The sequence below is a fragment of the Gastrolobium bilobum genome, unplaced genomic scaffold (genome assembly GCF_033153095.1).
Source record: "Gastrolobium bilobum isolate Gb01-03AN ecotype WA unplaced genomic scaffold, APGP_CSIRO_Gbil_v1 utg714, whole genome shotgun sequence".
NCBI classification, from domain to species: Eukaryota; Viridiplantae; Streptophyta; class Magnoliopsida; order Fabales; family Fabaceae; genus Gastrolobium; species Gastrolobium bilobum.
Window position 1 is genome coordinate 626782 of NW_026899261.1, and position 71687 is coordinate 698468.

Genomic DNA, 71687 nt, shown 5'->3' on the forward strand with positions numbered 1-71687 from the left:
TTAGCTATCCCAATCAGCTTGGCCGTAACACGGTCCTGAAGCAAACAAGAAGAAGCACAAAAATTAGCCACAACAGAAGAATCACGAGTTAAAGAAGGAATAGAGAGGAGATTAAACAAAAAAGAGGGTACAAAAAGAACATGCAAAAGAGAAAGAGATGCAGTGAGGGAAATATCCCCAACAGCAGAGACAGCAGCAGAAGAGCCATTAGGAAAAGTGACCAGAGAATTAGATGGAGAAGAAGAGACAAAAAAATCTTTGGAGACACAAACGTGATGGGTAGCTCCAGTGTCGAGGACCCAGCACGAAGAAGGAAAAGGAAAAAGGGGCTTACCGCTGAAGCTCGCGACCGATGGAGCGACGGAAGGAGCGACGGAGGACTCAACGGTGGAAGAGGAAGCAGAACTCTGTTGGATGAGGGAGAGCAACTGGTTATACTGTGTAGGGGTGAAAGCCAGAGGTGTGTCGGTGGATGAGGGATTAGGGGATTTGGGCTGAGATAGGTGGGGTGCAACAGAATGGGCAAAATGGGCCTGAGGAGAATGGGCCATATGAGGAAAATTGGGCTTCGGGTTCCTGGGCTTGTAGCCAGGAGGGAACCCATGAAGCTTAAAGCACTTCTCCCTTGTGTGTCCAGAGAGATGACAGTAGGTGCAAACGGGCCGTGGACGCCGCTGAGTAGTGATGGCCATGGACGCCGGAGCTTGATCGGCGGTGGTGACAGAACCCATAAAGGGAGTTTCCGGAGCAGCAATAACCGGTAAGGAAACAGAGATCTGGCGTTGACGTTCCTCCTGAATCACCATGGAAAAGACCTTGGCAAGAGATGGCAAAGGATCGATCAACAGGATCTGAGCACGGGCAGCGGAGAAGGAATCATTGAGGCCAATTAGAAATTGAATGACATGATCCTGATCCCTGCGATTGTTCATATCACGAAGAGCGCCACAGGAGCAATGAGGCAGGGGAAGATACTCTTGAAGCTCATCCCAGAAGACCTTCAACTTGCCATAGTAACTATTGATATCAAGAGAACCTTGACATAGAGAAGCAATTTGTTGTTTAAGCTGGAAAATCCGAGGACCATTGGCCTGAGAGTAACGAGTCTTCAGGTCAGCCCACACTTCAAAAGCATTAGAGAAATACAATAGGCTGTCGGAAATATCCTTTGAAACAGAATTCAATATCCAGGAAATCACCATTGAATTACAACGGTTCCAACAAGAAAAAAGGAGATCCGAAGAAGGAGGGCGAGAAAGGGAACCATCAACGAAAATAAGCTTGTTCTTGGCAGTAAGAGCCAGAAGCATGGCACGATTCCAAGAATTATAATTGGAACCGGAAAGAGGGGTGGCGACAAGAATCAAACCAGGATGGTCACCCCCGTGTAAAAAGTAAGGGCTGGAAGAATCCTCCATGGCAGGAGAACTTCCAGAGGAAGAATCCACGGGAGGAGGACGTGCAGCGGTGTTCGAGCCACGAGCCATAGAAAAGGCAAGGGCTAAACAAATTCATCTGATACCATATTAGTTGAGAGAAAAGGTACTGAAAAAATATAACTGAATATTCATCTTCATTCAAGTGAGTAAAAAGTACAAGGGAACGTTCTACTTATAACAAGGAAAAATAACAGAATGCTAAAAAAGGTGCTCAGCACATGCATGAGCCAGCCTGGTACCAAAGAGCACCAGATTAGTTACAACAGCAAAGTTAAAAATAAGAAAATAACAAATAAAGGAAAATACAATATTAATATTCTTATATTCAAGTTTGTCATGAGTAGTGTACTTGATGGAAATTGGGCAGTGTAGGTTATGGTTGAATTATACTGAAAGTTTGTAAGTATTATCGAGTCATCGTTGATATTTGTGGTATATTATAATCTTAAAATGAAAAAAAAAATTCCTCCCTCAAATCAAAAAGCTGATTATCATATTATTAGAGAATAATATAAATCATTAAAAAAATCTTTATCCAATATTTTAAGATTTTGAATTAAAATAATTCTTTCAAAACTTCAGTGACCAATTACGAGTTCAACCCTTGGAAGGCTTAAGTAATTGCTTTCTTGAACTTAGTAATTAAGAGACTTTTATCATATCAAAAGTTAGAATCTGTAGGAGAACACTAATTATAAGAAAGAATATCCGTAATGTTGAGAATTAGTCTAATTATCCCATACCAAAGGAAAAAAAAAAGTTGACAATTATTTCTTTAAATAAAGTTACAAAACAAAAAAGGCAGTCTAATCTTGACATTTTAAACAAACTAATGTTGACAACTATTTCACTTGTGGTATTCTCCTCTCATCATAATGGCCGCCAGTACAATAGTGAATTTCAGCTCGGTTCATGAACCTACCAACTACCAAGTACAATCGACAGACAGGTTTGGTTCATGAACTGAGACCTAATACCGTGACAATAAACATTTTTTGGTACAATACAGTGTCAAGAATCTAATGTCACACAGAGATCAAATCACAAGGAGGATAATAGTTTATAATTATCCGTAATGAACACGAGGGATTCGCCACTTATCCCCTAAAATAACCAAAGTGACATCATTTATGAATGATATATAAACGGGGTTCCTTTTTATCTTGGGCACTGAATTTTTTAAAGCTGGTTTTAAAATTTTGGCACCAGATTTCATATCTTGGAAAATAAATGACACTATTCTTTAATGTCAATTTTCGAAATCTTTTATGTTAAATAAATTTTTTTGTTATTTACAACATTATTTTTGTAATTTTTAAATCAGTGATGAGATCTTATAAATTACAAGTTTTTGTGAAATATTTTTTTTATTCTTAAAAAGTGTTTGGTAAGAGGTTGATTTTGGGATTGCCGGAGAAGTGTAAGTGCGTATTATATTAGGGTTTTATAATTCTCATTCAACATTAGAATTAAAATTTTTCTACATATCTTTCGATTTTCGTGCTAACATGAGTCCTAAATATAATTTTTTCTAACACATGGGTCCTACATATTTTTTTATCTCTACAATATAGGATTTCAATTCTCTAACCCATTATATTATACTATATTTTGTACAAAGTTTGACAAAAATTATATGAGCAAAATATGTTGCCTGAGATTTACGGTTTATGTGAAAATTGTGATCAAAATTATTGTTTTTTTTTTCCAGTAATATTTGGTCTATGAAATAAATATTTTTTTAACTTTTCTATCAAATTCATTTTTTCACCATATTCTTATTAATTATATTTTTGAGGTAAAAAAAAATTTCTCCTCTACCAAATATCCTTAGGATGAATCTAAATTTTAAATTTTTTTAGGATATATTATTTGCTCTCATTACTGCGCATTCTGATAAATCCCAAGCAGAAAAATGAATGTTTCTTTCCGGCTAAATAGATAGTAACAATAGTTAATAATTTGATCAAAATTTTAATACTTTGAAACAATTAAGAAGGAAACACTAAGATACACTTTAAATTAAGAACATTATTTTTATGATGTGTTTTAGAGCTTATAAAAAAAATAAGGGAAAAATGTTTATCTTTTTAAATGACATAATTTATATCCTTATACTCTCACAAAGAGGTGAGACACATATCTTTATTTTTTTTGTCAACTCTCTCTTCTTTTATTTATATCTTTTTCTCTCTTAAAATGACACAACTTTACATCATTTAAAAAGAAAGATATTTTTTTCCAAAAAGTAATATGAAACTCATTGATAGAGTATAACTCGAAGCAATGTTTGAGTAATCTTATAAAAAAAAAGATAAAGAAAGAAAAAGTAACGATATACCAAAAAAATAAATACATATTAAATTTAATATTATGTATAAACCAAAATCATGCTCATTCTCGAATTTATTTTTGTCTTTGCCCCACTCAAAACGTGAAAGTCTCTAATCTTTTCTTTTTCCATGCCTTAATCCAAAGAGAGCTTACAAACCGGTGGTATTCTAAAAGCCATACCTGGTTTTGTGCTAAGTGTCTTTTGTTTTCTGGTTTGGTCCCTCCTCGATGCTGTCGTGCGTCCGAGGAAGAGGTATTTCATGTTTCATACACTCATTCAACACCTGAATTGGGTTTTGGTCTGTCTATGCCTTCCTGCGTTTTATTATATTTCGTTTAATATAATTTCCATTATCTTCTTTCTGACCCATTAAGATTCCCGAGGAAAAAGTTTCCTTCTTTTATTGTGATGTTTCTAAAGATGAGAACTTTTAATGCAACTGAAGGTGATATGCTCTGTACTCATTTTATTCTAATTTTTGTTGTAAATTTTCACTGGTCAAGGTGCTCGTAGATACTCTGGAATGGAGTTGAGCTGATCAATGATGCAAATGTATTGTTGCGTAGTAAGGAAGCTTTTCCTTTTGCTTTTTTGATATAAAAGTCAACTGATCCAAAGTTTGCATCCAAGTCTTCTTGGTTGATTGACTCGTGAAAATCCAGCTACTGCATATTCAGATTGATTAAGAAGCATTGGTTGGTAGCTATATTATATAATGCCAATTGTTCAGAAATTATATGATACTTGCAAGGCATCCTTGTCTCCTGATGGACCCATATCAGAAGAAGCTCTGGAAAAAGTTCGAGCCCTTTTAGGTAGAATTTGATCCATTTTTTAAACTTGTACAATCTACCCTTTCATAAATGTTTCCTTTGAAATTGCCTGTGAAGTGTATGATGTAGTGCTTGATTTGAGATGCTTGTTAGTTTGATAGTCCATAGTCAAGGATGCATCCTTTTGTTAACTGTTTCATGAACTGCACTGCGCCACTGCCATTTCAGATGAGTTGAAGCCTTCTAACGTGGGTCTCGAACAGGAGGCGCAATTGGCACGTGGATGGAAAAGATCTTTGAATGGTACTAATGGCAGAAAGGGGCGTAATGGAAGTTATCAGTATCCACCCCCTATTAAATACATCCACTTGCATGAATGTGACAAATTCTCTGTAAGCTTTTTTGTTCTCTCTGCTTGTCCACTGTGTATACTTGTTACTACTCTAGTTTGAGACTTTCACCCTGAATTTTAGATGTGGAAGTTGGATTCACAAGGCTGGAATTTTTTTTGCAGATGGGAATCTTCTGTATGCTTCCTGGTTCGATTATTCCGCTTCATAATCATCCTGGAATGACTGTTTTAAGCAAGCTTCTTTATGGTTCATTACATGTAAGATCATATGATTGGCTTGATTTGCCTGGGTCATATGATCAATCTCAAGGTGATGCTCTTTACTGTATTTACATATCTTACGGTCTTTTTTAATGCCATAACATTTGTTAACGGATATTTCAAAATGGTGATTCTTAACATAAGATGTAGTTGTATCCTTGAACAACTTTAGTTAAATATTAGGCATTCTTTTTCTGAAATCTTTTGTAGTAACTAGTAACTGTCAAAAGCCATCTTTGTGAATCTCTATAAGGGTGAATAAAGTTTACCCTGAAATTGCCATTCACAGAGGATGAAAGTTTCTTAAGTCTAATGCCAGATTCAATCACTTGCCTTGAAATTGATATCTATTAGGTGACATCATATGCTATGATTTGAGTGGACTATACATATGTCAGGCATCAATTTTCTTTCTAGTATATACATTTTTGATTTTGCTAAATTCTGTTGATGGGGTTGATCTTTAATAACATCTCGGGCCTTGCAGATTGAACATCTTTCTATCTTGGTAGAATATTTTGTAGAATTTTTAGAAATTGTAAAAGTTCCTGCCTGTACCTGCCGACTACCGTGGGGTAGTCTTGAGACTGCTAGGGCCTTTTCAGGCCGCAGAAGGGATGAGAGACTTGTTCGGTCCAATAAAGTCACCGGATACCAATGCTTGGTATTTGAATCTCCCCAAGATAATTTGATCTTACAAATTACTTCCAGTAGTGGATGTTATTTTAGTAAGTATACAGAGAGTTATTCTATGGCCAGGTAATGATACATGTTTTCAACCACGTCAAGTTGTTTGGGTTTTTCAGAAAATGGAGGATCATGAACTTCCATATTCATGCATGCTAATTTTATTTAGATGTTTTGTTTAGTTTGCTGCTGATCATTATATGGTCTGATGGGTAATTTCTATGATCCCTAGATAGTAACAATGTAGTTCAAGAAACAATACAATTTTATTTTTCTCAATTCCCAATCTTAAATATTCGCTGAACAAGAAAATGAGATTCAAGATTTGTCTACACTTGCAGCAAGGCCTGCAAAACTTGTCAGAGATTGCCAGATGAATGCACCTTGCAACACAACAATTCTTTATCCAAACAGGGCCAACATTCATTGCTTTAAAGCCTTAACCCCATGTGCTCTCTTTGACATTCTTTCCCCCCCTTACTCATCAAAAGATGGCCGACACTGCTCGTATTTCCAGAACTTACCTATGAAAGATCTTCCAGGTACTTCTCTCTTCCTACAATTGTCCTCAGTTTTTTTTTTTTTTTTAATCTACATTGATTTCTAAAGCATGTTGTTTTCTTACATTTCCTACTGTTAAAAGATGTTGAGCTTGATCAGTTGTGTGGGGTAAAATCTTCTGAAATGACCTGGTTAGAAGAGATTCAACCACCTGAAGACTTGGTGGTTAGGAAGGGGCAGTACAGAGGCCCTACTCTAAAAGACGATGAAGGAGATAACTAATTTTATTTATGTAACATTAGTCAGGCTTGCCTAGAAACTAAATATGGGGGGAAGAATATAAATTGCAGGTCCCATCTGCTTTGTATGGCTGTTAACTGTACATATTATGATAAATGATGGCAGTGAATGTTGATCATGACTTGTATTGTTGTTCTTACTTACCCTTTTTAGATTATAACAGCAACATGATAATATTTGGTGATGTTAATACCTTCCTTAGACATACAAATTATGACTTTCCTAGTGCATTGCCAAAACCTTTTTGAATGGATCATGCTAGTTCATCTATGAGCAAATAGTCATCATGGCCAGAAGTTGAAGGCACTGAACACAGTTCGGAACTCTTGTGGTTCAACTCAAGCAGTTTTGGCTTACATGGTTGTTCTTCAGATTGATAGAAGGGGATGAATCCTTCATTTTTTGTTGGTTTGCCTGAATTAATAGCTAGATTTAGGCAAAAAATAAAAAATAAAAAATAAAAAATAAAATCAAGGCTTCATTTACCTCTATCAACTAGACCCTGACACACAACCAATAAACACATTGTATGAGTCTAGGAGTTAATATGCGATGATAGAACTAGTATCCTCACTTTCACCTGTCCATTGTTCTTCTGTTTTTTGTTACTGCTAATGTTCTAAATGAAGAGTCAAGTTGAAGGAAATGAAAATTTATACGATGCATGTTTTATTGTATTTGGATGTTATTGCTGTGTTGGTCAAAATAAGAAGGAACTTCCATTTTTACTTTTTTTTTTTTTTTTTTTTTTTTGGGTTAAATGAAAATTTAAGAAAGGACTCGTTACTAATTCAAGTTATTCCACAAAGTTTGATAAATTGTTATTGTACTTATAGATAACTTGTTGATAAAAGAATAGTGGTAAGAAACGAAATCAATACGGTGGATGCGCAATAGGGCCTTCAGGGATCTTGCCCAGTCTTCTAATCCAATAACACCAGGCTGGAAAAACACAATTGAATTACCATTAAAATTGCATGGATCGTTGTACCTTGTTTAGAAAAGTATATAGCTTATATTTATACATTTTTTTTATATAATTTTTTATAAATTATTTTATGTACTCATGGAATATATGTAGTTTGTAAGAATTTGTAAAAAAAAAAAATTATAAATATAATTATATATAATCATGCTCATTTAATATTGCTGAAAAGAGATGTGAGGGGAACAATAACATAGAGGTGTACGAGTCTCTGAGGAATTAATATACGGAATCAGTATTTAGTAAACAATTCATTTTTTTTTTTGTAGATACAATTCAAACCTTTTATATGAGTAGGAAGTGGAAAACAAATGAAATCTTTATTATTTAGAAAAAAGCTCGAATTTAATTTTTAATCTTTAAGTTTTGAAATCAATTTTAAAACAATTCTTAACTATTTAATGTAAATATCTTTTAATTGAATTCCAAATTAAAACACATTTTTTATTTCACCATTTATTGTTTGTATTTGTTTTGATAGAGTAACCGAAGAGGATGAAATTTAATGCATTTCTTTCCACTTTTCTTATTTATTTGTTGTCTCATTTATTTTGCTTATTTTGTTAGAAAAAAAAAGGACCATAAAGACATAACTTTTTCCTTCTTTACTAAAAAAATTATTTTTCTTTATTCTCGCCTTCTGTATCAATTTTAAATTTTATATAAAAGTAGCTTATTTTTTATACACCAACCAGTTCACTGATTACCGTTGAATGCATTACAGGACGATATTTTTTTTTGGAAATAAAAAATAAAAATAAAAAAAGTATTCTTGAATTATTCTTTACTCATGCTCAAAATTATTCTTTACAGGACGATTCTTTCAAAACCATTTTTCTTCCTTCTCATGCTCAAATTCAAAACTTCAGGTTAAAATACCAATTTCCTTACTCATATGCCCACACTTTTAATTTATAAAAGTATTTCGATGCTTCTTTTTTTTTTTTAATAAAATAAAGGGGACTTAGCCCCAAACAAAGAAACAAACTAACCGAGGGACATTACACGGGGTCTAGCCACCCCCAACAAATCTTGAAGAAGCAACTTATCTAGCTCTTGAGGAAATTCTTGGTGGAAGTGTTTGCCAGTTTGACGCTTTATAGCATCTCCAGCAAGCCATTCTGGGTTTTTTTTTTTTTTTATCAATACAATGAGAGTATCAAACTCGATCGGTACTCTCCTAATTCAAATTGAAAAAATTTCATTTCATTTAAATTCATGTCTTTATTCATATTTTTCTTTAAATCCTCGTACTTTACTCCTTTTAGAAATGATGTAGATATATTACAGTAGTATAAAAAAAGCTCTCGTCATTCAATAGTGACATTCCCCTCTTGGAATATGTGATCAAATTTAACATTAGCAAAAATATAGTATGGTGATTAATTATTTGATCATGTAATCGATTGATTGCATTAAAATTTGGCCATTGAAATGTTTTTAAGTCATCTAGTGGTAAGAATTGGATAATTGTTTTCGGTCAACCAATATTTTTTTTCAATTTTTTTAAATCATGTGCAAAATTTTATAAATTTGTCTTGTTAGAATTTCCTCAACCTTTTGTCGATGTACTAATACCATCGAAACCGGTGAGTTGGAAATATAAAATTATTGTATTAAATATATATATATATATATATATAATTATCTCATGAAAATTCCATTAAAATTTATTTAAATTTGAATATAAAGATAGAAACATAATTACATAACTCATATTGGTTATTGACTTAGTTGAGACATTGCAGTTAGGGGTGCTAAACAAGCTAAGGGCCTTTCAGGGACCTTTGGCTCCGCTCGTGCAAGCCTGAACTTATATGTCTAAAATTGATTGTTGGCACCAGACTTGAACTTATATAAAAGCTCGTTTAATAAAAATGTCTCAAGCCTCAATTCAAAAGCTCGGCCTTAGAACCCCTCAGGTTGGCCTAGTATATTATTTTTTTTTATATATTTTATACTATTTGTAATAACCTCTCTTTCTCCTCAATCCATTTTATTCCATTTTATTGGTTAAACATATTTTTTGAATGATTTTGTACTATATTATGTGGTTTGGTATACATTGAATTTATGATATTTATGGAATTACTAGTGTTGTTGATTGTATATTCTATTTGGATAATTTTTTGTTATTTTTTTTAAACAGGCTAAACTAAGCTTTTATTTTTTGTAAATAAGTCAGGCCACAGGCCGATAATAATATTTATAACAGGTAACAGGCTTGGTCAGACTGACACATTTAAACATAGGCTTAGCCTTTTAAGATCAAAGCTCGGCTCGGCCCGTTAACACTCCTAATTGCAGTAACAGATAATTAATTTAGTCAACTGTACAAAAATATAATAAATATATAAACATTTTGTATAAATAAAAATTACATCTTTTGAGTCGAGTCGGTTCTCCAATATTCCTATAAATTTTGATTCTTTGAATCGATTATGAAATTAATTTCGAATTAAAACATAGTCACAGTTAAAGTTTTTCTTCCATCTGCAAAGTTATATTTTGTTGTGGGAATCAAACTATTGACAGACAACCGTAACTGTAGTTACTTCCCAACAACTCTATGGTTGGATCCATTTAATCGCTCAGAATTTTTTGAATAGTAGTTTAAATGGTCTTTTCTTTCTGGGGTACATGTTTAAATGGTCAAATTTAAATAAAGGTACAAAACGGGTATATGATCAGGACTGCATGTAACTTACAAAAAAATATTTGTCATTTGTAAATTTTAAATCTCCGGAACCTAGCACTAATTATAATACTGATATTATTTTGGTCATACATTCATTCCTCGATCACTGGTCGATTCCCATATTCAATACACAACTCCATTCCAATGGAAGCATCCTACTACATTCGTCCAAAGAGTACAAATTAAACTATTCCGTTTTGATTATGGTAATGATCCCTGTCACTCTTTATATAATAATATTGGGTTTTATAAAAGTTATGTGGTAGGAAAAGTGATTGTGTAATGTCATAGAGATTCGTTTTGCGTGTCTTAATTTATTTTATTTTATTTTTTCTTTGCTTTAAAAAGTGCGGGCCCCACAAAATGTTGTGTGTAGAAAACTTTTTTTGTATTATGTGACATGATAGATGCAAATCCCAATAATATTATGTCAAAATAGTTTCGAATTTTCAACAACAATCAGGAAAGGACAAATGGGATAACACCTTGCACATTGATATTAAGGTATTTTTTTATGCTGTTACTCTCATAGTATTTTATGGATGTAGATCGCTGATGTATTTCAAAATGCTAGGTTTCGCCGTCTTCATCCATGAAATAATAGAAAAGACGCCTAATTCTTTGAAAGATTCTTATGGAGGCTAATATAATGAGGAATGTCAACTCTAATATGCACATTATAGGACAAAGCTAACCTTGTGTTTTGTATAAATATGCAATTGCTACATAGTTAACCCATCTCAATTCAAAATCTTAAAGTATTGGATTTATGTATCATTTCACTTATATGAATTATGCTTAACTCGTTTATTTTCAATTTGAGATTTTTTTATCATTCATACTTAAATTCCCCAACAAATGATACATTAATGATTTTATATATTATATTTGTAACAAAATTAGCAATTTTTTAGAGTTTGGTGTCATGCAACCAAACCTAATAGATTCATGAGCAGCTGATTCCAATTGCTCTGCCAAAATCTATGAGCTGGATTCAAGGCAACGAATAAATCTTTGGTACTACTGTTGTACCAAAGATTCAGTGCATCTCACCAATGAAAATAATACATGTCAGTTAAATTTTTATTTTTTTTGTTAATTTTTTTCTCTTTCTTTGATGTGTAATGCTCTTATTGATAAGATACACTGAATCTAGGTATAACAGTAGTACCAAAGATTTATTCCAAGGCAACCCATATTCAAAGAGAGCCTTGGAAAGTTACAACCCTTTTGGATTGGAGGGGGAAATGATCAGAATTTGTGCCCCATATGATGTAGCATATATTATGAGAGAGACAAGTTTTCCTTGTTTACTTTCCACTTTCTGCCATACCTACCATCCCCATTTTCAATTACCTATTTTGTATGAATGTTTTCCCTCAGCCTTCTCTGTATTGAAATTTGACTCATTAGTAGCTCAATGTATCTAGTAACCTGGACCAAATGATACATATAATAGCTGGGGTCAAATATGGACGTCAGAGGTTGTGGCCTTTATGAAACTTTTGAGCGTTTTTCACCTTTTTAACAAAAAAATCAGCAGATGTATGAAGCATTGACAGTGATAAACTAAACCATATATGGTTGAGTATTCAACAAATTAAAAGAGTTGGGTGCATCTGAAGTCAATGAAGTTGATGAAAATTTCAACTTCCCCCTCCCCCTATCAGAAAGTTAATTCAATTGTCAAAAATTTTGCTATATTCATTCACTTAACAACAATAAACTTAAGGTTTAGTATCTGTCGTTTTAAATGATGTAAGTTATGTTCTTTTAGTGACTTACACAAAATCACTAAAACACGTCGGCGATATAAATAGGGGGAGAGAAAAAAAAGTAACTTTTTAAATTTACACAAAGTCTGACCAGTCAGATTTTGTGTAAATCACCTAAAAGGACATAAGCTTATGTCCTTTTAAAAGATACTTCTTTTTCCCGTAAACTTATAGGTTAAAAATTGAAATGATTATATGTGGATAAATAATCAAATTAGCCAGTAGTAAATTTTGTAAAGCTACTAGGTATATTTTAACCAACAATGCTTGGACTGGGACTTATTTTCTTCATTATTGGATGCATGCAACAGTTGATAAATCTCTAATATAAACCTCTCATGTTCCCTTCCCGTGCATGGAAGTCTACAAGTTATAGTCAAGATTCCAGTAGCTCATGCAATTAGAAAAGTTAATTACAATTTGTCAGATGTTCTGCATCTATGATATAATATATATTGTCATCAGTTGCTGTTGAAAGTGCCCCAAAAACAAAACTTTTCACGTCCTTGTTTATGCACATTTCCCACCAAAAATTGACTATTTTAAAATCAACACATGCACCCTTCACATTATTGCATTATTAAGGTTGTCCAATTTCTAATACTCCTCAAACATGCCAAAAATAAGACGTCATAATTACGCACACATGGGAAAGGAGGCCTGTGGAAACATGTGTAAAAAATAAAATAAAATTGAAAACAGTGGTGTAGAAATAGGGAAAAAGTCCTAGTTTAGGTGAGAAGGAAATTGAAATGTTGATGAATGATTGGTCCCCACAATGAGGTTATTGCTATCTTGGTGCATTAGACAAAATATATATCACACTAACAAAGCAAGGTCTCAAGCATAGGTCAAACAATTAAGATAATCACGAGCACGCAAGAGAGAGAGAGATTGATTTTAACAACTGTCAAGGAGGTAGAAGAGACAGAACAGAACCGAGGGGAGAGAAAAGGGTGGTAGTTGTCACATGATTTCCAACAGTACAAAAGGGACCAGCCGCATCTGTATCCATTATGTAGGTTTATTACCATTTAAAGAGAACAAGTAGCTTAAGCATTCGAATATTTTGTTATTCTCAATATTTTCTTTTACCTTTGGAACCATATATAATTGTCTTTCTAGCTACTATAACTTGAACTTGAAGTCTATTATATTCTTCTGTTGAATGAATAATATATCAAAAAAGCATCCCAAAACCAGGTATCAAATATTATATCCCCTCTTCCCATCCCTTTCTTTCACACTCTCACCATCCATCAAAGAACAACATATATGAATTAAGACTAAATCCAGTTCAATCTTTAAGTTTAGCTAAGCGATGGATCTTTCTTGAGGCGACTGATCATTGAAGATATGTTTGGATATGCAGTTGCACACAACACGTGATCAATAGGGTTGGAAGAGAAAGACACACCATCACCTTAAATGGTTAGTATTACTATATTTAGGGAAGACATAAAAGGAGAAACACCCAAAAGATTTATGTAGTCTTCTATGCTTTTGCTTTATTTGTTTCTTCTATATCTTTTGAGCAACTAATTAATGATATCAAGTGATAAATCCTTCCTCTTCATGAGTTTCTTCCCCATCTCCTTTTTGGGGGTTTCTTAGGATCATGAATGTTCATTTATTTATTTTTTTCTTCTTATATTTTTATGCTTCCTTCAAGCACAACTTGTTGAAGATTTCCGAATCAATTTCTAACTTCTGTCCAAAAGAAAAGTTTTCATCGCTTGCTTTTTCCTTCTGAAGTGTTTTTGTCTAATCAAGATGTGTTTTGAGTTTGTGTACGATGAGTAGCACTGTTTTGAATATATATCTTTCCAAATTAAGTGTACCTAATAATAAAATCTTTCTCCACATCAACAATCATATTTTGCCGATATTTCTAGTAAAAAAGTGACTGATATCTGTGTGTTCTTCACGTTGTTCTTTCCAGAAAGTCCATTTCACATGAGATACTAAAAAAACGCAAGTATATATTAGTTGGCAAGAAGTAGCAATAGGTTTATGAACATACTACCTCATCACGTGTTCCAAATTATCTGAACCCTTTTTATGTTTCTCACTAACCCATTGAATGTTTCAGTGGTTAAATGAAAACCATTTCTCGTTGAATTTTCCTGATTTAAAAAATGAAATGACCAAAACCATTGCGTCTGTACACATAATTTGCACCTGTTTTATTGTTTGAATATTTTCCTCTCAACTCTCAATTCAATGCTTTCCCCTTTCTACATGTATCTTGAGTATCAATTCCATAACTTCAATTTAATGATTTACAAAAGGTACTTAACTAACATGGTAAAGTTCTTTAAATATGTAGATCTGAACCTGGCATTCATCAGAATTTTTTTCACAGCTTCAAGGTAGAGAAGTTGGTTGCATTCTTTATACTAAAGTCTTGACTTTTGAACTACTTATACGGTATTATGATACAGTACCTGTCTGTAATAGGGATCTTTATAATAAAAGTCTTTTGCTATAACTTCTCACTGTTGCTTTACTATCACCTCATAGCATTTCGGTGCAGCTATTTTAAGAGTCTTAAAGCTTAGTAATTGTTGTAGCTAGAGAAATTACAGCCTGTCCTTGACATATTCTTGTTTAAGCCACTTTGCTGCACATTAAATATATATATATATATATATATATATATATATATATATATATATATTCATCATGTTTGTTTCAGACATGAAATTCCCCAATTTTGGAAAGGACAAAGAAGTTAATTGGGAGCTTGGAGGTGAACCCGTGCAACAACAACAACAACAAATAAACATGTCACAAGGAAATGAGCTTCATAATAATGAGAGGAGTGGCAGGAGTAGTGAGGACCAAGTTGAGGAAACATCATCAGGATCTTCACAGAAATGTTCTTCCTTTGACTTGAATGAAGAAGCTAGCAGTGAAGATAACAATGAAGCCTGTGAACTCACAATGGAATTAGAGAATGAGAAAGCAAAGGATGAGGGCACTTCAGCAAATAGAAGTAGTTCATCAACAGAAGGAAATGAGAGAAAAGGTGCAGTTAGGCAATATGTTAGATCCAAAATGCCTCGGCTTCGATGGACTCCTGAGCTTCATCTTTCCTTTGTGCATGCTGTTGAAAGGCTTGGTGGTCAAGAGAGTAAGATTTTGTGTATCTACCATATATAGCCTTAATTAATTAGTACTCAACATTATATATATGTATATATATATATCATAAAAGGAGACCCATACGTAAGAGGAGAGAGAAAAAAAGAGTGGTGGGACCCACTCTTTTTGTGTGTAGAAAAATTGTTTATCTCATGTAAAATGAGATAAACATAACCCTATCTATATATATATATATATATATATGTATATATATATATATATAGAGTTCTCTTTTTTCAATGTAGATAACTTATCTACATTGAGCCCAAAACGACGTCGTTTTGAGGCGGAAATCCAGGTATTTTTGTAATTATAATTTATTTCAGGGTTATAGTAGTCTTTTTCATTATAATTTTTTAATTTTTCAACTCAAAATGACGTCGTTTTAGCAGCAAATGTAGATAACTTATCTACATTTACTTTTGAAACATTAAAGCCGTGTATATATATATATATATATATATATATATATATATATATATATATATATATATATACCTGAATTGTACGAATTGTCATGGGTGAAATAAAGCCTTTGCTTTAACAGTGAAAAGTTAAAACATTTGGTTGAACTATCTGCATTAATTGGTACAGGAGCAACACCAAAGTTGGTGCTTCAGCTAATGAATGTGAGAGGACTAAGCATTGCTCATGTCAAGAGTCACTTGCAGGTAGCACGAATTGAGTTTTGAGATATATACTCATTGAATTAGTTTTTTTCCTTATAGTACATTGATTTTGTTGTTACAATTAATAGTTGTAGGTAAATTTGAACATACAATACTGTGCGAACTAAATTCCTTACCATTAGTCCATTCCAAACAACTTAATTAGGTGATATATTCTTTCCCACAGATAGTGTAATCACTATTCAATTTTCATTTCAGATGTATCGAAGCAAGAAACTTGACGAGGCCGGGCAAGGTAAGGACTATCCTAAATCCTTATCTGTAGCAATACTAATGAATCCATACACACAATGGATATTATAATTTTTTTTCCCCCTTAAATGTGAGCGGAACAAGGGAAGTACTAATTGTTTTCAAACAATAATCAATTGTGAGTGTGGTTATTCATTAACTTTTAAAAGCAATTTCTCTGCAAAATATAGTGTGTTCCTAATAATATTAATTGCAATAATTAATATCAAACTTTCATTATCCTATACAAGTTCCTAAAAAAATTTAGTGCAACTAATGTACGTTGATTTTACAGTTATATGATTACACCATCAGTATGTAAAACTTCTATGTATCTTTACAACTATTCTTAAGTATTTAACTAATTAACTGCATAAATTAAGGCAATTGTGTTATTTTGAAAGCTAATACGTTTAAGAATAAAACTTTGATCTTAAACAAGTAATTAAAGGAATGTAAGAATATAAATTTCAATTTTTTTTTTTTGCTTTTATTTTATTTTGTGGTGGAGGGGGGTGTACTACATAATCCACTTTGATGCTTAATGTAGATAGAAAACTAAAAAACCAAAACAAAAAAAGATAAAATAATGAATAAGTTGTTATGCTGCGGCTCTTGATCAAGAAAAGTGATAGCTGAAGGATTTAGGGTTAGGGTTACCATACCTTAGCCATATCTCTTGAATTTGACAATTCAGTTTATATTAACTTTGCAGTACTAAGTCAAACATACAGATCATCGACCCAAGAAGTAGTTCGTAGATCTCAAATATTCAATCAGTCCATGAATCCTCATCAACATTTCAAGATGGGAAATGGTGGAATTATCCTAGCAAGTAGTTGCAACGAGCAAAGTCATTTCCAAAGTCTCCTACGGCCTTCTTTCTCCCTATCACGTTCACATACAAACGCCACCGACTCAAGGTAAACCATGCAAACATTTAAATAACTTTGATTCCACCAGTTATATTGAAATCCTTCTTCTATTGTTAATTTTCCATACATGGTTCTACAAGAAGAACACTCAACAAAATCTCTCTCTCTCTCTCTCTCTCTCAATCTCTCTAGGCACCAGCATTGGTACTTGAATCATCAACCTTTAAGAATACCAATAGCTTCAAACCAAATTCAACGAATGGATACATCAGGCAAAATTGCACCCATGCGACCAAGCCAATTTCTTGAAGAGAAAAGGTGGCCTCCATTAGAAATTATGAACAATCATCAATCCAATAAGTTCAAAACAACACCTGCCAATGTTATTGTTGGGTCACAGGCTGTTGAACGAAGCACTGGGAACAACACAAGTATCAGAGAATATCTATCACATCCCAATGATATTGTAAAGCTAGCATTTGATCCCCCATTTCGGATTAAGGTAAAATTAGGGTTTAACAAAATAAGAACATGCACTTTATTTTCATCTATTTGTTTGTTCTTTCTTCACCGTTCATAGTAATTATTTGCTATATATGCAGTTGAATGAAGAGAAACTGCAGAAAGACAAGCAAGACTTGCCTCATTTGCAACTTGGTTTGAGTCACACAGATGGAACGGGTGATGGCAAGATTGAACATTGCAGAGAAACCCAAGAAATTAGCACTAAGCTTTCACTTTCTTAGAATTCAGTAATGTCAATAATATTAATGCGAATATATACCACAACGTAGCTAATCATAAACACAGGGAGATGACATCCAAACAAGAAAAACAGGTAGACGATTAATGTCCCAACGAGACCATATAGTGAGCTTGCTAGTATATAGGATTTTTTTTTATTTTTTTTTTTAAAACCTTAAATAGGATCTGATCTGACTGTAAAATGAAATGTAGTGATTTCCCATTAGCGATTGTTCTTGTGAAAATGATTGGTTTGATCACGCACAAAACAAAAAATAAAGAAAGGAAGGGCTTTGCAAATTCTGAATTTCTTGATCGGATAAAGTTGGTTATCTTCGAAAATGACTACTGTGTATTATTGCTTAGGCAAGTGCTTTGATTCTTGTCATCAGGTACTGTCATGACTTTTTTTTTTTTTTCGGTAAACTGTCCTGTCATGACTTTAATTTGTTTCGCAGTGATGCATATTACATTGTTGTGACAAGTGATTTAGAAAAAAAAAATTAGATACAAATGAGAATCTAATATATAATCTAATATAATATATTCAAATCTTTCGTCAATAGATAAAATCTATTGACATGTATTTTAGAAAATTTTAGACATATAATTTAATGCTATTTCATAAATTAATTTCTAATTTAATTTAAAAATATGTACAATTTTTTTAGAGTTAAAAAGTTGTTTAATTTTCCTACCAAAAAAAAAGTTGTTTAATACGAATTTGAATTATGTTGGTAAAAGAATAAGATATTTTGTTTTGTTTTTTTAAAAAAAAAGGATAGGTATTTTTATCCCAATAAATCATTTTTAAACATTCAGTCAATCTAAAGATTTCTACAAACTCTTCTTCTTCTTTTTTGGGGGAATTCTACAAACTCTTTAAAAAAACTATTATTTACTCAAAATAATAATTTACCTTAGACAAATAATCAGTAAGCTAACCATTATATGTAAATAAAGTAATCTTGACACAAAAAATTAATGTACAAATAAATAACTTTTTTATGTTTATAAATTATTTAGGTATCATTTCTCTTGCGTAAAACGTTTTACATCAATTATTTTTAAAAAAATTCTTCTTCTATTTTCCCATCATCAAACTTATGAGGCTATTTTTGCGTATTCCCTTCGTGTCTACTGGAAGAAGTTTAACATTAAAGCGAAGAGTGTGGACTGGAGAGCGCACATCCAGAGTCTTTATTCACTATAATAAAAACGAGATGTTAAGGCGCGCGGTTGATAATATTTGTCTTTTTTCTTTTTTTTGTACGGCTTATAGATTGTTCTATGGGTTTTATTAGTGTTATGTAACATGATGTAATTGTTGTTTCCAACTCTCACATCAAAATGGAGAGAGAAAGTAGAATGATGAAAGAGAAAGAAAAACATGTGGACCCCACCTCTTTAATGTGTGTGTAGGAAAGTGAAGTTATATTATGTTAAATTATAAACATAAAACCCTTGTTCTATTAACTCGAGTTTATCTATTATATGATTAATGCAAGTAACTTGAGTTTATCTATTATATGATTAATCCAACCGATCGAATTGGATAAGATTGATAGATTTCTTCCTACAAAGTTTTGACTTAAAATCGATATCATCGACTAAGCTGAACAATAGCTGCCAGATGATTCACATACTTAATGCTATAATAATATTCGCCATTAACTCTGAGGGAGCGTTTGAGATAGAAGAAATTTGTTTTACCTGATAAACTCAATTACTGAGGATATAATGGAAAAATGAATTTGGTAGGAAAGTTAAAACAAAATTGTCTTCAGACCGAAATATTACCGAAAAAATTGATGTAAGTTAAAAAAAAAAAAAAACATTGTCACTTTTTTGGTTTTCCAGTCAAAATCAGAATACCATCCCCTAGGTGGTATTGTGAATTTGACAAATTCTTGCAATTTTACACATTGGTTTCTATGTAAATGAGAAGCCTACGCAAATTTTTTACAAACTCCTACCAAACATGGTCTTCTTTAAATTTCATGTGAACTTTCTCGGGAAAAAAATCCAAACTCCCCTACTAAACACCCCCTAAAGCTCAACTGATCACAATTTGCCTACGAAAGAGGGATTCTTTAGACTTACAATTGAAAGTGGTTTATTCCTTATTAGTTATTGAACCAAGCCGCATTAGCAATAATTGGAATGAAGTGAATAAGACGTGTGCCTAAATCTTAGTCTCATAATAGAATATGGTACCCTCGATTTATAAACAGTAAGTATAATTGTTTAAAAAAACCGAATGAGGAATATTGGGTTCATATTTTTAAAACGACGCCATTTCTGTCATTTCACATATAATTTTGAAATGTTCATGTGACAAGGCACAACTGGACACTAGGCTAAATTGTCAGAGGATGGAGTGATAGATAAATGATATTTACTCTTCCATTTTGCATGATTATGTTTATGAAATAGTTATTTTTTTGATATAATGGTAACATTGAGATTTCAACCTATAACGAAATAACTTTTAATCATTAGGTATTTGGCAGTGGCAACTTGAAGTGAGTCAAATGGTTTAAAATTCGTAGTATTCGAAAGGCATAATCAATTACGAGATTAAGAAAACCAAAAGGAAAGAGCATTTATATATATAGGTTACATAAATGTATCAAGGTTGCAATTGATGACAGTTACTTTGTCCTGTTGCTGTTCTAGGTTTACTAACAGGATCAGATAAGAAATACTCATAATGCATGAGAATTTGAAATTCATCTCAGTTCAGAATTAATCTGATTTAGTAGAAATTTAATTGAAATTTTACTTATATAAAACATGTTTTAAGATTTTCAAAAGTAAAAATGAATTTTATAACTTTTAAATTTTATAAATATTTTAAAAAATATATAAAATTATTGCAAGAACTTGCATAGTATTTTTTTTATTTATTTTTTTGGGCTATCCCCTTATACATTTCAAACATTTGAAAATGGACCTTAGAAACGAACATTCTCTCTGTTGGGAGGGTAGCTGGAGACCTGTATGAACTTTCTGACATGCTGCCGTAGCTGAACAATGGTGATGAATCTTTATGTGTGTCCCACCCACTATTTCATTCTCAGCAAAATTCCCATGACCCCTTCCCACTTCTTCAGTTCTGCTCATTAAAGGTTGTGTGTACCTTCAAACCAGGATGGGTAAAAGTAGGGCCATGGCGCTTTCTGACTATTCATCTGCTAGCTTTTGATTTATGACATTAAGCAACCTGACGCTGAATTAATGGATTTTTGTTGTGCATTTAGAATCAACGTATTATTAACAAACGATGAGAGCTCAATTGGCCCATGGAAGTTGAGTAGACGGGGTTGAGAGTATATGTTCAACTCTCCTTATTATCATCTTTGAAAGGAATTTAAAGTCTTAATCCAAGACTAGTCCCAAAGAGGACGGATACTTGTGATTTATACAAAAAAAAAAAAAAAAAATCAATATGTTAAAAGAAACTGACAATAATCTCTTCCAATTTTATAAAAATCAACGCGACCTGGACGTTTAATGGGTTGACCCATTCGGTTTAGGTATTAGAAAGATTATGCATTTCACCTGATATGAAATCGGTGTGGCGATGAAAAAGTCCTGAATCGAGTTCAATTAGTATTAAATCAGCACTAATTTTCTAAAAAAATCATTTTTTTGGAATTTTTGACATTATTTGAAAAATATTATTATAATCGATTAGATAAACAGTAAAACTAATAAGAGATTAGATATTTGAAGAAAATCAAATACTTAAACTGGTCATCCATACTCATTAAATTTAAATCATTTTACTTAAAGAATTTTATGATTGATTATATTCTTAGAAAAAACAAGGAGAACTTATGGTCGGGGTCCTTCATCAGTAGTGGACAATGGGCTCAGGTTTTGTATATTGTCATATGTCATGTAAGAAAGACCATTTAAAAAGTTAGATTTTTATTGTGATATCTAATTTTTTTAATAATTTAATAATATATAATCAAATAATAATTTTGATTGAGCTTGATAAGGTTAAGTATTCTCTGTACGTATCGAAATTATATTCGAATGTTGTGCGATTAAGATCCAATTACGTTTATTAATCTTTCCACTTACATGATTTTTACTTACCAATTAACAGAACACTTGAATATCTAAATAATTTCCTGTGGTGTATGAAATTTCATATTAATATGTTTCGCTCAACCGAAGTTCAACCCATAATCAATGTAAACTCCATCATATTTGAATATTCGAACAAATAATTATGCTTAGGATGAAAAATAAATAAATTCTGCACTTGAATGAGGAGAAAAAAAAATTAATAAATCACTTGTCACCAACATTTTCTTATAAGCAATAGATTACCACTCTGCATAATTTCATGGTTTGTCAGTTATCACTACCGACATCCTCATATTGCCGTTAATCTAACAGGTCGTTTTCGTCCCTACCACCGTTGTCCTGACTCCTGACTCCTGATTTGTGTCCCTGCATCCTGCAGCAGTCACTTTTGTCAACTTGCCATCATCTTAGTAGATGTTACACCGTTATCATTAATTTCTCCAAGTTCAATCTATATAGATTCACAGGATGGGTTCAATTGTCACCACCCTACTTTAATTTTGAATTTAATAAATACTCGAGCTTCAAATTTGTGAACCGAGAGGCCTAATTGGAATATGGGTTTAAATTTGATGAACTGTGTAAAGTTTTTTTTACCCTATCACACATTATTGAAAAGGACTTTCTAAATAAATAGTCATTAATAAAAATTAGACTTTCTTGCTTCCATAATTGATTGGATGATGATGTATTAGAATTAACTGCTATTGCAATTTACCGTTGGTTGCTATTGTCAAAGTTGGATGGGTGTATCAGAAGAGGTTTTAATTGTCATTACATAAACATTAAATCCTTGAAACTATAATCTCGTAAAGATCTTTGAATTTTGATGAACCATAACCGATGTTATAATTCAACAATTAAACACTAGAAAGCGAAAGGAAGATTCTTACTTTGCCATGTGCATCTATGATGCAAGAAAATTAAAGAACTTCAACCATCCTGACACCAGATTGTGGCTCAAATCAACTGGATTTTGTTTTATTTTATTTTTAACAATTTATGGGGAGGACCACATTCCAAGGCTATGATGGTATACACCACAAACATTAGTGAGGACTGAGGAGTCATAGTGCCGCAAATTGCCTAACAAAAGAGACTTACAATTGAAACTGGTTTAATCCTCATTGAGCCAAGCCGCAATAACAATAATTGGAATGAATGAAGTGCATAAAACGTATTCGTTAATCTTACCGTCTATTTTCGTTTACAATCTCTTATAATTATATTTTAACCGTTGATTTTCATCAATCAACGGTTATCATTTATTATGAATTAATAATTAATTAATAAATTTAATTTGTAAAAATAATAACTGTTAATTGACGGAAATCAACAGTTAAGATATAATTATAAAAGGTTGTAAACAAAAATAAGTCATAAGTATAACCTCCCCCAATCTCATAATAGAATATGGTATCCTTGATTTCGGGTCCGTTTGGATGGGTTAATGAAAAAAAAAAATACTTTTCATGTCATATTTATTTTAAAAGAACATTTTACAAAAATTAAAGTTATTTAGATTTTAAAAAATATTTGGATTTTGAAAAAATATTTGCCTTTTGACTTTTACTTTTTTTTTTAAGCTAAAATTTATAGTCTCCAAAAAAAAGTAAGTTTTTAATTTTTTTTTTGTGAATTCTGCTTTTTTTTTTTTTTTAATAGAAATCCAAACTAATTTTATGATAGAAGTGTTTTTTTTTACCTTAAAAAAAATAGCTTTTGACTAAAAAGAATCCATCCAAACGGGCTCTTAATTAGTATAATTTTTTAAAAATAACCGAATTAGGAACCTTAATAAGTTCATATTTTTAAAACCACGCCATCTCTGTCCTTTCACATGTAATTTGGAAATGCTCATATGACAGGGCACAACTGAATACTAACCCTAAATGTAAATACGTAAGGAGAGAAATTAGGATGGAGTGATAGACAAATGATATTTACTCGTCTATTTTGCATGATAATGTTTAAGAAGTAGCTTTTAATCATGAGTTATTTGGCAGTGACAAGTTGAAATTAGTCAAATGGTTCAAAATTAATAGCACTCGAAAAGCATAATCAACAAAGAGATTAAGAAAATCATAATGGAAGAGCATATCATTAATATAGGTTACAAACATATCTAGGCTGCAATTGATGACAAATACTTTGTCCTGTTGCTGTGCTAGGTTTACTATTAACATCAGACAAGAAATACTCCAAATGCATGAGAACTTGAAATTCATCTCAGTTCAGAATTAATCTGTTTTACATACTTGGACATAAGCTTCTGAAAGTGCAAAGAAAAAACAGACTAAAATGCTTTGAAGAAATGTTTTTTTTATGAGTATAAGAAAGGAAATAATCAATAAGCACGAATGACAGTAATCACTCATGTCAGTGACATAAACAAAAATGCTGATCCCTGAAAAGTGAAGATTTTGCACCAGATTTGGGAACTTATAGGATCATTCCTCTTACCAAGCAGTAAGAAGCGAAGACTTAACATAACATAACGAAAGGCACACAATACTGGCAGATACACACTTCTCTAGGCCAGGTAAAGAAATCTTGAATCCACCGAAAGTGCCACAAGTCCAAAAGAAGCTTTCCTTTTGATGATCACCAAAAATGATTTTGATATCTCTCTATACAATACAATATCAAGAAAATCAAAAGGTGTCAGAGCTCGAAGCAAACAGCTGGGAACAAAATCAAATAGAAAGTAAAAGGAAATAACAATGACATGATATCTTATAGAAAGTAAAAAATAGAATTGATATTTTGGTCTTCAAACAGCGTGTTTACATTTAGTCTTGTAAATGAAATTTACATCAGTTCATTGCATTACTCTTTTAAATTAGGCTCGATTAACAACAACATGTAATCTTTCAAAAGTTGACGTAAATATACCTTATTGAGTCAAATTTTAAGGTTAATATGATCAATTTTGAAAGACTAAATTGATGTAAATCCAAAAACATTAACTAACTCGAGGGAAAATCTAATCAACTATGTCAAATGTTTACCTATGCTATAATGCCAAAAATCCAAAGGGTGAGGGCTACTTACCAAAAGCGTGATTAAAAAAGAGGACACGAAAAGCTTGGACCATGACATGAATGTAAAGTCACTGAATTCCATCTCTAAGATTTTGAATGCTCAGATTTATGCGTGGTTAGTTCCTGCAGAGAAAGTTAAATGTGAATTTTCATCTATGTCACTAACAGAGTTGAGGTAGACACAAATATGAGCAGAAGGATTAATTAAGGTTACCTGAGAATAGCGTACATGATCATGATGCAAATTCGAAGTTTTCACTATTGTTTCCCACTTGATATTGCCGGATGTTGTATTCGAATCATGCCTTTTAGCATGGGATTGAGTCCCATGATTTGAATTCTTGAAGGAAACTAAAGGCAGGGCACGCCAAAGCCAGGACTCAGAAGGTGATTTTGGCAATGGTGGGGGAAGAAGAGACACAGCAGATTCACCACCACCTTTTGCTGGAGCATTAGCTAACACAATCTGCTGGTTGTTTATCTTTGAATCTTCAGAAAATGTCCCTTGCACAAGTTGCAAGGACGCGGATTCTTGGTTAATATCTTGATCAGTTGTCAATTCTTCATCTTTATCTTCTTTGGGCATGAGATGTAACATACTAGACAAAGTTGAATTTGCATCCATTGAACTTAACACTTTAGAATCCAATGTGTCCTTTTCTTCCAAAGCTTGTGCATGTTTTATATCTTGAGAAGATGCTATGGTGGAATCACTTTCTTTCCCCCTTCTCTTGTCTAATTCTTCAACCACAGTATCTATCCTCCGTTTGTTATCTACACAAGTTAAATTTGAAGATGGTAATTTGACTGTACTTGCAGTATCAATGTACAATGTCTTTTCAATTGTGAGGCTTCCTGAATACGAATTTCTTTTGGCTCCTTTAGATAGCACCTCCTGAATATTTCCAAGTTCAGTGCTGTGGAATTTCAACTTGCCAGATAGATTATTCTCAACCTGTTTAGAATCACAAAGCAACTTTGCTCCGCGAAAGGGAGATTGAGGTTTGCTTCGACATGGAGATACACCAGCTGCAGCAGCTCTTAAACGACAGAAGGGAGATAACTCACCTGAGTAAGTAAACCTGTTTGATTCACTACTCCATTTTTTCCTACCCTCTTGCAGTTCAGGTGATGAAGCTCTAGAGCTTGATTTATTCTTGTGAATTGCATCCCAAGCCTGCAGGAAAGACCCATGATTGTGAGTAAATATGTTAAAACACATTATCACTGAGAATGCTGATTTACAAAAAGGATTGAAGGGTGGAAAAAATTGGTGTAAAGGAGTGTCATTGCATTTACCTTCTTTACAGCTGGAACTGGGCTAAAAGATCTAACATGAGAGCTTTTGTTAGGTTTCCTAACCTCACAGGCAGAAGACAAGGGAACCTGGCTCTTCATTTTCATCCCAGCCATAGGATTTAATAAGCACAATGAGTTCCTAATATGTAAATGGGGTAACAACCCGCAACCTTTAGCTGAGATATTAGCAGAGTTGTTGTCATCATAATCATAATGATCACCTTCATCTTCATTTTCTTCTTCCTCTTGACATTTGCCAGTATATGGTATAATAGCTGTGGTATGATTGTCAAGCAAGGGCTTCTTTTCCATGCGAATCAATTTGTTAACATCTCTAGGTTGTTGTTCTACTAGTACAGATTGCTTTTTTGAAGAATATTGAGGAGGCTGTAAAGTCATAGCCTTAGCAGCAGGCAAGAAGCGACTCATCATGAAGTCTCTAGTTTGTTGATCTGTAGAAAAGGTTCCAGATTTCTTTGCATCAAAAGTATCTAACCCGCTTACACCACTTACACTACAGTTCATGGAGAATGATTCTGTAGGTGACAGTGTTTCAAGGGCATCGGAATAAACATCCTCCTCCTCTTCATCCTCCTCCACATTGGATCTTCTTTGCTCAACTTTTTTATCAGCTTTTCTTTCTCTATCACAATCTACTTTAACCACAGTTTTATTTAAAGACTTTGATTTATTTGAGGACCTAAATTTATTTGCAAATTTACGTTCCTTTTCCAAAGGCTGTTTGGTAGCCCTGATAGATTTTCCAGGGGGAAGCCTTGGGCTTGGAGTAATTGGAGCCTCCTTTGGAGGTTGAGGTTCAGATCCACCATTACCCTTGCGTTTTCCTGGGATATGCTCCCAATTGAAAGGAACTGCAACAGGTTTTGTTACCTGATCCAAGGACTTGTCTGAATTGTAGTATGGAAGAGTGTGGCGTTTCTCCAATATCTTCTTCTTTGCTTCAGTTAAGGATGGTGAAGTAGCAGAAGAGCGTCTCACAGACATAAGAGGGGCATTTATATTCAATTTCCTTTCAGCCATCTTCTTCCAAAATTGTAAAACTGTTCTGTGCAGCCCTCTTCCAAGACAATAATATATCACATACTAATTTTCAGCGCCGAGGCCTGAAAAATTTTGGTAAGAAACCTCCAATCCAATCATGAAAATCTGGAAAAGAAAAAAACAAAGATAGAAGAACTGATCATTAACAGTTTAAATAACAAAAAAAATCTGCAGATTCTCTATTTCAGTTCAACAGGACTTGAACTAAGAACAAAGACATGCACCACAGACACAACTATTGAACACAATTTACGTCCGTGACATGGTACTGATCACTGAAATGACCTTAAATTTTCTCTGCAATTAAGCAGAGAAAAAAAAAAAACACAACACAAGCTAAATTTAAGGACCCACTTGAGTAATAACACTAAGAAAAGAGAAGATCAAACCTCTTGAATAACAGCATGAAAACAATGGTTTTGGCCACAGAAGAAAAGAATGTCCTTCAAGAAAACACTTTCCTTGCAGACCAAACTAAGTAGGAAAGTGGTTTGAGTAATCAGTGGCTAGAGAAAGCTTTAGTGAGCATGGTGATGCAGCAGCTAAATGGGAAATGAAGTAATTACTTTGAGAAAATAATGAAAGGAGTAATAAGCGAACACGAGTTGGTGAGAGAGTATCATAAAAGAGGTCACAAGGAATGGTTGGTTGCTAAATGATGCCATGAAGAGTGGGGGTAATGAGTAGGACGAAAGAAAAGCCAGAAAAAGCAGAGCAAGATGGAGACAGAAGCTTTAGTTTTTCCACTTGTTTTACTTTCTATGCATTTTCAGTTTACGGTGTGGAAGTGACAAACCCGTGAAACATATAGCGAAAATAGAATGAAGTCCAAAACGTCTTTGTAATACTCAATAGTAAATACTCACTCAGTGCACTTTGTATTTGTAATACTAAATAAATACTAAATTACTGTTTCTGCTTTATCAAGTTTACTAATACTCATACACGTCTCTCTTTCTTTATTAGCATTTTTTTTTTTGGTTATTTTAACAGTGAAAATTTATTACCATGTTCTTGGAGTAGCAGTACGAAAGAATCTAATTTATTTTTTTTAATCTAATTCCATATTTTTACATTTATCATATTAAATAGTGACGATTTCAAGCAAAAACCAATTGGAGAAGCTTTGAATATGAAGTGATGGTTTGGTCACGGACTATCGCGGGGAAGAATTAGTGGTAACAGAGGGTCTTCAGAGGCAGTGGACCAAACTTTTTTTTTCTTTTAAATATTTTATCCGTCGATTATTTCGCAACTAATTTAATTCAGAACAAATTTAAGATTTTAAAACATTTTTAAATAAAATATTGAAAAAAATTAAACACGTATTTTCATTCTAATTTATTTTTATGCGCGAATTAAATTATCACCCTTAGATTTGGACCAACCGTCTTTAAAATAGACAACTTTTTTCTTTCTCTCTCTGTATATGAGTCCACGCGGCATTTAATCATCATTCTCAATCATTTCATTTTCAGACAAGCAAGATTATGATCCCGAGACATCCATTCTTCACGAAAACCAAAGCACGAAAACAATAGAAATAAAAAAATCAAATTGCATAAAATGATAAATATAGTGTTATGTTATTTGAAATTTTGAACATCAAAACAAGAAATTAAATATCTAAATTTACTTAATTTATTCAACATATTTTTATACAGGACACGTATCTTCTGGAGTTAAAAAAAAAAACTGCGCCAGTTGTTAATCCGACATTTTTAAATTAAATATGTTTTTACTATTTTCATAAAATAATTCTAAGAATCAGATCCTATGCAATGTTGTTAAAATCAATATCTTAAGTAAAATTGAAAGGAGATTAAAAAATTGTTAAACTTAAAATCGTAATGTAAAAAAATCATAAAAACGTAAAAGCCTTTGGAATATTGGTAAAATTGTTTTGATGAAAAAAAATCATAAAAACGTAAAATCATAATGATAAATCGAGATTTTAACAACAACGACCGTATGAAATTTAAAAGGGTTTCTTACCATATTAGAGGGACTTTTAAAAACACAATATGGATATTTTTTAACTGGAGCAATTATACTTAGGGATATGTAATTTTACCTTTTTCTTTTTTTATTTATCTTTGACTATCACCCTTCAACACTGTTAGATCAAAATCTACACAGCAAAGAGAAAGATAAATGTTAATTAAAATTCTGATCTAACAATGTTAAAAAGTAGTAGGAAAAGATAAACAAAAAAAGGTATAATAACCCTCACTAGTAGTTGTGGATTTAATATTGAAGAATAATTAGAAGTAAAAGAAATAAAGTCACCTTTGGTGAAAAATGGGTTAAAATGAAAGTTAAGGGGTAAAAATGCGGGTAAACAAAGCTACCCGAAAAGTGAAAGTAAAGTTAGTAATATGACTCGAAAAAAATTCTAGTCCATTGGGTAAAGTTTGGTATTAAATGAAGGTGTGTAGATAGATAAATCGTTACCCAGTTAAAGTAACTTAACTTTACAAATCATGAAATCCTTTAAATTCTTCTTTCTTTCTCGCGCTACTGTCATCGTCTCCTGTCTCTCACCCGAGGCTTCATGGTTGTGGGGGGGGTTAGGTTTTCTCTCTCTCTCCTCTCTTTCTCACTCATCTAGCCACCAAAATACAAAGTGTCATACATGAAAGTTTAAGTATAGATCATGGTGAATCCATCACACTACTTTGTTTAGGCTGAAAAGACTTGTGTGAAGAGCTCTCTTCCTCGCAAAATTTGGTTACTATTCATCCTAGTGAGAGAAGTGAATTTTTAGGTGGAACCAAGCTTGGGTTTTGTTCTCCAAGCTTTGCATAAGCGATTTGAGGTAAGAAATCCTCATTTTAATGGTTTGATTTATATGATTTAAGTTTTGAATATTATGAGCATATGTTATGAAATATTATTGAGTTGGAATATTGAAATTTATGATGAGTGAGTATTGACGTTATAGTGTGAAATGAGTATGAATATGTGTTGAAATTTTGAAAAAGTCCCTTGCACCTCCTCCCACTAGGTTCAGCCATGGTGTAAAAATTAGGGTTTAATGTTTAAAAAATAATTGGACACTTTGTGAAGATTTATATGTATATATAAGTTGGGAATTGAGTGAATTAATTGAATGATGCTTAGTGGTATCTTATGTTTTGAGGCATAAATGGATGAATTAATGTGTAAAAAGGGTTTTATTTCCTAATGATGATTATGGTTGTATGATAAGCTTGAATTTTATAGACTAAAGCATTGGAATCATGAAATTGGCATGATTTCCTTTATGAGCCTCTTAGCCATTTACAAAAGAAGTATGTTTTTTGAGTGCTTGTTTGTGATAATGAGTACTTATACAACCTAAGGACTATATAATTAGATGTTTAAACCTTTGGTTGAGTTAGATAAAAAGAAAAATGAGTAAGTTGCTTCTTTAGGCCTTATATGTGATTATGCCATTTTCAAAGGAGGTTTGTGCTAGGAGTTACTGTTTTGCAAAGCGAGCATACTGTTATGCGTAAAATAATTTATATAGGTGGCTAAGCTTGGGTTTAGGCACTAGACAAAGAGAAATCTTATAGCTCCTTTGTAATGGGCACTTTGCCTTAAATTGGGAAAAATAGACTTATAGGTGCGAAGAGGAGTAATGAGTGTTCTAAAGGCCTTTTGGGACTATCCTAAGACTAAGTGAATATGTGAAATTTTGTGGAAATTTGTTGAATAAAGAATCACTCCCTCATGGCCTAATATGATTAAGTAAAAAGAAAACTGGTTATGACTTGTGTATTGGCATAAATATAAAGAAACAAAAGTAAATAATAAAGTGCATGTCTTGTAACTACATGACCTTGTAGTATTTTATTGAGTTTTGTTTGGATTCTTTCTCTAGGTGTGCCTAGGGACTGAGCATGTTTGGATTCCTTTGGAGCTAAATAGGTAACTTGTGTTACAAGTGAGCAAATTGGTAAAGCTTCAAAAGGTAAGCTCTATGTTTATGGGGTCCTCCCTTGGGAACATGTGCACTGATTTCCGCTTGGGGTCCTCCCTTGGGATTAATTGTGTACACCTCTGTTATGTGATGATCTTTGGCCATTGATCCTATGTGCACTGATGTCTGCTTGGGGTCATCCCTCGAGACTGATAGTGTACATCTCTGATATGTTTTTGGTTCCGCTTGGGGTCCTCCCTTGGGAACACGTACGTTGATTTCTGCTTGGGGTCATCCCTTGGGAATGACTACGTACATCTCTGATATAATATGCTTTGTTCTGATGTGATTATTGTGATGATTTTGTATATGATATTTGTTACGTGCGTTGATTTTCGCTTGGGGTCATCCCTTGGGAATGACTGCGTGCGTCTCTGATAAGATTTGTGTATATGCTTTGTTTAGTTATGATATTTGATTATATGATATGTTATACGAGATATGTTCAGTATAGTATGATATATGATGTTTTGTATATTATGTATCTGACTGTCATGCAGAAAGTGAGCTCAGGGTATGGAGAGTTCTCTATAGACCTAGAGCTTTCTAGAGATTCGTCTCTAACCCCGTTTGGGGATATGATTTCAGGAACAAAGTTAATTGAAGAGCCCTCATGGAACAAGGACACTACCCGTGGCTAGAGGTACTAGTATGAGGATATGGAGTTCTAGGTAGCCGGAGGCTACTATTTATTATAGATGTTATTTTTGGAGAACATGTATTGTTGTATAGTGTTCTATTCATTTGGTGATCATGATGTCTGATCCTTTATTTTGTATATGGCCTGTATATGTTTTGTACATGTCTTTCAGCTGAATGCATGTACATTTGAGTATTCAGGCATGTTGATATGATGATGTAGTATTCAGTTTATGTGTTGGATTACATGCTGTTAGACATAGTGGCACGGAGCCAAGTTATGCATGCGCCCATGGATGGGTATATGATCCTGTATGGATATCTGGTATGTCTGAAAGTATATACTGTATAAATTGTCTATCAGGGTACCTTGAGAGTGGGATTTGCAAATCCTCAGTTGTCCGATTTACAGAGGTTACTCTGTCCGATTTTCGTCTCCGTCAAATAAGAATTAAATTAGAAGAAGTATGCAATGTGATATGTCATGTGAAAAAGGATTAAAGAAAAAGAAAAAGTTAACTCGTATCTTCGTAAGTTAAGTCTTCCGTTGCTTCTGTTTATATCATATATATGTTAATTGAACCGGCTCGAGACGAGAATGTTACAATAGGTAGAATAACATATCTCTTATACTTAGGGTTACGAATTTAGAGTTATTATTTTTTTAATTATCTTTAGATCAGAATAGACATAGCTGTCAATTTTTTAAACTTCAATTCCAAAAATTAAAGAGAGGTAATAAGAATAATAAATTTGGTGATAGGTATAAGAGTTTGGTCTATCTCAAATAAGATTTGGTTACCTATAAAAATAAATAAGATTTGGTGACCTATAAAGATTTGGTTATCTATAGAATTTATATTGGATTTTCAGGAATATGGAGAGCAATCAATATGACGCTCCATTCCACATATGTTAGAAAACTAATAGAGCGATATGGAGTTATGGATACTTACAATGCAATGCGGCTACTAGTCCACACCCTTACCCGTGACCCCTTCCTTGCTAAGCAAAGTCTTCGACGATTTCCCTCCTTCTCAACGTCTCCCTATCCCCTTTTCCCTTGACTCCCATACTCATTTTAAATCTCTCATCCTCCATTTTTGCAATTATTGTCGATTGTTAATTAGTTGAAATAGGGATATATTATTTATGTAACCATTTAATAAATAAATTATGGGTTCTTAATATAATGTATTCATTTCCACTTATCTATTATTGAATAATGGCGTCGCGAATTGATTATATTAGACAAATGCAGACAGAGGTCTTTTTTTTTTTTTTTTTTGGAGAAAGACAGAGATCTTTTATTACATATAATTATTATATTAGACAATTAACTAATTATATATTTCATTTTCTTGTTGTAACAAGATATTTCATTTTATGCGTGTAAGTTGAATGCAATCTTCACATCCTCAACCTCAATAGCAGCATGTAAGTAGAACAGCCTATTTAAATGCTTACAAAACCCTACACACAACTTGTCAACTTAAAAAAAAAAAAGGTGAGAGGAAAAAAAAAATCCTTATTTAATCATTATTCAAAAGAAACATTTTGTTTATCCACCAGTATAGATAATTCCATAGAATATACACTTAAAAAACCCTCAATAGAGCCCTTAGATTGCGGGAGGCGCCACGGATTGGTGTGGGAACATGAGAAATTAGAAAGGGGCTCTTGCGTTGTGTTTGTGTCCCACCAAGATTGATTCTTTTGATTCCTGTTGTCCGCCATTCTTGACTGTGGTACGTGCTTCACGGCCCTCATTGGTCTTTATTTCAATTACTTTCCTTTTCTCATGAAAACAACGCTGAGAACAAAACAATTCATTGATTAAAAGGAATGCTGTAGAATGACATTGACAAGTAAAAAGGCTAAACAAAATAATTCATTTAACCTTATCCATGTGCACCACGAAACACTCCCACATACCAATCAACATTTCAAATACTACAATGCAGAGATTGTGGAATTTAAATATAATCCTCTGGTTTTTACCCCAAATTAACATCCAGATAAGCGGTTTAATTGTCTTTTTCTTTGTCCGTATCCATGATACAACAAAGTTAAAATATTAACTTATTTTTATAAATACTATTGAGTGCAATCATGTTTTTATGCCGATTTTACCTCGTACAGCACATAATTAAACCTCTAATCACAAACACATGCGAAGAAAGTAAACAAAAATATACCCACTAAGTGCATCTTGAAATTTTATTAATTTAAGTGTTTAAATTTTGACATATTTTAAATGTAATTTTTTTATATAATCATATAATGGTGTGAATGTACTTCATTAATTTAAGTGTTTAAATTCACTTTGCAATTAATGATTGTAAACTCCGTTAATGATTTGATAATATGCGATTGGATGATATTAAAAAAAAAAACTTTACACTAACAACACATCAGAACTAAATCTTTAGTTTTATAAATGTTATTTATTTCAATAGCATGTATGTGTGAATTTAACTCATAAAATGCGATGTTAGAATTCCAATTATAGAGAGCAATGATATTTTTATAAAATCGCATACACGGAATTTGAACTTAAAATATTTATTTTTTTATCCTTTATAATACTAAATATTAAACATATAAATATTGTGATAAGATATTATGTTTACTATACTTACTTCTCTCTAATACCATTATATCATAATTTTAAAAAGAGAAAAAATAAATAAATGTTAATTGAGATTCTAATCTAATTATGTTGGAGATAAATAGATAAAGTAAACACGAAAAAAAATAGGCATCATATTTTATCCCATAAATATTATATAAAGAATAAATTACATCTTTTGAATTTTTTGTTCAAATTGTTTTTAGTTTACTAACAATATATATTTCAATAGTACACAATTCAACCCTTAAAATAAGCCTTTATTAAAGATTCAAAGAAACTGTATCATTTAAATCAGTGATAAAGAAAACATGTTCCAAGCTTATCTTCATCATTAAAAGTGCGCGCGCTAAAATAGTTAATGAGAACAAGTTCAACTCACAAACCGATTTGTTTGAGGTATAAAAATAGATTGAGTTGCTTTAGGTCGAGCTAAACTTGAGCTGAGTTAAATTAAGCTAATCAGTATGTTTTGGATTAACATTTTGCCAATTCAATCCAACCCAACGTTACAAAAAAATAAATCTAATTTATATAAAAAATTAAGTTAATGAAAATTAAGAAAATTTAGTAATTTGATTTTGGATTAATGATAACGAGAGTTTTCCATTTATGAATTGGACTTCAATTCCTCAAATAAAAAGATGATAGAATGCTGTTAGGTGATAAAATATAGGGATTGTGCGCATATTTGTTATAGAGCAAGTGGATTTATGCACAATAATTGATATTATCATACAGATTCGTAAGTAAATCATAACAAGTTGGTCTTTGGCCATCTTCTGTAACCCAAAAAAAGAAAGAAAGAAAAAATCATAACAACTTGATCGAATCTATTGGCACTGGCATGGCGTTAAAATTATTTTTCTTATATTCCAATGTGTAACATTAGTACCAAAAAGTGGCTGGTTATTATGGAAGTAAAATAGTACCAACATTGTTTCTTATCTCTGCAGTGTTCTTACCATCTGAGCTACAAATTACAAGTATGTATAACATTTCCCTGGATTATTCATTAAATAATTTAAATTGAAATATAAATTTTCTGTGTATGGTTTCAACTTTCAATAATTGAACTGCAGATTGAATACTATAGACAAAGAAATCCCCACGAATATAAGCCCTCGCTAAACTTGGAAATAACATTTTCCCTCTACCCTGAACCTTTTTTCTAACCCCCGCCCCAAAAAAAGTTAAAGAAATATATAATAAAAGTAAAATCTATATATTTGGCTGTTGTGTTTGCAGCAAAGATTGAGGAAATCTAGCTCTTTTGTCAAAAGTTAAGGCGTACTAGTTTTTCTGCATATTGAATATGTGCAATGTTAATTTATTGATTAGCTTGGACGCACCCCTAGGCCCTAACTAATGTTTTTCCCTTAATAACAAATACAAATTCAAGACCCGTTTGAACATTTAAAATGAAACCCTTTCGACAAACAACAAAAAAGTGAGATTTTCCCCTAACCCTTTTATATGGCATATTTTATTATCCAATAATCATATTTCTTGTTCAATTACAAAAAGGAACCAAATGAATGTAACTCAATTGGTGTCAAAAAATTGAGTAGATGAGAATAAAAGATGTATTCGATCCTTTCCAGTATCTTTTTTGAGAGGAATTTAAAACTTTAATTTTAGGACCCATCCCAAATTGAACTAGTGCAAAGCAATGAATCGATTGAAATATCTTCAAATAATAATAATAATAATCAAACGAAAAAATTGTCATGCGTGGATTTGGAAGCTGAGAGCGAAACTATAATTCTGCGCTTGCTACATGATTGTGGTATGATTACTGACCTATGGATTTGTTAGATTACAGAGCTATATATGGACACTCATGTATTCTTTCTTGAAAACATAAACAGTTTGATGATGGTTGCAGACAAATTTTACCAAATAACTAGGAAAGGACGACAAAATGGATTGGGTGTATTGCACATGAAGGGAAAATTGAACCTTCAAAGATTGTTGAGATGGTACGAAAGCATGAAAATGGGATTAGGTATAGTAAAGCATATAAAATTAGGATTATTTACCTAATAAATTCCATTTTTAGGGTCAAAGTGATCAATAAACCGACAAATCTTGAATAATTAAAATTAAAGTTGTGGGAAAGAGAAATAAATATAATTAAATTAAGTTAATGTTAATCCGAATGGACTTGGCATTTGGCACTTACCACTTTTTTTTTTTTTTTTTTTTTTTGGGTACATAGGCACTTGCCACGTTATCAGGGCAACGACTTGAAGTTTTGAAAGCCGGAAATTGAAAGATATATTTATATTTTTATAACCACGCGTATATTATCCCTAAATCCCAATGAAGACAGTACTATCTGGGCTTCGATATCGAGAACATGGGTACTGCCCAATTCTTAACAGCCCATATAAGTGGAGAAATATTTGGACTTTAAGTTTTGGGCCCAAGTCTAAATATTATGCTCTCAAGTTATGGCACAGTTAGTTTTAAGCCCGACTTGAGACCAGTCCAATAGCCTAACCAATTTTCTTCCTTCAAAGTTGAAAGTAGTTTATTTTTTTGTGTGTTCAAAACAAAAAGAAAGTATTTTTTTTATTAGGGTTAGGTTATTCTACCTACATTTTTATCTACTTACTTTTGTCTACAATTCTAAAATATCATTAGATCAGAATCTCTAACAGTAATAGAGATTGATAGGTAAAGATAGACAAAAAAAAAAGATAGGTAAAATAATCTATTTCTTTTTAGATAAGTCTTATTGAACGTAAGAAAGGAATAGAATAAAAGATTATGAATATAGGAGATCCAACCCACATCACGTGGCTATAGCCCTCTCTAGACTTTAAACTAGATGAGATACTACTTGAAAAATAAATTTTGCATTTTAATATAATTTTTTTTGTCTCTTTTTTGTTAATCTCTCTTCAATTTTCTCTCTTCATATTTTTTATAAAACAAAACAAGATCAATATTTAATTGAAGAAAATACTCATATTTAAAAGTAATACTAAATTTTTTTGTTCTTAAATTTGTTACATTAAATTATCAAAAAAATATAGTAAATTCACTCCCTCGTAGTTCTATTCTCAAATTTACATATATGTACGCTACATACACAAACACTTTCTCATTATCTTCCATTAAGGTTTCTTAAATGATCTTGAATCCTTTGATTAAAAGAGGATAAATTTATAAGCAAAAGAAGCAGGAAGAATTACATCATAGATAGATATGATGATCCATGGTACATAATATAGGGAAAATCCAAGCAGCAGAAGGGATGCTGCTAGATAAGAGAAAACAAAAGAGAATATTATAAAGGAGTGATACTGACAATAGCCTTCAGATTCAACGCATTGCAGCAAATGGATTCCTCCTCATCTGAAGGAGATGATAAGTCTTTTCTGTTTGTTCAAATTTGGTCCAGGGTAACTTGTGCCTTCCCATCTTTCTCTTCTTTGCAGCTACTCCCATTAAATCTCCCGAGTTCTACATAACACAAATTTGCCATTATATAAAGAACCAGAGTCATGAATACAAGAAGCTATAATGTAGATACAATATCTCTTACCTGGAGACAAAGTCCATCTTCAATATCACAAATGGGGTAATCACTAGGGCAGCAGTAGTCTGTTCCAGTGCAACACACAGCATTCTCATATTCACAGCAACCATAAGTCAAGCAGAAATCAAAGAACTCATAAAGGCAACAACATGTCTCATCAGCTGGACAATAAGAGAAGTCTCCACATTCACTTGGTGAAGGAGAAGGAGGTGATGGTGGCGGTGGCGGTGGCGGTGGAGGTGGTGTTGATGGTGGTGAAGGAGGACTTCTTGGTGATGGTGCAGTATGCTCTTTGGTTGGATATGAAGCCATGTAATTGATTGCACACACTCCATATTTTATATCAGTATTCCTTCTTATATAAATGTATCCTTCCATTCCCCATGTTGTTCCCCATGAATTCTTTACAATCCAGTAATCTTCATTATCCTCTGAGCCATAACCCACAATCAGAATTGCATGATCAATATCATCTGGATCACTTGAGCATTCTCCATCATAGATGCCCTGTTCATGAAAAAAAAAAATGTCTTGTTTATGAAAAGAAATATCCATTTTCTGGTTTTTACTTCTGCAATAGTGAATGGTCAAGTGAACATCAGAAAAAATAACACTCACACCAGTGTATAGTTGAAAATCCAATGCAGAACCATCTATACCGGCACTGATTGGCTGCTTCGCAGTAGCACACAGCAGAGAACTATCTGATTGTGCCACATCTGCATAACCATCAATGCTAACAACTTTGTTTTCCTCCTAATTCAAGAAAAAAACTCAATGAATTAGACACAGAGAAATATAATGTGCTCCACAATGTCACCATATGTATTCTTTTGTCACAATGCAACAGTAATAGAAAGAAGACCTTGGTGACATTGCAGGTACCATCTACTCCAGTATATGGGTAATTAGTTTCTGTGTCGATTCCACCATTGTTTATAACCCATTCAAAAGCATAATCCATGTAGCCTCCATCACATCCATCATTAGTACTATCACAATCCACAAGTTCTTGTTCCGAAAGGCTTATAAGGTCCCCTGTGACTATTGCATTTATTCCTTCCATGGCTCCAGTGGAAGAGAATGCCCAACAACTACCTAAAAAATTGAATCATATAAACTTATATGATATGCAAAATGGTAGTTCAAAAGAAAAGGGAATTTAGAGTTGTAAGTTTTGATATGAAGAGAAGCCCACATAAGTCACAAACATACATAGAAAAAACATAAATCATAACTCTTTTCATATCTATAGTTGTGTCACTGTCAATTAGGAATAGAATATAGAGCATAGACTATAGAAGCTTACCACAGTCGCCTTGGTCCTTCACACCAGTCACAACTCCCTTCTTCCTCCAATCTAAAGAGTAAGGTGCATCTTCACAGGAATCATCCTTAACATGCAAGCCAATATTGGCGAGACTATTCCTCTTGCTAATTGGCTTCTTCACCTTTGAAATAAACATATTCTTGAACTCCTCATTGCTCATATCAGCAAAACGGTTCAATCCAAGACGGTGCCCGTGGGGAGAATTTCTTCTTGCATTCTTCTCTACGATGTATTTCAAATTCCTCTTGAAATTCTCCAACCTTATCGTTGCTTCTTCTGGGTGGCTGTAAAACTTACGGTGTTCCTCCCTCCATTGTTGGAAAAGCTCAACCACTCGTTCCTCCGAAGGAAACTTGTCAAGTTGAAGGGCTAATATGGAGTACTCACTTGGGAGACCATAACATAGAAATGCCCATGAACCCCAGACAAGGAAAAAAAGAACCAATTGATTTTTCTGAATGGAACCCATTTTCTCCACTGGTTATCAGTGATGTTTGATCCCCTACCATCTTTATATTTATAACATGGATTATTAAGTGAAATTGGATACATGACCACGCCTACCAGTCAGCTCAAGAAGAATCTGCATTTTGGTCTTTTGCCATCTTTCTTAAACTTTTTGCGGAACTTCAAAATTAGAAAAGATCAAGTAGATTTGTCATAAATGGGCAATTTGGCATTTATGAATGAATTCAACAGTTGTTAATTTTTTATTTTTTATTTTTTCGGATAAATCATCACTGTTAATTTTAGTACCAACTTTTTCTTTAGGTGGTTCTACTAGTCCTGCTAGTTTGAAACCTTGACTGGTGAGTGTATCCGTACAAAAGGATCAGGAAATCTAACAGTCAACGGTGCATGTGTTCTCAAACTTGTATGGTAAACTTGGACTGTTAGATTGAGAATTAGCACGGAAGACAAAAGTCAAAGCTGGTGAATAATGTTTGGTGGTATATGTCATATATGACAGGAAGTGGCAGATTATTGACAATAGAAATTCTTTGGCAGTGAAGAGTGAAAGCCATTAGCCATTAGGTGCCACCAGACTTGGTGTGTGTTCACTGTTCAGTGTTGTCCCGCATGAATAAATGTTTTGTATTTGAAACTCTCTATAGCTGCAACCACTAGATGTAAGTAGGCTAAAAGTCTAAAACTGGATATAAGCAAAAAAAAAAAAAAAAATGGTTTTAAGATGGATGAAGGATTTTGAAAATTTTATCAATTTAGGTATATCCTCAAGTATCTTATTTAGGGTCTAAATACTCGATCAAAATACTGAAGAATTTTTAAAATTATCATGCTGAGTGTACAAAACAACATTTTTCATTAAAGCATTTAAATCCTCTTAATAATTACATTCTCTTTTTAACCTTTCCTATCAAAATACAGCATTAGGAAATCACAACCATGAAGTGACTGATACAGCTAATTATTGGAGGAAAACACAAACAATCTGCCAGATATTCCAACATATAAGTGCATGATTTCATCTGCTTTACCTTCATTCTGGGAATCATACAATTTATTTTAACCTTTTGGACCCGTAGGGTTTTGGGTTGCTAAGAGTAGGCATCATGAGCCATCTAAGCGAGCCTAAGTTATGGCCATTTTGAATGTCATCTGCAATCTTTTTATGTCACATGTACAACCGAATAACAGAATCACATCAAGGACCAAGATGTAACGTACTTTTAGAAGGGCTTAAAATGCTAAGGAAAGGTCCAAAAGTGTTGCCGTATATTGAGTTATTGACAAGTTTTAGTAAACTCGGGATCAATACAATCCAGAATCACGATGGATTTACAATGTTTACATATTAGATTCGATCTTATTAAAAGAATATGAATTTCATTTGATTAATACACTTACGCGTAGCAATCTTAGTATACATATAGGAATTAATAAAATCCATAATTAAAGAGTTACAAACAAAGAGAATAATAATAAAAATGGACAAAGTCAAACATCAAATAAGGTACTAAATCCATAACTCATACAACTACACATCTCAGTCTACATAGGAATTAGTAGATCCATAGAGTAACAAACAAAGAGAATAACAACAGTAACACATCAAACTAAGCAAGTCTTAATGAGCCATACGAACCATTTCTTCCGTGGTCTTAGCCAAGGACCTAAGATTGCAACCTATAATGGTATTAGCAAAAGAGCATGTATCCTCGCCACTACTCCCCGCCGGAATATCCACCAGGTAAGACTCTATCGCCACTATCTTCCCCGCAAAATTCTCTTCCTCCTCATGCAAAGTAATCGTGGAACTATAATTCAGAAGCCGGTGATCCCCGCCAACGATGCTAAACTTGAGAACATGCTTGTCATCATCAAACTTGTCTAACCTCTCAACACTAACTCGAGCTGGCAATCCAGACGTAACCATGATCTCACGCACGCTCGATCCCAATGGCACCATCACCAACCAGCATGGTGCATTTCTTTACGAACCTCTTGTAACCCTGTGGATACTCAAAGCGTCTAATAAGGGACCAAACCAGAGGTAACGGTGCATCTATGGTTTGGACAAGGCTCGAGCCACACTGGTTTGATGAGAGGTTTGGAGTTATGGAGACTCTTAAGCATGGCTTGCAGCTTTGTTAGTAACTTTAGGTCCATAGCAGAGATTGGAAAGAATCATGAGCTTTTATTCATCAACAAGTTAAGGTTTCAGGTTCGAGGTTTGGCTTATTTTGTGATTTGGTCGGTTTGGCTTCTTTCACTTTAGTGCTTCAAAAATTTTGGGGTGAGAGATAACATATTTTAGTGATGGTTATCATTGTTGTCCCTGTCTGTTTAGTAATGAAATGTCATCAAGATCACACTTGCTTTGAATAGCAAGTCAGATAATGTTTTTAATTTAAAAAAATTTATGAGAGTCTATTATATCAAGTAAAATGTGAGATTACATGTATGTTTAACGTAAAAGTGCCTACAATTTTAGCAGAATTCAAAGTTGATACTTGAGAAAATATTAGAATAATGGTAAAACCATGATTTTAGACCAAGTAAAAATAAATGGGTGAGAGAAAACAACAATTAGAAGGTCATGTCCTGTTGCTTACGCGATGAGAGCATAAGACAATCGATTCTGGCCATGTCAATTTACAAATGTACAGATAGCGACTAGTAGAAACTCCTATGCTATCAGTCAGAGGACACATGACATTCAGCTGATGCAAGGTGTAATGGTAAGCTTAAAGTGGCTAGTTTAACCATGTAGAATGAGAATCTACGGCCAAAAAAGGAGAGCTACATGTTAACAGCGGAATTTTTTTTCTTAATATCACAAGGGCACCAAGTTCTAAAGTTCGGCCGCAGTTAACTTGTACCAGAGTCACATTACAAGAGAGACCATTGTTAGATTGAAACCATGTGCCACAACATGTTTAACTAGCGGCTTAGAATGGCTTTCCATCAAATAGCTGGAACTCATAACTGATTACTTTCACCAGAAGATAAAATGTTACTCAACAGCTAGTATGACATCATATGTGAATTTATATGCTTTATTTTATGTACAAACAAGACATATAGTGTAGAGATCTATCAACTAGACTTTACTAGTTTCAAAGCTTATAAAAGTTAAGTCTGCTGAATTAGCAAATAAAGAAAATTCACCTAGAACTATAAATACTTCCATGTCAAGATCAGATCCATCAGATTGTCAAACATTATTCATCATGCATAACTGAAATGGTCGGTCACATTAATTTGACATAATTTGACTAGTTTTTAAGTGAAGTTTAAGGAGAATAAACTACGATTTTCAAATTGAAAGTAGAATGAAGGGAAAATACATATCAAACAGGAGAGGATGGGATGAACAAGAATGTTAACATTAAAATGTTGGTTATCCATTGTTTAAATAGTTATCTCAGCTACCGCAAGTTGCATAGAACCATTCTCCACTCAACCAGAATAATGATTCTTTGAGTTTGTTTTAAAACCCTGAAATTTCTATAATCTGAACTCCATTCATAAACATCTGACAAAGTGCAAAAGCATTACAGTCACGTTTGGATATTGGGGTTGCTTTAACCAAAAATAACCACGGAACCATTCAAATAACTAAATGAAGAAAACAAAAACAAATAAAATCTAGAGAGTAAATTACTTCAACTTACATGCTGTTGCTTTGAAATTATAAGAATACCCTCCCCTACTACCTTCTGTATATCTAAACCTTTCAGGTACCTTCCTTAAGTTTTCAGAACTTAAATTCTCTCGTTTCTTAAGTGAGAAAAAAGAGAAAAAGAAGTTCTTTTATGTGTTTACTTAGGTTGCCTTTGTTATCAACAGGGATCAGATGCGTTGGTAAGAAAACCACACTAGGAGGAGAACCAAAATTCAAACCCTGGACAAGCCATTGTTGGGAGGGCATTCTAGTCACCATAGAGACCGACCGGTTACTTTCACATTAATATTTATGGGGATACCTTAGTTGCCTTTGTGTCAATTTGACATGGCTAGTTTAGAATATTTTGGCTTCTAAGCATAAATTCATCACTTAGGAATCAATGAGATAAGTGGTGGTACGATAATTCAAGCATAAAGATGGTAGCAAAACAAATCAACTAACAGAGAGTACATAAAAGTTGAAAGGAGAGGGGCATATTTGCTTAAGCCCCAGTGATTGGAGGGGTGACTGTTTCAGTGAATTTCCCTCTTTTATAATATTTTTTCTTAGGGTATTATTTGCGTTATACACTATACATATCAAAAGATTAGTAAATTTTTTCCAACATAACTATTTCTACGCTAAGTATGTCTTGTTTTCATCTTCTAGTTGCCAATGATACAAAAATTCACAATATTTTACCAAAAGAAAAAGAAATGGGAATTCAAAAGCCAATCAACCATAGCTTATAGGAATTACTCTAGTACCCATCTTTTTTTCAAGGGTATATCACTACCCAAAGTGAGTTGTCAAGCATCTATTGCCTGCCGATTTTATTTAAATAATTTTCAAACTTTATACTAAAACTAACAACCAACAAAGATTTGAAAACTCGCCTCAGGTACAATAACCTTATTGGTATCATAGCAACTCCCATGACATATAAAATATTCGCACTTCAAATTTTGTCAACTAATTTCCAAAAATTGAGACAACAAACATGATTGATAACTGCTGTAAGATTTATTTTCCTTTTATTTTTTTGTGTTTAAATAAAAAAGATTTATTGATAAATTATACATTACTTACTGAAGTTAGTACGCATATACATGACTTCAAACCTATGATGCACTGACACTTCAAAAATCCTGACGTGTCGTGTCCGATACTCCCTGACATTTTGACACTCTCCGACACTCCAATACACATTGCATAGACTCAAAAAAGGGATTTAAAGTTTGCGTTGCGTTTTTAATTCCAACTATTAGATTCATTTGATTACAATTACCATTTTATTGAGTTTAATATAAATATTTTGGATATCTTATGTTTCTTTGCAAAATCAATGGGTATTATAAGCTTAGCTTCATTTTTTTTTAATTATTGAATATTAAATATAATATACACTACATAAATTAAAAATACTATTAAATATCAAAATGTGTCTTAACATGTCGAAATCTAACATTTTTTAAAATTGACGTGTCGGAGTGTCGTGTCGTGTCTCGTGTCCCATACCGGTGACGGTGCAACATAGCTTCAAACCTACTTACTATAACTATAATCTAAGATCTTCTCCTATTCTAAATAAGCCAACAATCAATTTTACAACTTAAGCACAACCCAGTGCTAAGGGAAGACTAAGTTGAGCTAGAGGTATAAGATCAATCTCTTATATTCCAGAAAGTACCACAGGGACAATAAAACCCCATTGTATGGAAGGTTAAGGGAGAAAAGAAGTAGGATTTAAAGCTGAAGGTTACAATCTCATTTCATACTAAGAAATTTGATTATGTGTAATGTGGATAACACATTCGAAAATTGTATATCACTAATATCTTCTGTGGTTAATTCTTCTGATTGATGAACTGCTAAAACCAACATGTGTGGATTTGCTTAAATTATAGGGGGAAATCGACATTTTTCCAAAAACTCTCACAGAAAGATTTTGAGTATAATTTTGAAGACAAAAATAAGCTAATCCAAACATACTCCCCCAAGAAAACTTAATTGTTAGGTAACTGCATTCTCTTTTCTCTTTTTACAGTTGTAACCTTTTTAGTTTGATATCTGCTGGAGTTCTTCTTAACTCTAATTGGAAAAACTAATCAAGAATTCTAAATCCCTTACAACCAATTAGCTATGTAATAACTATTCTATAATCTTTCTTTTTCCAAGTTGTCATTTTCAAAATCAAGATACTACTATTAGATCAAGTTGCCATTTCTAACTCACCATGGCACCAGACTATTTCAACCTTCAAGAGCACCTCATTATAGTGAATTATTATATAATAATAATCTGTTACTTGAAGCTTATATAAATGAGGAAAGATTAGTTAAACACACTATATTCATTTTTTACTTTGCAAGAAAACCTTCTATTTTAGATAAAATATAGAAAAGTAGAAAACCAAGGCAGCGGTACTAGGGCACATTATATAGACCATGGCATAAACAACAAAGAAAGTGAAAGTTCAACACAATCTAGACTTACACACACAAAGGTAGGGCATCCAGAATTGGCAAAACTCATCATGTGGGTGACTCAGCTCCAATATTACGAACAAAATCTAACTTCATCTTGCTTCTTGCCCATTCTGGAAGTTCCAACAATTCTTCTTTTTAGGTTCCATTTAAAGTTCTGAACAATGAACAATCTAAGCACAAGAATGGAAGTTGCAAAAGAAAGAATTAACATATAAGAAACTCAAAGCCTCTAAAACTTAATTATGTAGAAACAGTTGGAAGCTTGAACAATCAAGTACCGCAATCTATCCCTCTCAAAAAGGAAAACAGTGAGAAATTTCTGTATCTGATAGTTGTAAATACACAAGACGTAGATATGACACATAAAAGATCTAGGAAACAAAAGTACCTAAGCTAAAGAGTTTCCTTAGACAAGGCACTAAATTTCTAGAATCAACATGTCAATTGATATTGGCATCAGCATTTACAAGCTCCAGGAACCAAGTAATAGAGAACCCAATCCTTCTGGCTTAGATAAAACTAAGCTGTTTTGGGAGGCAGAGAAGGAACAGGAGACTAATAGCTCCCCACAAAAAATATCAAACACAAACGGCATACTGATATACTGACAAGCAATGTAGCAAGCAAAATTCTCTCTTTCACTTTAAGGAAGCAGCAAAATTCAAACCAAGATTCATCAAGGGAATAATTATGAACCATCATAAACAATAAAATTATGTTTATCAAAATCAATATACAAGTCATTCATTTCATTCCTCGGCAGGCAATCTTTTCTATTAGAAATCCCTTGGTATATTATTCTTGATAACCAATGGAAGGGATGTATGCATGTTCATCATAAACATAGATACAACAAGAGAACCACACGAATCCCAGAATTCAGTATTTGAATCATATCACCGAAGCTATTGGAAATTCCCACAAAAAAGAAAACCAACAATAACAAAACAAAATTCTATTCTACCTTCCCTTTTAAGGTGCCCTGGGGTCGGTTCCATGCTGCCACACATAAACATGCTCATCCCATCCAGTGCTAGCCATAAGCCCCTCAACAAGCACACTCATATCCACCCCAACAGCAAACTCAGTGTGATGATCATACCTACTCACAAGCGCATCCTCCACCATGAAATCCCAAACACAAACCGTCATATCATAAGAGCAAGACACCATCAAATTCCGCACGTGCGGCGAGAACTTGACCTTCCTGACAGGATATCCATGCCCATTAAGCACACTAATGGGAACTCTATAGTTCCTAACATCCCACACCTTAATAGACTTATCCACAGAAGCGGTGGCAATAAGACATTCATCATACTTGTTCCAATCACAAGCCAATATCTCAAACTCATGAGCCGGAATAATCATGGTCGAACCGGGTTCACGAACATCCCAGATTCGAACCGTGCAGTCCCCGGAAGCGGAAGCGAAGACGTCAGCATGACGAGGGTTCCAAACGGAGGAGTAAACGCAGTAAGCGTGTTCCTTGAAGGTTCGAACGCTGGTGGGGCGATCCAAAGTCCAGAGCTTGACGGTGTCGTCCCATGAGGAAGAGAGGAAGGAGTCACGGCGAACGGGGTTGTAGTCGACGGAGTGAACCTCTCGGGTGTGCTCGTGAAAGGAGCGAATGGGGTTCGAGGTGGGTGGGAGGCCTAGGTCGTAGAGCTTGACGGAGCCGTCGGCGACGGCTGCGACCACGACGGAGTCGTGTGATTCGGACCAGGTGATGTCGTAGACGCCGTCGGCGGTGTCATAGGCGATTAGCTCGGAGATTGGGAGGTTGGGCGCCGGTGAAAGGTCGAGGACATGGAGGCGGCCGTTGCCGAGGATTCCGAAGTTCTGTGCGGTGGCGACGGCGATGCGGTTCTCGTAGAAAGGGCTGAACTTGACGGCGTAACCGTTGAATGGGGTTTGGAAAACGGGCATTGTTTTGGATTTGGTTTGGGTTTGGATTGGTGGAGAATGAAGAGTGTGATTGCTATTGCATGATCAATTTGTCATCAATTTTCTTAATTTTGCGGATGATTCTAGATTCACTAATCCTAGAATCTATTGAGGATTTGATTTCGCCTAGGTTTAAGCACATCTGGTTCTGAGTTTTCAATTTTATTTTATTTTCGTTTCTCTTTTAAAATAAATATAATGCTATCTAAAGGATAAGTTACCTTCTTACCTTCTTTTGTAAATATTTAAAACCAAATAAATCTAAATCATGAGAAAAATATTTCTGCACTTATTTCAAATAAGTTATTTGTTTTTACTTTTAAAACGGTATCGTTTTGGGACTGAATGATTAAAAAATTATAATTATAAAGACTATAATAATCCTAAAATAAATGAAAATCATAAAAACACCATGATTTTCGTCCCAAAACGAAGTCGTATTGAATTTACTGCAGATAACTTATACGCAGTAACTGCAGAAAAAGCGAACCCATAAAATATTTAGGACTTTTAGTTTTATTTATGGGGAAAATGTTTTTTTTTTAATACATGGGGGAAATGTTTCTGCAGTTAATGCAGATAAGTTATCTGCATTTATTCTCAAAACGACGTCGTTTTGGTATTGAAATTTTAAAAAATTATAAATATAAAGACTATTATAACTGTGAAATAAATTAAAATTACAAAAACACCATGATTTCCGTCCCAAAACGACGTCGTATTGACTTACTGCAGATAAGTTATTTGCAATAACCGCAGAAAAAGCGAACCCTTTATTTATACAAGGAACCAATATTGATTAGTTAATTATTTTTTATTAGATAATAATTACTTGCAAGTAATACTGACTACGTTAATATTTATTGTTTAAAAAATTATTTTACCTTTTATTCTAAATTTGTTTAATTTAATTATTTATTAAAAATAGAATCATCAAAAAAATATTTAATTTAGTTTAAAGGAATATGATATTCTGACAACCAAATAATGTTACTATCAATGTTACTACTACATCTTAACCGTTGATTTCCGTCAATCAATGGTTATCATTTATTGCGAATTAATAATTAATTAATAATGCGAATTAATAATTAATTAATTAGTTTGAATTAAAAAATGATAACCTAAGATGTGGTAGTAATATTAGTAGTAACATTATTTAGTTGTCACAATATCCTATCCCTAGTTTAAAAGGATAAAATTATTAGGCTGATAACTAGCTCTTCGTTTATTTAGTAACCGATTTATCATCTCGTTCATAAAAACGTTCATTAGAAATGATTTGTTAACAAATAAAACTTGTTAATGATTAAAAGGGGATGGATGCCACATGGACTGGTATGTTGGCAAAAGGAAAGTTTTTAAAAGAAATATATCAACAATATATTTTTTAAAATATTTCTTTATCATTGAATGAAATTATATTGGAATCTCATTAATAAATAATATATTTAATTTCACCAAAAAATAATAAATTTAAGTCATTTATTGAACATGCAACCTATACTATTTGATTCCTAGCTAGAATGCCAAAATATCAATCTATGCAATTATTTTATTTTTTTATACATGGAAGGGCCTAAGGCCCCATCAATCTATGCAATTTTATTTGATTAGTGGCTGTTTATGTTAAAAGCTTGACTGTGAAACAAAAGCTGTTGTGAGTCTATTGGATATATGTCCCTAGTTATGCCCAGTTTAGCAATTGGATTTATATGCACTGAGAGAAGCAACAAACAGGTGTCCAACAAATGCAGGCCCATTTCAATAGAATGATTAAGTATATCTTTGCCTTATACTTTTTTTCTACAATTAATTAAATTGAGCTAATACTTGCCAACAGATGATTAACTTACCTAATCAATCTTATACATTTGCTAAATCACTTGGGTTCATTAACAATAAAAGAAAAAAAAAAACTGTATAAGAGCACAAGCCTTCATTTAACCTAAACATTTTCCAACTAAAAAAAGAGAGGTGCTACTTTTTTTTATTGTTTTTAAATTGAGCTCCTCCTTAATGCTATTTCTAGAAGTTGTTAGACACATTTTTCCATTATGATTGTAAATAAAGTTAAATAAGATCACTGTTTCTTAGATGTATAGACTAAAATGCCAATGGCAATGTATATCAAACTAATTTAAGGACCGCACTGAATTGATGTTGGATTAAGAAGCAAGCTATTCAGAAAACTTATTTCATTTTTATATGTAACAGTGGGACTAAGATTTGAATCTACAACCTCTTATACATTATCAAAAAAATTATTATTAAATCATTCTTGAAGGAGTTAATCTTTTCTCATGCTAAAAGAAAAAAGTTTTTTCTCTTACACATAAAAGACATGTGGACTCACTTTTATTTTATTTTTCTCTTTTCTCTTTTCAGTAAGTCTCGCAAGTCTCTTATATGTATAAGAGAAAGAAAAAAATCTTTTAACATGAAAAAAGTTTAATCCTTCTTAATGACTTAAAACTAATTTTACATTTTCAGCCATTCTATGTCCCCCCACCCACAAAAAAAAACACAACATCTGCCCCTTTTTGTACTAAAGGGAATAATAGAAATAACACAACTTAATCAACATTTAAGACTAGGCCCAATCTGACCTGACCCTCATGTCACACCCTCCCCCATTGTTTTTCTTTCCTGGTCTCAAACATTCCCATATCTCAATATCATGAATTAATTGATGAATTTAATTCTTTGGCAACTCGCAAGTACAAAGGGCTGAAAGGAGGAAGAGATGCCAAAACTGGTATTGATATGCTCAAAATTCACAATTTGTTCTCCTTTTGCAATATGTAACGGTAAAGAATGACTCCAATGGGTTTTAACTGAATAACTAGAGAAATTTTCTTACAAACAGGTTATATCTTGAGGATAAATTGAAGACATCACCTGAATAATGCAGAGAATTCGAACGTGTTAGAAGTCAATGATGTTTTTGTCAGAGTGTTTCGGGTTGTTGCATTCTTGTCCTTTGTCCTTATTATTTTCTCTTGGTAGTTTGTTCTTTATCCACACACATTTATATACAAAAGCTTGACTGATTTTTTTTTTTTCTTTAACCTTTATGAATACAAGAGCAGCTGACCATAAAATAAAAAGTTGGTTTGTGATCAGCTGCTTGTGGGGCACCCAATTAAGCACAATCCCTTGATTTCTGAAAGACTTTTTGATTGGATTCAGCTGGATGGATTTGGAGCCTTTCTAACAAATCTCATTAATAATGCTTGAGGTTTCTTTGCTCTATTCTACAAATAATTAGATGTCCTTTTGCAAAATTGAAAGACTATAGTCATCCACTCATCTTTGAAGAATGCTTGACAAAACGACTATGATTATTTCCTAATCAATAATTGTGTACTGGCACAACCTTTCTGGGCAAGAAATTTTTTCCTTTCATTTTCAATTTTTCATCCACTAATACTTATTGTTCGTTGATAAAAGCTAAAGCCAAGAAAGTATCAAAGTGAAGTATTTTCATGTTTCCTTCCTTTCTCACAAGAATACATTACATTATGAGTTAGCAATTATTATATAATTTGTTTGGTTAGTTTAGTTTATTATTTTTTTATAAAAGCAAACTTTACTTGCATTATGGAGTAAGAATTGTGAATAGGATCAAGGCTATTCTAAGGAAGCAACATTAAAAGGGTTACTAAATTAGATAGCACAACAGTTGTCATTTTGTTTTAGAGTGGAAGGTATGAGTATTAGTTTACTTGATAGGAATATATTTGCTTTTTAAGTTCAGATGGAAAATTCAAAATCTCTAAAATGAGAATCATTTTCTTTTACTCTCTTGATATTTTCTAATGAGAATCTCTTAGTTCCGCTTCAGTGATTATTAAGACTGTCCCTAGACTAAGTAGGGTTTAATACTTTAAAAAATGATTTTGTCGATGGGGTTTTATATTTTATTGATGGATGCTTATTTGTGGAAATATTGATAAGTACTAGTGGTAATTTCTAAACCTTGTGTGGAACTCTTGTCAGTTAACTACGTTCTTTCAACCACCTAGCTGAAAATTTTCCTAGAGGAAGTAGGCAAGAGGCAAGGAAGTGGTAGTCTTTTCTCTGTTATAGTCAAATTATAATTGATCCAATATTTTATGCAATAGTTAAACACAGTTCAACCGAAATCCCATTTCATTCAGAACTTATGGTACTTATTACTTGAGAAGATATTCGGGATATAATTAATCTAGCAAACACGTTAACAATGTTGTTAAAATCGAGATCTTAAGTAAAATCAAAAGAGGATTAAAAAATTGTAAAACGTAAAATCGTAATGTAAAAAAATCGTAAAAAATCATAAAAACGTAAAAGCGTTTGGAATATTAGTAAAATTATTTAAATAAAAAAAATCATAAGAACATAAAATTATAGTGATAAATTAAGATTTTAACAAGAATCCATCTAAGACATTCTCAAAATGTGTCAATGATAACAATGTGAAATTTAATCTCAGCTTCCAATATTGTACTCATACGGCGCACATATAGAATATAAAAAATAAGCCCTCCGGCCTCTCCGAGTATCGACCCGCCTCTCCTTACTTCACATGTTTCCACTAACATCTACACTACATCTCTACCTATTAAATGAGGGGGCCACGTTAAGGATGGGACTGCTAAAAATGAACCAGCAATTAAACCATCCAAATAGTTTTAAGGAAATATTTTTTTTATATGTTGCATGAGATAAATTATGTCATCCAACACATAAAAAGTGAGTGGGATCTACTAAAAAAAAAAAAAGAAAGAAAAAAGTGAATTCTATTAACTTTTTTGTGTTTTTATCTCATGCAACATAAGAAAAGTATATCTCATATTTTTAACTACCTGGAGGAGATAGGCTAACATGATAGTAAATATAAATTATGGAAAAAAATTATTCTCATATTATTGGAGAGTAATTTTTTATATATATATTTATTAATTTTTGTGTAATTCAATTTTTATTTTTTTATTTTTTATAAATGAATGAATCTCATTTATAATTGTATTTATAGTGAAAGAATTACTCTCCTACAACATGAGATTAATAAAGATCTTAAATTATATATCAATCACCCAAAATTCACAACGTTGGAAGATTAATTAGCACAAACATTTCATTTCAGGTCATGATTTTCCTCTTTTCATTGTTTTGTACTTTCACTTCGACCTTCGCTTTTCATGTTAATAAGGAATAAAACAGAATAACGCTCCTTTAGTTTGATTATTGTTTTTAAAAACAGTTTTTTAGTTTTCAGAACAAAAAAATTAAAAAACTCGCTTGGTAAAGCTTGTTTTCTAAAAAATATTTTAAAAACTATAACTGTTTTTTGTATTTAGAATCAAATTTAGAGAACATGTTTGAGTTGTTTTTGTTTTCTGTTTAGATTTTTAACTTTTAAAAATTAAAAAATATAAAAAACAACTGTTTCCATAACTATTTTACAAAATAGTTTTAAGAACAAAAAAACCAGAACACAATCAAACAGACTCTAATCTCAACTCATCAACTTTTTTGAATATGATGATGGCTTTCAGATTTGAATTTATATCCTCATGCAAACATCCAAATTTTTTACCACTAACTCACTACTAGTAATTTGAATGTCTAACTTTTTTTTAGTAAATATTTGATACTAAAGTAGTAGGTGTTTTGGAAGGGAACTGACTAAGGGACTAATGGAGCTAATTTGTTAAGTCTTTTCTTATATTTTGAAGTTGATTTTTCCCCCCTTTATTAACAAAAGATAAAACATACGGAAGGACATTAATTATTTTATAACCTGTAAGTGTTATTTTTATTTTATTTTTGGTACGCAATGAATGTCCTAATTTTGCACCACTAGGGATAGCCTAGTGGTGTTGGGTGTGTTTAGCGTGTATTAAGTATGCAGTTCAATTCCTTATAATGTCCAAAAAATGAATGTTCTAATTTTTTTTTCAAAGAGCACATAAAAATTTAAACCTATAACCTTCTATAAATTACTCAATCCTCTTACTACTAAGTAATTATGAGTAGTTTGTATGTGTCTTTATGATTTGATACGGGTTAGTATATTTAACATCGACTTGAGTAATAACAATGACAATATTTACACAAGAATTTGTCGAATATATTTAGGTTTCAAAATTTTGAGATTGAACCATATTTAAGACAGATCTCTGACCAAGTTTCAGCCCCGAAATGAGTTTGTAATGTACAGATATTGTTTAACTATTAGCAACTATATTTTTACCTTAGAGTAAATTTTAGTATTTTATATACTTTTTTTACTAAAATTAGAAACCAGTGAGACTCATACAACATTAACAATTAAAAAATAGTAGAAATAAAAATAATTAAGTGAGTCATAATATTTTTTTAGTTTTAGTACATAAGACAGAGACTTCAGTATTAAAATAATAGGTGGGTGTGAAATAAATTCTATGTATGGTGCAGGAAATAAGACCAAGATAATAAATCAGGGGTGCAAAATAATTAAAAAATTGAATCGAACCATGAACCGAACCATCCATAAAATAACCGGTTTTTAAAAATCAGTTCATGAACCGAACCGATTTTTAAAGAACCAGTTCATGAACCGAACCGGTTTTTAAAGAACCAGTTCATGAACTGATTCGGTTTTTAGAACCAGTTTAAGAACCGAATTATTTTGAACCGAACTGAACCGTTTTCGAACCGAACCAAATTGATTTTTATAACTTTATTTTTTAAATTTTTTTCTTTTTAAAAAGGGTCGACCCAAACCGGTTCCGAACCGAACTGAACCGTTTCCAACTGAACCAAACTACTTCCGAACCGAACCAATTTTGAATCAAACCGAACCACTTCCAAACCGAACCATTTAAACCAATTCAATTTAATTTTTCAAAAAATCTGATTCGATTCGACCCATGCAGACAGATCCCTATAATAAATCCATATATGAAAAGAAAGAACCGTGAAAGGGATTTGGAAGGGGAAGTGAACTAAAGATGATTTTGGTGATTTGGCTAGTAGACAAAACACCTTGGCCTTAGTCAAAGCACTTCACTAACCTAAAAACCATTCCAATGAAAACCACAACCCACATGATCTTGCTTGGGGAAATTGATAGATCACAGATTCCTCTCAAAAGAAGGTCTCCTCTCCTATTAACCCCAATTCCCATTCCCCTTCTCCCATTCAACTTGAATTGAAACATATATATATTATCTCTCATTCTCTCTCATTGACCCTACATCAACAGCCTCCTCACCTAAACCCAGTGTAAATATTCATTATTGGCCGACAAGTGTCAACCTTTGATTGATACACGCACATCCAGCCATGACACATTCAAAAGGTTCAAATTTTTGCTTGCTAAGCAGTCCCCATCGTTCCCCATACCATGTGTCGCTTATGAGTATCCCAACCTTTCATTCCCAACCTAATACAAATGAATTCTATAGGAAAGAGTGTGTGTGTGTGTGTGTGTGAGGGGCCCTAAATAATGGATCAAAAGCCGAATTACAGAGTGTTATGCAATTATTCATACCATGAATTTCATCCCAAAGCAAGCATGGAAAAATATTCCTCCCATCCATTCAAAAGTGGACAAAAAAAGTGTATATATATAAAAAAAAAGTTAAGAAAAATAAATGCATCATTTTGGGACAAAATTCTTTTATGTGACTGATTCCCACTCCATTAACTAAAACAGAGAAAAAGACCACAATCTCAAATTCTCTCTCTCTCTCTCTCTCTTACTCTCTATGAGAATTGAGAGACCAAAAGAAAAAGAGAGAGAAGAAGAAGCCATGAGAAACACCATAAGGTGTTGGATCTCTTGCATTCTTCCATGTGGAGCACTTGACGTAATCCGCATAGTGCACTCGAATGGCCGCGTAGAAGAAATCAGTGGCACCATCAAGGCAAGTGACGTCATGAAAGCACACCCAAAACATGTCCTCAAGAAACCATCATCTCCCTCCACACAAGACGGCGTCGTCCCCAAGATCGTGATCGTCCCACCCGACGCAGAGCTTCAACGTGGCAAGATTTACTTCCTCATGCCAGTCCCTTCTCCGCCGTCGGAGAAGAACCGCCGCCAGAGATCGTCGGGAAAAAAGAAAAGGAAGGAGCAGAGAGAGAGTACCAACTGCAGAAGTAACAGCCTCCACAATAACAACAACAACAATAATAATAAGGGTAGCACCATTTCCATGGCGAACTTGCTCGTGTCCTCTGATCAATACTTGACTGAGATACTCTCCGAGAAACTTTCTACACAGAGAGACAGAAGAAGAGGACGTGTAGCTGTGTGGAGGCCTCACTTGGAGAGCATTTCAGAGTCACCAAGTGATCTGTAACGGTTGTTCTTTGTGCAATATCTTTTGTTTTACTCTCAAGGTTCTTGCATAATCCATATATTGCAGGGTCGTACTTCAAAGTTCAAACCATATTTCCAAAAAAAAATTAATTTAGAGAAACTAAATCCTTATCTTTTATTTTCTTTTTTCAAGTAATAATAATAAAAAGAAACTATGCCTTCTGCTTCTTTAATTGTACATAGGGTTAAGAAAAAGGATTATATATTAAATAATGAGATAATAAAATGTTATGGGGCTTGAAGGTTGAGACCATCTTGAAATCAAATTAGTAGATTATAAAAAGGTTAATTTTATTAATTGCCAATTTCGTTTGCTTTCGTTATCATTTTGAGGGTGTGTTCACTGTTTAGTCAGTGGGGTAGATAATTCATCGAAATCGAAGGGTGTTGCTATCATTTTGTAATTTTCAGGAAGAGATAAAGCAAGGGACTTTTGTTCACCAAAAAAAAACAAGGGACTTTGTAAGGGTTTCAATGTATTTTGCTTTTTAATTGTTGATTAAGCTTGGGAGTACGAAGTGCACATGGAAAAATAAACGCTAGAGAGTATGATTGAAGCACAGGAGAATTAAGATCCCCCAATCTATATTGTGTCTGGTTCTGGGGCATTTGTAATTCTGTATTGGATCATAATAGAAGGTGATTGAGACGTGATCTATGCTATATGCTATTGCTAGCATCGGAGTAATCTATTTACGTTTATTCCCATTCACAAAGGTAAAAGATAGAGTGTTCGTCGTCGGCGTCATTCATTCTTTAACGCCAAAGGATGACATAATGCTTCCGTCACTTTCCATACATATAATATAGTTCTTAATCATAATATAATCAAATTCGATTACTTAGCTTTTCAATTTTTTTCAAGAAAAATAAATAAATCTTTTGGGGGGGCCCAAACGAGGGAGGACAGGTTCATCAATGTCTATGTAGTGTGAAGCCACGATGTACTTCCCCACACATGAAGGGTAAAAAAAGAAGAAGAAAAGATCAAACAGATCACTTTGATTGGGAGTCCCCACAGTGCTTTCCACCACAATTCTAATTTCAAATGATGCGTTGCTAGTTTGCACCAATTAGTAGGATGTTTATTTAAGCAATTTGTTCTGATTATGAGTTATCAAGGTTAGTGGCCATGGCATCCTGTAAAGCTGATTATAAGGTAGAGTTTGACCTCGGGGTTTGGCTGGATGACAGATCATTGAGCCTTGAGCGAAGCTCTTGTTCTGGTTCTGATTCTGATTTTAGATTCTTATTTCTGATCTGAGCGCATATATGCGCGGCTTTTACTTGAAAGCCCCACCATCAGAAGATAGTTTTTAGTACAACCGTCGTTCAGTGTGGCAGTATTATTATAAGTTTATAATTATGTATTTCGAAGAATATATTTGATTGTTTTTTTCTTTTCATGTCAGTTGATAAATTTATAAAGAGAGCAAAAAAAAAAAATTAATATTATAATTATGTATTTATCAAATGAGATTTGTATTTGTCATTTAACATGACACAATAAATTTTTTTACACACACAATATTTTGTGGAGCTCACACATTTTAAAAAAAAAAAAATTAAGACACGCAAAACGAATTCTTATAATATTACACAATCATTTTTCCTATAACATAATTCTTATAAAACTCTTATTAAAATAGTCAGTTCCACTATTACAGTAAAAATATTTCCCGCCTTCGCCGCACAACAAAAAAGTTGACAGCGTGCTTCATGTATCAACGAGTGAATCATTGAAATGTGATCTAGCCCAGATCATCTTATTATGGGATGTCAGTGTTATCAGTCGATCAGGTGAACTCATTAACCTCTTTGTCTGAATCTTCTTTGTGCTCTCCCCCTTTGTGTGTCTTCCTGTACTAAAACAATGATCTAGCCCAGATCATCTTATGGGATGTCAGTGTTATCAGTGGATCAGGTGAGCTCATTAACCTCTTTGTCTGAATCTTTCTTTGTACTCTCTCCCTTTTTTGTCTTCCTATACTAAAACTTTTCGTGTTCTCTTAACTTCATAATATGTTAGATTAAGTATTGAAACTTAATAAAATATGACAACGTTAGCTAATCTTTAATTGGATATTAGATGAAAACAGTAAGGTAGTGTTTGGTTGGGAGCTTTTTAGCGGATATCTATCTTTCTCAGGTATGGCTTTTAGAAACATCATGTTTGTTTCAACGTTTTTTACCAAAAACTCATATATCTAATTTGTCTGGATTTATGAGAAACATAGATATCCGCACTGATTAGAAACCCAATTTGAAGGTGGGATTTTTCGGAAAACCGGTTATCTGGCTTTTAATGCACTGTTGATTTCATAAAGTTACCTAATTTTCCCAGTAAAGTTTTCCCCACCAAACAACTTTTTTTACATTTTTCTACTTATTTCATTTTATCTATCTTTCCAATCATTTTTCTATCTATCTCATTTCCCTATTATTCCAAAAAAAATTCCTGAACCAAACGTCCCCTAAAACACATATTTTATGAAGTTTAAATATTGGAATAGGCTATTCTATCTATATATTTTTTTTGCTTATCACTTTTTAAAATCATTAAATTAGAATCTCAACTATCTTTATCATTTTTTTCTTTTATTGACATTTTGATTTAATAGTGTTGGAAAATAGTAAATAAAGATACACAGAAAATTTTCAAGAGTAGGTCAGTTGACAATTGAGCTTTCAAAGATTTGTTTGAGTCAGGAGTTCAAACCTTGTCTCAAACAAATTCTTGAAAAATCTTTGAGGATCGGAGGATGATCCTCTCTCCTCAAAGGAAGAATTAGTTTCATGCTTCTTCCGATAGCGAAGCTCAATGCACATGTTGTTTCAATGAGGAGGTAGCCTTCGGGCCGTACTATGAGGACAAGTTGACTGGAGGAGGTTAAATGAGAATACTCTCCAGATTATATCAAAAAGAAAAAAAAAGGTATAAAAGAAAAATAGATAGATAAAATAACATGTTTGTTAAAGATTATGTTGCACACTTTTTAAATTTGAAAACCAAAGTGCATGTACTCTTACAAAAGGATAAATTGGACTTTTGCTGGAGAATCACACTTCTATAAGAATATGATACACAACTTTTTTGTACTCAGCAGCTTTTTTTGTTTATAAAAAGAAATGACAATCAAGCTTAAACAACTAGGTATACGAAACTTTGAAAGAAATTAATTTATTAATTATAATGACCGGATATTCATTAATTCTCTAAGGTGGTGTGTGGTTAAGAAGTTTTGAGTAGTTTCTTAGCAAAGTGATTTCTGCATTCTTAATTCTCCACGTTTGGTAGAAGAATTTCATAAATATTACCCATCACTCTCAGTGCCTAGCTATCTACAATTACATGTTAAAAAAGGAACAAAACCACTATTACAAAAGCAACTTGAAACATGGTATTTTTTCTGAAAATTGAGTAAGTTGATAAAGTGATACAAACTGTGACAAGATTACCCCTGTGAGCTAGGGGTGGTAATTTGGGTTGACCCGTCAAAAAATATGGGTTGAAAAAATGAACCCACTCTGTTTTATGGTAGGTTGGCGGGTCAACCCACCAACCCGCCAATTAAAAAAAATTAATTAAAATTCAAAAATAAATTATATTTTATGTATTTTTTTAATATTATTTTATTTTATTTTACACTTCTTTATATTTTTTTAGTCTCAATCTTAAATGTATGCTAATATTTGTCAAACATTCTTTAGGAATTTATATATAGATAACATTTATCATAATTAAAATTGTTATTCTTTATTTTTTCCAAGGAAGTACGAAGATAAAAAAAATTTGAATATCACAAAAATTTAAGGACTAATGAAATACTACTTAATTGTAAAAAAAAATAAAAAAATATAACCCGACAGGTCAACCCGCTGCAAGTTGAACCTGTTTTGACCCACTTCTAGGCGGGGCGGATTGAGGTGGGTTGGTGGGTTGAAAACCTCAACCCAACCCGTCCCGTTTTGGCGGGTTGACCCGCCAGGCTCAACCCATATTGTCACCCTACTGTGAGCAAACAACTTTTCACAATACATCACTCATCGGCGACAACTTTCATATGTAAATCACAATCTATGTTCTGAAACCCAAAAAATTGATTCAGTTCCAGTTCCTGTTGTATGGTGTTCCATCACCCATAAAGTTGTCTCTCTTGTCCCTAATCTCACTCTCTTTCGCTTTCTCGTATGGTGTTCTTGTTCCAGTTACTGTTCCTGTTCTTAAATTGTCATCTTCACCTTCACAACTGAACTAAACTCTCCAATAATGGCATCCAACAACAACCACGTGGAGGAACAGAACGATTCCGCTCTTTCTCACATAACCAAAAAGCCAAAACTGTCTATGATCACTCCCTCGGAGATGATGATATTGTCGTTGGGATAATTGGTTGTAATTTCAAAAGGGTTACGTGGATATGTTGATATTTTTAAAAGGGTTATTTTGTAATTTTAATAAGTTTTCCAATCAATATTTTATCCTCGACCAAATACAAATTCAGAAATTTCACTCAATTTTTTTGGTAAAATTTTCTCCAACCAAACAACTTTTTTAAACTTTTCTATCTAACTCTGTTTCCCTGCAGATCCCTGGTAATTACATTTCCCTAGTAAAAAAAAGTTAACCTGAACCAAACACCCCCTAAAGAAAATTACTGACAAGAGAGCTGAATAAATAGTTAAAATGATTTCTATGTAGTGGATTCTATGTAGTGGAAGCTGTTATGTCCGATAAATAGTTTTAGAGAAGGGATATTCTTACTATGGAAATTTTTCACTATCAATTTACTATTTATCTAATTATTATTGGATCAACATTTTCTCTCTATTCATAAACTTTTTAGCATTCTCTCTCTTTGATCCAATGATGATTAGATTGGTAGTAAATTGGTAGTGGAAAATTTTGATAGTAAAAATATCTTCCCTCGTAGTTTTAACCAAGGCCACACAAAAACATCTTAAAACAATAGATTTCATACTTTTCATGTTATATGAAATGAATCTTCTTATACTGTAAAGGGTGTTTGGTATGAGTATTTGGTATGGAATGATGGGGAAGTGAGGTGGAGAAAATTTAATTATTATATTTGGTACGAGTTTTATGAAAAAAAATCTCAGAAATATTTTTTCATGGTACTTTTTTTTTCAACTACACAAAGGCATATAAATATACCACTTATTCTTTGGTATTTTTTATTTTCTATGATTATGGATTTTGATTATAATATGTTGTCAAAAACACCCTCGCATGTGTTGAATAGATTTATCACAGAAGGTACACCATCGTCATTTTCGTGTTCATGGTCTTCGTCTGCAACAATAGTATCAATATTCAAAAGTAATTGTAAAGAAAGATCTGAGCTATGTTAAAATAAAAATAAAAATCTGAGCTGGTATTTTGGTATTCAAAAGTAATCACTTTTCATATTCAAAAAATTAAAGGGTATTTTGGTATTTTCGATTCACATTCTCATCAATATTTTATCATCAACCAAACATAGCATCAGTAAAATGAACCCAACTTTCTCGGCAAAATTTTAACCAACCAAACGTTTTTTCGTAACTTATCCGGAATAAAAAAATTCTTACCAAATCCCCATCCATCTTTTTTTCTTGGTAAAAAAAAATATTTTTTATACCAAATGCCCCCTAAAAATAAAAAACATGTAAAACTCATCTATTAAAGAACATTATGTGCAATTGAAGAATGTATAGAAAATATTTTTTTATGTTACGTTACAAATATAAAAGGCCTTTTGACCTTGGTGATGTGATTTTTAAAATGTATAACCGGAATAATTTGTGGGCCAAAAGTTTTGTCAATATAATGCATAACAACGCGGTTGGGAAACGGAAGCTTAAGGACATGATAAGATCTATGTCGCGTCCTGTACAGTCTTTTGGCACGGTCATCAGTGTTCCTAAGACATGATATCTTTCCTGTCGCGTCCAGTACTACTTTTGGCACGATAATCGATGCTCCTAAGACGTGATACCTTACCTGTCGCGTCCTGTAAACAAACAATGCCCCTTCTCTTTCTTTTTTGCATTTAATGAAATTTTGGTAAGAGAACTACTTAAGTGAACTACGACATTTTTGTTTGCTCATATCATGTATTTATTTTAATTAAAAAAAGTTTTGTGGCACTGCACAAAGTTGTGAAATGCTTAAAATAAATATCGAACAGTAATGTGTCAACAAAGAGATGACTTATGAGTTGTACAATTGTTCGTTGGCTCTGTCTAGCTAGGCAAAGAGTACTTTATTTTATTTTATTTTATAAATTATATGTATCGTCTGCAAAAGATAATCTTGTTTGGGACGAATCCATCATTAAAGTTTTAAATTCGGCCCGGCCATTGAAGTGGTCAGGGGTCACGGGTTCAATTGGGGGGTTACGGGGTCACTTCACTGACCCGATTTTAAGCATTAAAAAAATACACAAAATGAAGTCGTTTGATGTGTAAAAAAAACAAAAACTCGTTGTTGCCTAGATTTAAAACTAGATCTGAAATTTGAATCGTTCTTCTTATTTTCTTCCGATCTTCTAGACCCAGTCTCCTTGTTCCAGTGGTCTCCTCCACCATGCTGGTTCTCCTTTCTCTATTTGTGTATCTAAATATTTTTTAGTGTTTAAAATCGGGTCAGTGAAGTGACCCTGTAACCCCCCAATTGAAATATTTGTGTATCTATTGAGTAAGGGATCTCCTTTCTCTATTTGCACAGTGCCATAGAACTTTTTTTAATTAAAATAAATACATGATATGAGCAAACAAAAATGTCGTAGTTCACTGAAGTAGTTCTCTTACCAAAATTTCATTATTAAATGCAAAAAAATGAAATGAAAGTTGAAACAGATAGAAAGAAAGAGAAGGGGCATTGTTTGTTTACAGGACGCGGCAGGTAAGGTATCACGTCTTAGGAACATCGATTACCGTGCCAAAAGTTGTAGTGGACGTGGCAAGGAAGGTATCACATCTTAGGAACACTAATGACCGTGCCAAAAGACTGTACAGGACGCGGCATGGATCCTATCATGTCCTTAAGCGTCCGTTTCCCAACCGCCTCGTTATGCATTATATTGACAAAACTTTTGACCCACAAATTATTCTAATCACACATTTTAAAAATCACATCACCTAGGTCAAAAGGCCAATATAAAACCCTAAAACAATATACAAAAACAGGAACCTAATACTGTAAAGACTGGAATATCGTCTATCTAAAACACTAGGACACTGTATGTTTCAGTCTCAGGACAAAATCAATCAATGCCGAGATATTTGGGAATCAAAATTTATTATTCTTTACTTTCAGCACAAACAACTCCTCACACGAAATTTCCCAATGAGAAAAATAATTTCAATTTTTTCTATTTCTTTTCCCCTTTTCCATAAGCAGGGAAAACACAGGATATGATATAACAGAAACAAAGAGCTTCAATCAAAATTGCACCATTTTCATTGAGGGGCGACCCAATTGCGATTTGCACTATAGGGACATTTGGTAGAGAAAAAAAAAATTACTCGAGAAATACAATTACTGGAGAAATGGTAGAAAAGTAAGTTTGAGAGAAAAATTTAAAAAAAATTATTTGGTTAACCGAAATATTACTGAAAAAATTTATTTAAATTTGCAAAGTCTATGTTTGGTTGAAAGTAAAATAATGATGGAAAAATAGGTTAAATTGACTAAAATACCCCCCCATTATAAATTTTTTGTGAAAGTGGAGTCACTCACTCTGAGGGTCAATTTGGTCCATAACTTTCCCTCCATTTTTTCACTTCTTCATCTATACCAAAATACCATATCTCAAATGATTTTTTAGAATAATAAAAATCAACACAAAAAGAGTTTCTTACGCTTCCTAATCTCCTAATTTTTTTTTTTGTAAACTTGTATCAAACATGGTATTTCTTAATACCCACTTTCATTTTCCCACCAAACTCAAAATAAAACTTATACCAAACACATCCTAAACCAAAAGAAAAAAGTCTATGTATATTGTTATAAAATAATAAAGAAAAGGGTAAATAACTCTTTCCCCCTTCACCTTTTGTGGTACATAATACTAGGACTGGGGAGGTACGAAATTATGCAACAATCTCATCGTATGTACAAGCGGCGCCTCATACTTTTGTATAATTATTAATTAAGATCGAAGTTGGAAGGTCTGTTTCTCGACCTTTCACTTTGATTCATTTCTATATTACATTATACAACGACGAAAAAACTGGGGTATTATTTTAGCATTTTATGAACTTTTTAACATGTCCCCATGATGGTTAATGGTGATGTTCGTTATATAATATAAGGTGCTGAAGCATATTTAATACGCACTTTGCAATATTTGCCTTCAAGCTGTTGGATATTTGATAAGCGTTCAGCGGACCAGAGCCCACTTGTCTCGCATAAGTGCCTTACAGTTCAAACATTTCATTGCCGCAATTTTATTTGTATTTCACAAGAGTAATATAATAGTAATATACATTCCTCACCAAAAAATTATACTCATATGTCTTTAATTTGTGCTTACTAATCAATCATTTTCTCTATGAAAATCCACATATTTACAATTCCTTCATTGAAATGTTTATTTAAAATTTAAGTTTAGGAGGGTCACCAGCACACTTTTAATTATCCTTTTAAATTTATGGAAAATTTAAAATTTAATACGTTAGGATTCAAATTATTTATGTAATTGTCTATTATTTTTAGTGACAATAAAAGTGTCTACTTATCTATGAAATCTGATGATAGAGACTTACAAGTGAGATATAATATTCATACTTTTTATTCTAATGGTCCATAAGCCTATACAAGATAAAAGTTCAAGTAGCCCCTATTAGAAATGTAAGTAAAACATAACTATTGGATCTTATCCATTTGAAAGGTTGTGTATTACCCAAACTCTCTTTTCACTTAAACCCTCATTATAGATAAAGGATTAAAATCCATAATTTTCACTTTTAAAATTTTAGTCTCTCACTGTCACTATACACATGTATAATCTCATTTGACTTCTAGTTTATTGTCTTGTACACAATAATTTATCATCACCTGTGACTATTTTTTATAAATACCGCTAGTCGCCAGATTTTGTATTAAATACGATTCTTTTGAATTAAATATTTTTTTATTTGTATAATTGTTTATATATTAAAATATAAAATACACTGAAATTTTTCCGAAGTTTGATTTTTTTTTTTTGGGGGGGTAAAATTCCGAAGTTTGATTAATTCAAGTACTTAAGAATTCAAAGTGTTGAATTACAAAAACAAAAATCGGCTTGGCTGTTATTTTTTTTAATAATATGTTAGATTAATTAAGACATACTAACATAAATTAAGATAGGGAATGTTTACGAATAGATCCGCGAACTGGACTGCGCCCGAGTAATCATATCAAATCGAGTGATAAATTCGTCGGCTTAAGGTTGGGTATCTCAAAAAAAAAAAATTGGTAAGGCACAAACCAAGCTGGTATATGATAAAAGGTTCTCAAAAAAACTTTTCGTGCAACCAATTTTAATTATGTATTAGAAGTAATTTATAATTATAATATTAAAATTAAAGGAAAAGTTCACCAACTTTCTTATATTTTACTCCAGAATCATTTATATCCCAGTGATTATTTTATCACATATGCCTTTGTAATTTGCAAAAGGATGTGTTTTTTTTATCATGCATGCTCATGTGATTTTTTACTTTTTACAAACTACATGGACATATTAACAGGGGCGGATCTACATGGGAGGCTAGGATGGGCTCCCCCCTCTTAAATATGAAAATAGGTCTACTATATGATATGCAAAATGGTATGAAAAAGAAAAATTTAAAAAGTGCTTTTAAAGACAAGTGATGCAATTTATAAGAAAAATGTCCCACCCGTTCATTGCACTCAATTAGAGATAACTGTTATTTACCAGATTCAACCTGTCAATATATATAGCAGATTTTGTTCTTGGTCTGCTACCCTCCCTAGTCAATGTGGAAAGCTAATTTTTTTTCATTTTATATAAAGAAGAGTTCAGTTAGTAAGCATATTCACTCAACTTGTCAAATTTGTCTTGAATTTGATTTTATATTAATTGATTATCTAATTTTCTTTTTATAATCATTAAAAATCTGTACAGATTGTCATATCAAAACTCAGAAGAGTATCTAAGTTTGACTTTGTTGGCAAAGAAAAAAGGTCAATAATAGTTATCAATTATTAGTTGGGACCAAATACTAAAAATAAATAACACATTAATTAATTTACTGCTTCTGCTAAATAATAGCTAAGTGAGAAAATAAAATTATGAAAAAATCAAAGAAAGTGCAATTTTAATACTAAAAGGCATGGAGGTAAACAATAAAAAATTGATCTTACAAACAAAATATAGGATCTTAAGGCTAGTTCCTCATTGAAATAGAGGTGCATTGGATCACTGTTACCGGAGGCAAAAAATTGACATTCCAACCAAAAAATTGGCAAATTTTTTTGTAATTTTATTAGGTTCTTCTTAACAGGTATTTTTGTATTCTTAGCGTAATCATCCAACCAAAATTGACATTGCCTTTTCATAACAATAATATAAATTTTTGCCCCCCATCATATAATTTCCTGGGTCCGCCACTAGGCATATATGATAAATAAAAAATACAGGAACATAGATGATTCTGAAGCAAATCGCAAGGGCATTGGTGAACTTTTCTCTAAAATTAATTTATTTTTCTTTATCACTTGAGGAGAGATAAAAATTTTTTAAAAAAGTTTATAATTATATATTATCCATAACATATAATGTTAATTCATTATGAAAAGAAATACATGATAGCCATATTTCTCATGATAAAAACTGAAAAAGTTGTGGCGATCATTCTCAATTTCTCATTTTATTTGTTAAGTAATTATTTCTCAAAATAGTTCCGTGAAAGTTGCACTCAATGTTGTCAAACTCGAGTTTCTACGTAGAAATAAAAAGGAATAGTAGAAACGTAAAACGTAAAAACTACAAGAAACGTAAAGTTTTTACTTTCTACTACTTAATGTCAAGATAAAAAATTATATAAATGCATGTAAAAAAATATCACATAATGAACATGTGTATTGGGCTACTTATCTATCTAAAAAGAAAAATTATTTTTGATAACCAAGTATCAAAATTATAAGCAATGATAGCTAACAAGTAATAGATAACCAATCTGCTCTAATTGCTTCATACACTGTAGATTTTGTATCATCGCTCATTAAGATATAATTTCACTTCTTTCAATTCACACAACGATCAAAAAACACAAAACAATTCTCATAGCATAACTTAAAATAGAATTGCAGCTCTATAAGACATAATTATAAAAAATATATATCCAAACAAAAAGATATTAAGATACTGTGAATATGATTTGGGGAAAATGAAAATTAGGTTTTTTTTTTAATTTTTTTTGTAAAGTTTTTTTATTAAATTTTAGTTTTAAGTAAAAATAGTCAAAACGGTAAAAGTGTAAGTTTATATCGTTTTTATGTTTTTACACGACGTTTTTACCAGTTTTTACCAAAGGTCGTTTTTACTTACGTTTTAACACATACTACTATAGTAAAAACGTAAAAACGTAAATTTTTATATTTTTACACTAATTTTTACCATCGCTAGCTCGTCATTAATCACTATCGTTCAGTGGTTGGGTAAAAATATAACGTGGCCCGAATTATATATATAGAGAGAGATGACGTTTTGATGAATCAACTACCCAAAAATGCATGCTTTAGAAAAAATTTACAAATTTGCGTGGATAAAATATTTATTATGGGTCCAACAAGACATTTTTGGTCATATGTCGAAGCATTTGAATTTCATATATTCGATTCTCAATATCATCATTATATATATACAAAAAAATTCAAAACCCATTATCAGACATGACGAGTCTTCGCTGTTGGATCCGGGGGATTCAAGAGTTGTAATGAGACTCAATGTAACTCGTACAAAAATTGCTGGAATAAATTTGATGTAATATTGTACAATAAATTCCGCGGAGGATAAATTTTGTAACAATTAATAAAGGGGATTAATTTTATCATTTTACATGAGAAAATTTTCTTATATTACACATTCAATATATAAGTGGAGTACACAAAAAAGTAAAAAGACAAAAAAATAAAGATGAGACCCACCTTTTAATTGTATATGTAACATGAGAATCTTTTCTCACGTAAAATGAGAAAATATTAACCCATTAATAAATACCCAACATATTGTTTCTCTCTTATTGTATAGTAGTGTGCTAATGGATTATTCCTCCTTAATTGCACCATCACTCCTTGATTTGTTTATTCTTTATCTCTCAAAAAAAAATTTGCGTACTCTCTCTTCTAATGAATGCGCTAAATATCATTTGTCTCAAAATATTTTTGTAACTTTTCTTTATAGATACCAAGGTAACTTAAAAATGATTTTTCTAACGGTAACTTAGTTGGTAGCAAAAGAGTTGAGTAAGTAAAAAGAAAAAGTCTCAGTTCGATCCCCACGAGTAGTTTAGATATGTTCATTCTAGACCCGTCTCGTACTCTGGATTAGTCTCATAGTCAGCTCAAATAGTTGAAGTTTGTAAGAATATCGAGGGGAGCTAACTCGCCTCAAAAAGATAATAGAATTGGATTAAGTCAAAAAATTTTTTTGACTAATATACATTTTTATAATAAAATGTACATTTCTAATTAATTTAAATAAATATATTTTGATTGCTGTATTTTTTTAAAAAAATTATGACAATAAAAAAAAATTATTATTTGATAAAATGAAAAAAAAATACAAATTTGAAAAAAAAATCACGGATCAATAAGACAATAACAGTAAAAACAACATTTTATATAAAAAAGAAGATAATAATTTTTCTGACAACAGACTTATCACATGTACATAAATTTTTTATGTTGACGTCTACAAAATTTATATGGAAAAAATGAGTGTCATTTAAAAGAATATACACTTATATCATTTTAGGAGAAAGATAAACATAAAAAAAATATGGGTCCTATTAAAAAAATAAAAACAAAAAAACAAAGATGTGTCTCACTTCTTCATATCTCTCTCTCTTAAAATAACCTAAATGTGTGTCCTTTTGAAGGAGACACACTTTTCTCAATTTATATTGTTCATTTGATAAGTTTGTTGTTAGAAAAGTTATCATTTTTACATTGAAAAGTTAATTTTGCTGTTATTGAAATGTGGCCTTTTTTAATTTAAATTTAATTTTTTATCAACTAATAAATTTGTTTGACTTTTAAATTTTTTTTAACTTTTTTTTAAATAGAAATCAAAATATATTTATTTTAAATAATTAAGAATACACTTTTTATTATAAAAATATATATTATTCAAAATATTTTATATAATTATAGATTTATAAAAGATAAGTTAAGACTAAGTTAAAAAATTACTTTTAGAGACTGTTTGGTATAGGAAATGTTTTTTTTACCTGAAAAAAAAAACATTTTTGGAAAAATGGTAGGGAATTTTTTTTCTTGGTAAATTACGCAAAAGGTGTTTGACAGGCGGAATTATTCTCGAGAATATTAGGTGAATTTTCATTTTGCTACGTTTGATTGATAGTAAAATTAAGATGGGATTTTGGACTGAATTTACAAGAAATATTCAACCTCTTTTTTACATCTCATTGCAACGTTCATTTCCCACTTAGTTCTGTCTCTCTCTACCCGTCACATATTTAACATCGTTTATTTGTGCAAGGCTTCGTTTGCTGATCTCTCTCACTATCCAAGATTCAACCTCGTTATGTGCTTTGCAAGGTAATTTTGTCTTTCTAGTAAACTAATTTTTGTGTAGCCTCGATCTTAAAGTAGTGTTTCCCTATAACCTAATTTTGTTTTTTGTTTTCGTTTTTCCTTTCGGCATCAGCTCAAGGTTGTAGTCGCAGTTGTAGTTTTTGCAATTGGTCGATGCTGCAAAGGAGAGAAGGATGTCAATGCTATAGTTGTTGATCTTTTTCTCCTTGGACAAATAAGGGTTCCTCATTTTGTTGTTCGTCTCCTTGAACAATACTCTTCTTCCATCGTCTCATTGAACAATAGTGTTGTTCCATCGAACTTCACCACAATCTCCATAGTAGCAATTTGTCTCTCTGGTAACCCTCCACAAATCTCCCATGTTATAGTAATTATCATTGTTAATGTTATAGGTTTTTTTGAGAATAATTATTTTTTTTAAACACCATAACATGTTGGTTTTATACTATTTACTGTTTGTCTTTGTCTCGCACAGACCATTAACGACGTCAGGAAAGTTTTTGCAAAGTACAACTGTAATCAAAGGTAGAATGGGTGGAGAAAGGTGTGAAAGTGTATTTTCGGGTCAATCCTCGTGTTTATCCTCATCAAACCTAAAAAAGTGTGACTGTGGAATCACCACTGTGTTGCGCAAGTCTCGGACTGTCAAACATGATCAAAGGGACAACATGATCAGCATGATCAAAAGGACAAACATATTGACAGATTTCTCAGCCTTTATGGCCAGTGATTTTTTAGTCAAACATCATACTAAGAAAAAAAATGCAAATTCTAATAATCCTGCATTTGTGGGTCCAACACAAGATTTTCAAATGCAGATTCAACCCAAAACCCATAATCACCCAGTTATAACAAAAAGGCCTCAAAGATTAAAATGCATACAACAAAAGGTCCACATGTTTAAAAAGGTGTTACAGTTGAGGACAAGTAGGTAATATACTTCTTAGCAGACCTACCATGTCAAACAATTTATTGACTCACATTCCTATTATATCACTTCAATTTAGCTAAACTATTTATTCCTGATTATCGCATATAGATCCAGTAAATAAATCAATGGAAATCACCTACTTACAGAGTTCCTCCCCGCACACAATACCAAAAAAATAAGACAACTTTGTGCCATAAAGCCCTGCAAACTGTAAGTCTAAAGAGGTGTCATTATAAATAAAAGTCTAAAAAGGTGAGGCACTCTACCTTAAAATATTCTTCTATTGTAATCTAATTATGTCACCAACTCATGATTCATAAGGATTCCAAATATGGACAACAAAGTACATTGTTGAATTTAAAAATAACTAATTAACTTTAGCCCAAAGAAATAAAAATAACAAACCGAAGAAGAGAGAGAGAGAGATAAGGAATAACATAGTCATTAGGGTAATTCTGTAGGTTAAGCTTTCCCAACTGTGGCTTCTTAGAGCGTGAAAGGCACTTTAAAAGTGCAAACGAGAATGTTAAAGCCACATAGTTCTTTAGAAAATGATATTGAGTTGGTTAATTTTAATCAAACAAAATATGCAAAGAGAATTGGGCTTGAATATATATT

The 71687-nt window shown here is 32.5% G+C and overlaps 7 protein-coding genes and 1 long non-coding RNA gene across 10 annotated transcripts; 4 read left to right on the forward strand and 4 right to left on the reverse strand.

Moving 5' to 3' along the window:
• The first annotated feature begins 3879 nt into the window (after window positions 1-3879).
• LOC133288909 (plant cysteine oxidase 4-like) lies at window positions 3880-6852 on the forward strand. Of its 2 annotated transcripts, XM_061486744.1 has the most exons (7): window positions 3880-4026; window positions 4278-4339; window positions 4526-4589; window positions 4776-4939; window positions 5062-5209; window positions 6189-6389; window positions 6491-6852. In XM_061486744.1, the coding sequence occupies exons 2-7, from the start codon at window positions 4316-4318 to the stop codon at window positions 6628-6630; spliced, it is 741 nt and encodes a 246-aa protein (XP_061342728.1). In that variant the 5' UTR covers window positions 3880-4026; window positions 4278-4315; the 3' UTR covers window positions 6631-6852. The 2 variants fall into 2 exon arrangements, with proteins under 2 accessions (XP_061342728.1, XP_061342727.1); XM_061486743.1 differs by having other exon boundaries at window positions 4278-4589.
• An 8041-nt stretch (window positions 6853-14893) lies between these two features.
• On the forward strand, window positions 14894-17794 carry LOC133288888 (myb-related protein 1-like). The gene is made up of 6 exons (XM_061486709.1): window positions 14894-15242; window positions 15848-15924; window positions 16141-16177; window positions 16889-17096; window positions 17241-17550; window positions 17651-17794. Exons 1-6 carry the CDS (start codon window positions 14894-14896, stop codon window positions 17792-17794), a joined length of 1125 nt encoding a protein of 374 aa, XP_061342693.1.
• A 6208-nt stretch (window positions 17795-24002) lies between these two features.
• Window positions 24003-28015, reverse strand: LOC133288903 (uncharacterized). Its single transcript, XM_061486737.1, has 5 exons — window positions 27691-28015; window positions 26240-27406; window positions 25155-26117; window positions 24951-25063; window positions 24003-24526 (listed from the first exon to the last, which is right to left on the reverse strand). Exons 2-4 carry the CDS (start codon window positions 27278-27280, stop codon window positions 25025-25027), a joined length of 2043 nt encoding a protein of 680 aa, XP_061342721.1. The 5' UTR covers window positions 27281-27406; window positions 27691-28015; the 3' UTR covers window positions 24003-24526; window positions 24951-25024.
• A 1842-nt stretch (window positions 28016-29857) lies between these two features.
• On the forward strand, window positions 29858-32167 carry LOC133288940 (uncharacterized). Its single transcript, XR_009748424.1, has 3 exons — window positions 29858-30119; window positions 31170-31259; window positions 31857-32167. It is a non-coding gene; the product is annotated as an uncharacterized LOC133288940 (long non-coding RNA).
• A 5535-nt stretch (window positions 32168-37702) lies between these two features.
• Window positions 37703-39910, reverse strand: LOC133288900 (low-temperature-induced cysteine proteinase-like). The gene is made up of 5 exons (XM_061486732.1): window positions 39399-39910; window positions 38955-39187; window positions 38708-38845; window positions 38096-38596; window positions 37703-38013 (listed from the first exon to the last, which is right to left on the reverse strand). Exons 1-5 carry the CDS (start codon window positions 39886-39888, stop codon window positions 37873-37875), a joined length of 1503 nt encoding a protein of 500 aa, XP_061342716.1. The 5' UTR covers window positions 39889-39910; the 3' UTR covers window positions 37703-37872.
• Window positions 39911-41389: 1479 nt separating this feature from the next.
• On the reverse strand, window positions 41390-42050 carry LOC133288897 (abscisic acid receptor PYL12-like). The gene is given in 3 exon segments (XM_061486730.1): window positions 41390-41832; window positions 41834-41989; window positions 41991-42050. Coding segments are annotated over 3 exon segments (540 nt in total). The 3' UTR covers window positions 41390-41508.
• Window positions 42051-46050: 4000 nt separating this feature from the next.
• On the reverse strand, window positions 46051-48106 carry LOC133288896 (peroxisome biogenesis protein 7). 2 transcript variants are annotated; one of them, XM_061486729.1, is made up of 2 exons: window positions 47005-48106; window positions 46051-46150 (listed from the first exon to the last, which is right to left on the reverse strand). In XM_061486729.1, exon 1 carries the CDS (start codon window positions 47967-47969, stop codon window positions 47013-47015), a length of 957 nt encoding a protein of 318 aa, XP_061342713.1. In that variant the 5' UTR covers window positions 47970-48106; the 3' UTR covers window positions 46051-46150; window positions 47005-47012. The 2 variants fall into 2 exon arrangements, with proteins under 2 accessions (XP_061342713.1, XP_061342712.1); XM_061486728.1 differs by having other exon boundaries at window positions 46074-46210.
• A 7519-nt stretch (window positions 48107-55625) lies between these two features.
• On the forward strand, window positions 55626-56496 carry LOC133288929 (uncharacterized). The gene has a single exon (XM_061486772.1). It carries the CDS (start codon window positions 55727-55729, stop codon window positions 56321-56323), a length of 597 nt encoding a protein of 198 aa, XP_061342756.1. The 5' UTR covers window positions 55626-55726; the 3' UTR covers window positions 56324-56496.
• The last annotated feature ends 15191 nt before the right edge of the window (window positions 56497-71687 follow it).

Bases quoted from the DNA above. Each gene is read 5' to 3' on its own strand.
- LOC133288929 (XM_061486772.1), top strand. From the start codon at position 55,727: ATGAGAATTGAGAGACCAAAAGAAAAAGAGAGAGAAGAAGAAGCCATG.
- LOC133288896 (XM_061486729.1), bottom strand. From the start codon at position 47,969: ATGCCCGTTTTCCAAACCCCATTCAACGGTTACGCCGTCAAGTTCAGC.
- LOC133288888 (XM_061486709.1), top strand. From the start codon at position 14,894: ATGTCACAAGGAAATGAGCTTCATAATAATGAGAGGAGTGGCAGGAGT. The intron at 17,097-17,240 runs GTAAACCATGCA...CAATCTCTCTAG, and splicing joins ACAAACGCCACCGACTCAAG to GCACCAGCATTGGTACTTGA. The intron at 17,551-17,650 runs GTAAAATTAGGG...CTATATATGCAG, and splicing joins ATCCCCCATTTCGGATTAAG to TTGAATGAAGAGAAACTGCA.
- LOC133288903 (XM_061486737.1), bottom strand. From the start codon at position 27,280: ATGGCTGAAAGGAAATTGAATATAAATGCCCCTCTTATGTCTGTGAGA. The intron at 26,118-26,239 runs GTAAATGCAATG...TCTTTCCTGCAG, and splicing joins CAGTTCCAGCTGTAAAGAAG to GCTTGGGATGCAATTCACAA. The intron at 25,064-25,154 runs GTAACCTTAATT...CTTTCTCTGCAG, and splicing joins ATCATGTACGCTATTCTCAG to GAACTAACCACGCATAAATC.
- LOC133288900 (XM_061486732.1), bottom strand. From the start codon at position 39,888: ATGGGTTCCATTCAGAAAAATCAATTGGTTCTTTTTTTCCTTGTCTGG. The intron at 38,597-38,707 runs GTGAGTGTTATT...TTTCATGAACAG, and splicing joins ATTTTCAACTATACACTGGT to GGCATCTATGATGGAGAATG. The intron at 38,014-38,095 runs GTAAGAGATATT...TGTGTTATGTAG, and splicing joins AAGATGGACTTTGTCTCCAG to AACTCGGGAGATTTAATGGG.
- LOC133288909 (XM_061486743.1), top strand. From the start codon at position 4,490: ATGCCAATTGTTCAGAAATTATATGATACTTGCAAGGCATCCTTGTCT. The intron at 4,940-5,061 runs GTAAGCTTTTTT...TTTTTTTTGCAG, and splicing joins ATGAATGTGACAAATTCTCT to ATGGGAATCTTCTGTATGCT. The intron at 6,390-6,490 runs GTACTTCTCTCT...TACTGTTAAAAG, and splicing joins ACCTATGAAAGATCTTCCAG to ATGTTGAGCTTGATCAGTTG.